This window comes from Rhodamnia argentea, chromosome 3 (assembly GCF_020921035.1).
Source record: "Rhodamnia argentea isolate NSW1041297 chromosome 3, ASM2092103v1, whole genome shotgun sequence".
NCBI classification, from domain to species: domain Eukaryota; kingdom Viridiplantae; phylum Streptophyta; class Magnoliopsida; order Myrtales; family Myrtaceae; genus Rhodamnia; species Rhodamnia argentea.
The window spans coordinates 19,866,126-19,938,214 of record NC_063152.1 but is presented as its reverse complement, the minus strand read 5'-3'; the positions used below and the strand labels follow the sequence as shown (position 1 = coordinate 19,938,214).

At 39.1% G+C, this 72,089-nt stretch overlaps 3 protein-coding genes across 10 annotated transcripts in view; 1 reads left to right on the top strand and 2 right to left on the bottom strand.

Moving 5' to 3' along the window:
• Positions 1–13,643: 13,643 nt before the first annotated feature.
• LOC115728050 (187-kDa microtubule-associated protein AIR9) lies at positions 13,644–43,211 on the bottom strand. Of its 3 annotated transcripts, XM_030658370.2 has the most exons (39): positions 43,177–43,211; positions 42,857–42,965; positions 41,678–42,551; positions 39,018–39,089; positions 36,612–36,677; positions 36,373–36,444; positions 36,228–36,293; positions 36,051–36,113; positions 35,885–35,950; positions 34,731–34,830; positions 34,270–34,371; positions 32,776–33,008; positions 32,579–32,693; positions 31,783–31,903; positions 31,514–31,689; positions 30,319–30,454; positions 29,390–29,490; positions 29,241–29,288; positions 28,183–28,367; positions 27,951–28,068; positions 27,216–27,343; positions 25,934–26,102; positions 24,615–24,733; positions 24,318–24,486; positions 24,057–24,141; positions 23,815–23,888; positions 23,615–23,734; positions 23,290–23,485; positions 23,073–23,194; positions 22,497–22,704; positions 21,263–21,336; positions 20,430–20,568; positions 19,784–19,962; positions 18,168–18,323; positions 17,164–17,295; positions 15,828–15,886; positions 14,956–14,988; positions 14,746–14,877; positions 13,644–14,126 (listed from the first exon to the last, which is right to left on the bottom strand). In XM_030658370.2, the coding sequence occupies exons 3-39, from the start codon at positions 42,512–42,514 to the stop codon at positions 13,950–13,952; spliced, it is 5,148 nt and encodes a 1,715-aa protein (XP_030514230.2). In that variant the 5' UTR covers positions 42,515–42,551; positions 42,857–42,965; positions 43,177–43,211; the 3' UTR covers positions 13,644–13,949. The 3 variants fall into 3 exon arrangements, with proteins under 3 accessions (XP_030514230.2, XP_030514231.2, XP_030514232.2); XM_030658371.2 differs by lacking the exon at positions 14,956–14,988; XM_030658372.2 differs by lacking the exon at positions 43,177–43,211 and having other exon boundaries at positions 41,678–42,501.
• Positions 43,212–50,669: 7,458 nt separating this feature from the next.
• Positions 50,670–51,204, top strand: LOC115728049. The gene is made up of 2 exons (XM_030658369.1): positions 50,670–50,773; positions 50,853–51,204. Exons 1-2 carry the CDS (start codon positions 50,670–50,672, stop codon positions 51,202–51,204), a joined length of 456 nt encoding a protein of 151 aa, XP_030514229.1.
• A 14,233-nt stretch (positions 51,205–65,437) lies between these two features.
• Positions 65,438–72,089, bottom strand: part of LOC115728051 (WPP domain-associated protein) — an 8,754-nt gene continuing 2,102 nt past the window's right edge. For 3 of the 6 annotated variants that reach the window (XM_048276043.1, XM_048276042.1, XM_048276044.1), the window contains exons 2-5: positions 71,101–72,089; positions 68,079–68,205; positions 67,334–67,435; positions 66,123–66,365 (exon numbers count right to left, since the gene is read on the bottom strand). The exon at positions 71,101–72,089 is cut by the window's right edge. In XM_048276043.1, the coding sequence (XP_048132000.1) occupies positions 66,303–66,365; positions 67,334–67,435; positions 68,079–68,205; positions 71,101–72,089 (1,281 nt within the window). In that variant the 3' untranslated portion in view covers positions 66,123–66,302. Of the gene's footprint in view, positions 66,091–66,122; positions 66,366–67,333; positions 67,436–68,078; positions 68,206–71,100 lie in introns of those variants that run through there. The other 3 variants (XR_007197797.1, XR_007197798.1, XM_048276045.1) reach the window with 3 other exon arrangements.

Here is a 72,089-nt window from a genome sequence, read left to right as displayed (position 1 = left end):
TTCTCCCATTTTGTTTACAAAATTTTCCCCATGATTTCATACATTGGGGACGACTCCATAAAAATTTAATTGCACTTTTTATTGGGGCGAGAGAAGTGTCAAGAGTTCGTAAACCATTTTATACACATAAATTTAAAACATGATAAGCACATCTAATGTGAAAAAATTGTCCGCCAAAAGTGGGTTTGCAAATATTTTCTAATTCGGGAATAGAAGCGATATTTGCGGCGGCATTATCAAAACCAATTGAAAATACTTTATTTATTAAATTATATTCTTCAAAAACTTGCCTAATTATTCTATAAATATTATGAGCCGAATGGCTTTCATAAAAAACTCGGAATGCAATAAGTCTTTTTTGAATCATCCAATTGTCATCTATCTAATGACACGTGACACCCATATAAGAATGAATTTGCCAAGGATCACTCCAAATATCGCTACCTATATGCACACGTCCATTGAATTCCGCAAAAAATTTTCCTAAAGATTTTTTTCCTTTTTTATAAAGATGAAAAACTTCGCTTTAAGAGTATTTTTTGGAATAGTTGGCGCTACGAACCAATGCAGTATTTATCAAATATTTCATATTAAAATTTTCACCAGATTAAACGGAGCATGATCAAGGGCAACATATTCACCTAATGTTTGTTTATAAAGTGCTTCATGAAACGAAATAAAGGATGAGGCTTAGAAGTGGCGTACCGGAAATTTGTTGTTGCGTATTGTCGATCCCGCTTGCGTTGGATGGATTTTCGCAAATGCCGACGGAATGTTCCGTAGCCGTCTCCTTTCGTGAATTTATATGTTTGCGAACAATATTTACATTTTACATTATACTTACCTTCGACTTCATCACGTACCTTGTCGAAGTGTAGCCACAAGTCGGATGTATTATCTCGGCTCTTCCGTTCCGGCTCATTTGCCGTTGACGTTTCTTCGACACCAGTGGGAGGATGAAGACTTTCTTGTGTTGGGATGTGCTCGACGTTCGGAATCGGGACATAGTTGATATTATCGTCGTCGTCTTCCCAACTTGCATACTCACGAGGATCGTATTCATGAATGGGATACTCGGAATCTCCCATAGCCATCTTGCCCTTGTCGGCATTTCTACTTCCACTTGCCATTTTTGAGAGAATTGATCGGAAATCCGATTGAGAGAATTGAGTCGGGATTGAGAGAATTGGGAGAATTTGAGCGATTTGAGAGGATTTCAGAGAGAATTCGAGCGATTGTTTAGAGAATTTGTGACAAAAATGAAAGGGGAAGCATATGCATTTATAGGCAAGAATCATTTTTAATATATTTTTTTTAAATGTAAAGCAATGGCCAAATTGGCCGTTGCACGTTGGTAACGGCCCAAAGGAGGGGGGCCCGGGCCCACCCTTTTTTTTTTTTTTTTTTGGGCGGTTCGGAACCGGCCCGGAACCGGCGGTTCCGGGCCGGTTCCCACGTTTCCGGAACCGTGGGCCCGGTCAACGGGCCGGTTCCAGGCCCAAATGACCCCCTCTAGCCACAATCAACCGGCCATAGACGATTCAGGGCGTTTTGTTCTACTCGGCGTTTTTTTAAAAAGGAAATCATTATTTTTGTTAAGTTTTTAATAATTATTATTTTATTTATAAATTGTTTCTTTTGAAGCTTATTTTATTAGTGTAATTAATTCAGAATATTTATAAAATGAAAGTACTGAGATGTATGAAAAACATGCTAATTTCATAATAGATAATAATCGGATCGTCACAATTACATGTACTAACGATGTCGTCTTCCTACATGACCTCCTTTTCCGCAACGTGGCTCTCTTCGGTGCTCGGCGGCTCTAGTATTGTACGGACGAGGAGGAGGCCGAGGAGGAGGATCCGACCGAGGAGGATGTGTAGATGATGAAGGCATATCTTGTGAAAATATGCCCCGCCCGGACGGTACATATCCTACGTAGAGAAGCTTGAATAAAAGGAGGGAAATCGGGTACATACGAAGTAGGAGAAGGAGCCGAGTCGCGGATCGGGAAATGCAAAAGTAGATCCCTCGGGAAATGGGGCGGCAAAAGGGGTGAATCCAACATTGAAACCCGTCCGGTCTAATCCCGGAGCGAAACCCGGAGCGAAATCCGTCGTATGATACTCGAAGGTGTAAAGGACGGCATCGCCAACTACATGATCTCGAGGAGTCCTCCGGGTCGGCCGAACAGGCTCAGGCGGATCATCATCGTGAGGGCCAACGGTTGCCGCCGTAGTTGCTGGTTGGGGTGGTGGCATCATCGTGAGACGCCTCTCCTCATCTTGGGCGTATAGCATTGCCTTAGCTATCCTCCCCACATCTCCCAAAGTCTGACGAGATGGACGTGAATTTAATATACGTAAGATTTGTTCCACGCCATCACCCCGGTAATGATATGACAAGCAACAAATGTTATAAAATTACAATAACTTATGTTAGTAAAAATATAGTTAATGAATTAAATTGAAAGTATTTGCACTAACCATTGCACCCATTGCAGCTCCGGTAATAGAAATCCACTTCCGTGTATGTCAGCGGAACCACTCCATATATCCCGAGTGAAAGTGGAGTTCCTCCGTGGCAGGATTAGCATGGACTACATATTCGGTGCGCCTGTCCCACATAGCGATCAATCGTCCGTGTTTAGCTGCCCAATCCTTCCCGGGTGGCCTATTGTCAATATCATGCAACCATGTGTGATCGCGGGGAGGAGTAGGTATCACCTGCTGCATACCAAACTGGCGAAGTACTCGATCTGGATAATGTCACTCAACTATCCAAAAACGGATGAGTGGCACACGAGCCCTCCAAATATCCCGTCCTCGCAAGCGATGGCATACATTCTCCCGAAATGTCGCCACCATAGGGCTCCCAAATAATCCGTTATCATAATAAAACATATGAAATTAAATGAAGAATTAATTTAAAAGCTAACATTATATTAAACTCATTCGTTGCTATCATTACTTACATCTTCGGATGCCAATCTATCAAGTTGGTAGCGTAGATGTACCAACGTATGCGTAGGGATCTCCGTCGTACTTCGACCGTGACTCTAACCGCATAAACAAAAAACATTCAATTTTCTTATATTATACGCCTTGGAAGGAATTAATAACGCACGAACTAAAAATATAATAGATCACATACCAACTACCGAAAGGTGCAAGTCCTAAAGGAACCTCAACCGTCAGGGATGGGGAGACACATCCGAAACGCTCCTACGCCCAAAGCTGCGGTATATGTAAGGTACCGCCCATTTGCTTCGTCTTTGGGTCGGTTGCACGACATAACTCTCGGTACAACCATGCAAGTGCTGCTTGAACCCCAACTATCTGCGTAGGGACGTTAAGGTTCGCCAATAATGGAAGAAACGGCAAACTAACTCGGGCACTGATTTGTCCGAGAAAATAGATCCTCCTAGCGACGGAGAATGAAAGCCCGGAATGCTGCACTATGGCGACGTCATCGGCGTCGGCGGAAGCTCTTCAAAGCGCTGTCTCAACCAGCTCAAACGATCTGTGTGCCCGCAACCGGGTGAGCACCGAGTAGATCGTCACATACGGTGGGCCAATGCGAACACTAGGGCCGATCGCACGTCCATCTATAGGAAGGCGTCGGCCTTGCAATATCCGCCGTGATAGTGCATTCACCTTCGGCATATGGAAGGTGTGGGTCTCGGGCCTCCACCGCTTGACCAATGCAGTAATTAAGTGCCAATCCATGCACGAATCCCATCATATAAACGCCAAAAATCCGAAGCTTGCAGATACGGGACTATCCGCGGATCAAGATCACCTACGTGTAGCATCGCTCGCCGACATCGAAGGGCTTCGTCGGAGGTATCCGTGACATGTAACATGAACAGTTAGTGGCAATTTTGATGATATTGTGACAAAGTACGGATCAACGAAAAATCTTCAATTACCTTAGCGTCCCATATAGCTGAGATCTATGTCCACGCCCGATAAGTAGGGAATCATCCTCCGGGCCGGTGAATGTAAGTACTACGTGCCATATCTACACAATTATGATATTATAACATTACAACAAATTCTCATATGTATATATAACATGAAACACATAAATGAATAAATATCGTGCAATTGTGATATTATAACATTACAAAAATTCATGATACTTGTCACGCCCGTGTCTTTTTTACGCCAACATCCGTTATTCGTTGATTTCCCAGGATCGATACAACGATAGAAATTATTTTATAACATAGAAATTATTTCATGATACAATTTTTTTCCCATATGAAGATATTCATTTGATGACTTTAGAAGACAAAGAGATTTTATAACATAGAAATACGATCATCCTTACAACGCATAGGAATGAAATACATAAGGATCGAGCAAGTATGATCTACTCTCCGGCCGATCTATGTGCACAAGTTTTCCTATTGTGCCCCGATTTTCCGCGAGTGTGCAATGATTTCGCGAAGAGCTCTGCTCGCGCTTCTCGATCCATCTCATTACGGATCCGTGATGTACGGGGCCTTCCTTTCTTCCGAATACGACTCGGGTCCGGCACTAATAGCGGTTCTTCGGGTTCAAGTTCGTAATGAAGATGCCCCAACGGATTAAACATATATTGATAGCACTGAAGGGTTTTCTCTAAAGTATAGAATTCATCTACGTATGGTTCGTAATCAATGCCATACGCTTGACATGCTGCCATGACGTGTGAACATGGGATTTTCAATCCTTCAAATTTCCCACATGTGCACGTTCTCAAGTGTAGGCGCACTATGTGTTTGTGGCCCCCTGAACCTCTGGATCTGTCACGTCCGGTTGTCACCAAAACGCCTCTATCGAGTCGAAACACGTGACGACATGCCTATTTGCTTTTTGACTGTTCTTCGGAGCGTGACACGGCAAATTCCGTATATTTCCACCGGTTGTCTTTCTGCATCCTATACATTGTTCTTCTCGTATCAAAATAGTGCACCAACCGATAGAATATCTTGTCGACCATGGCTGCTATTGGTAGACCACGGAAACCCTTCAGCATCCCGTTGACCGATTCGACTAAATTTATCGTCATCGATCCATATCTCCTCCCTTCATCATAAGCCTTTGTCCATTTTTCTCTTGGAATCGACGCACCATGCAGTGGTGGATCAAACTCCCTAATTTGGCTCATGAATTGGTCGAACTTTCGACGTTGGTTCGCGTAAGCTGTACAAGACAACATTAATTAGTACTTTGTACTCAAATTTTTCCATACGTATTTTCTTAAAATTTACAAATTCGAGAATTTACCCGTCGAATAAGTTTTTCCCTTCGGCATTTTTGAAGTGTTTGTTGTAGCTGCTGCAATGTGCCGAATGCAATATCTATGGTGGGCATGTGGAGGACGCCACCGTCTTGTCTCCATTGATCGTTGAATACCGATATATGCATGCGATATTACACAAATATCATCTCTCCTAGTGACATATCTCCGCAACAGATTCATAAACCAAGTCCAATTATCAACATTTTCCCGATGGACTACAAGAAATGCCAGCGGGAAAATATGATTATTTCCATCAAGGGAGGCCGCACAAAGGAGGGTTCCTTCGTATTTTCCGTACAAAAATGTACCATCAACAAAAATCACGGGCGACAACTTTTGAAGCCTTCAATCGTCGCTTGAAAGTCCAAACCATCCGGTTCAAAACCGTGCAGCCTTGATCTAGGTTGATATGATCATCGATCACAAAATGTGAACCTGGATTCCGACTCTTCATTTCGATCATCCACGTCTTCAACCTACCGTATGATTCATCCCAATCTCCAAATTGTCCGGCGATCGCCATTTGTTTGGCCTTCCGGGTTTTACGGTAAGTAGGTTCGAATTGCAGCTTATCTTGAATCTCCGCCATCGGTGGCTTGATTTTGATATCCGGTTGGGCGGCGACCATTGCTTCTATTTGGCTGCGAGGTACTTTTGGTCAAGGTGCCGATGATCCCGTGACATTTGCGGGACGCATGTATGTGGCCCATTATATTTACTTATTTTCCAAAACATGCCACCCGATTTAGCAATCGCGCGGAGCCTCCAACCACACGGTCCATTTGAATTGCCACACTTTATCACATATTCGTCTTTCTTTGTCAAATGACTGCGAAAATTTTGATTTCCCCTAAGGAGTACTCTTTCGCGACCAACGCACCGCGTCCCGTGATGGAAACAACATGCCAACATCAAATTCTTTTGATGGATCAAATAGCATACGGCCCGGCTTGGCTCTTGTGTCGTCTTGCATCATGTCAAAGTCGATCTCCGAATAAGGCGGTGGATGTACCAACGGCAAAATGGGATTGCAGCATTGCGTATTATAGTAAGCCTCCATATTCTCACATCCGACATCTTCTTCATCATTGTCATCGGAGTCGATCCAAGGATCATCTTCTTCATCACCATCATCATCATCACCAGCAGCAGAAGCATTATCGGCATTATTATCATCATCATCAGCATTATCAGCATTATTATCATTATCGGCAGCGACATTATCGGCATTATCATCATCATCAACATCAGCAGCATTATCGGCATTATCATCGGCCGCGTCGATTATGTAGACCATCATCATCTTCACCAACATTCAAGCTTCCTCCGCGAAATCATCTCTCAATTGATGTTCGCTACGGTTGCATAGAACCGCAAGAACCCCGTACCACCAGCCTGAAGTGCAAATTGCTGAATCATCGTAACTGTGGCATCATCATGGACCTCCGTAATGTCATATGTAACACAATTGCCTATTACATACGGATATCTATACACCACCGTTTGAATATACTGGTTTCCTGTTATATTCAAAGCGCTCTCAATCGACACACGTAACTCATCAAATGTCGATATATTTGCCATCCCGAACATGGTAGATTGTCCGCCTTCGTAATCAATTCCATATTCGGTTCGTACTATTGTGCCTCCCAGCACAATCGCAAAAATGTAGACGACATTCCGAGATTTAAATAAATTAGAAATTATTTCTAAACTACAATTTCCTAAATATTGTCCCATATACGTTATCAAATTAACATTCTCACTATCAATATATCAAATGAAATAAATGTCTTAGTATAAGCCTAAGGGCCGTGCTAGAAGGGCGAAATCGTCATTTTGGGAGACAATTTGGGAGACAATTTGCCGGAAGGGCAAAATCATCATTTTCAAAATTCGTCGGCCAAAATGCCGTCAATCGTCCATGGCCGATTGATTGTGGCCATTTCCTAATTTTTGAGATTTTTTGAATTTTTGGGAGACAATTTGCCGGAAGGGCAAAATCGTCATTTTTCAAAATTCGTAGGCCAAAATGCCGTCAATCGTCCATGGCCGTGATGTGGCCATTTCCTAATTTTTGAGATTTTTTGAATTTTTGGGAGACAATTTGCCGGAAGGGCAAAATCGTCATTTTCAAAATTCGTAGGCCAAAATGCCGTCAATCGTCCATGGCCGATGGGTGTGGCCATTTCCTAATTTTTGAGATTTTTTTGAATTTTTGGGAGACAATTTGCCGGAAGGGCAAAATCGTCATTTTCAAAATTCGTCGGCCAAAATGCCGTCAATCGTCCATGGCCGATTGATTGTGGCCATTTCCTAATTTTGAGATTTTTTGAATTTTTGGGAGACAATTTGCCGGAAGGGCAAAATCGTCATTTTCAAAATTCATTGGCCAAAATGCCGTCAATCGTCCATGGCCGTTGATTGTGGCCATTTCCTAATTTTTGAGATTTTTTTGAATTTTTGGGAGACAATTTGCCGGAAGGGCAAAATCGTCATTTTTCAAAATTGTAGGCCAAAATGCCGTCAATCGTCCATACCGATTGATTGTGGTCATTTCCTAATTTTGAGATTTTTTTGAATTTTTTGGGAGACAATTTGCCGAATGGCAAAATCGTCATTTTTCAAAATTCGTCGGCCAAAATGCCGTCAATCGTCCATGGCGATTGATTGTGGCCATTTCCTAATTTTGAGATTTTTTTGAATTTTTGGGAGACAATTTGCCGGAAGGGCAAAATCGTCATTTTCAAAATTTGTCGGCCAAAATGCCGTCAATCGTCCATGGCCGATTGATTGTGGCCATTTCCTAATTTTTAAGATTTTTTTTGAATTTTTTGGGAGACAATTTGCCGGAAGGGCAAAATCGTCATTTTTCAAAATTCGTTGGCCAAAATGCCGTCAATCGTCCATGGCCGATTGATTGTGTTCATTTCCTAATTTTTGAGATTTTTTTAATTTTATGGGAGACAATTTGCCGAAAGGCAAAATCGTCATTTTCAAAATTCCTCGGCCAAAATGCCGTCAATCGTCCATGGCAAGTTGATTGTGGCCATTTCCTAATTTTTGAGATTTTTTTTTTAATTTTATGGGAGACAATTTGCCGGAAGAGCAAAATCGTCATTTTTTTAAATCACCGGCCAAAATAATCTATGGCCACTTCATTGTGGCTATTTTCCCATTTTCTCAAATTTCTTAATATTTTTTTCCTTCATTTTTTTAAAGTCTTTATGATTTTTCTTTATTTTTAATCCATTTTGTATTTTGTAATTTTCTATTATCCGAATTTTGAAATTATTAAAAAATTTTTTCGGACCGGGTCAAATCCCGCCCCCCTCGATTCGAAAAAAAAATTTCGGATCGGCACCTAGACTACCGAGCATACCCCTAAAAGGTAATTAAGTTTTTTTTCCCCTTATTTGGTAAATAAAATTTTTTTATGCAATCTTGAAAAAGCCCCAAAAAAGCCAATCTCTAACTATGTAATCTGTCCAAAAAATCATTTCACACTCCTAATTTTCTTTTTAAAATTTGAAAATCGTCAAAATAAATATGTGGACGTAGTTGCAAAAATGAGTCCTCAAAATTTGTTCTTATGAGATTATGGTCATTTTTTTATTTACCACAAATCGTAAACATTACAACTATTCGGTCTACAAATAATAATTAAATAAATAAAACAATACTTACGAAACCGCAAAAAATAACTATAACAAGGTTTACCTCAAACTAGTAAGAAGGTCGGCTTTGCTTTTCTCTCGACTTCGCAAAAATAAAAAAGTCTCAATTTAATTTAAACATGACAAAAATATTTGCAATAAAATAAAACCTAATATCAATAAAGGCACCGAGGAGAGGGATATGAGAAAATCTTCGTGAGCTATATAGAAGAAAACAAGAAATGACGTCTTAGAGAATCTGATTAAAACTTGGTCGGGATATTAAGAACAAATCTCGTCAAGTTAATCAAAGCGAGGAAGGGCTCCAGACTCCACACTGCTCACTTAATATCCGATCACTTAAAATCGAGATTCAGTGAAGGAGGCTTCAACAAAGAGGATGAGGTTTTGTGGAGAGGTGAAATGCAGTGCAAAGTTGAGCTTACGTGGAGAGGCGAAATGCGGAGGAGAGATGAGCTTCGAGAGGAGGCGATTTGTAGAAAGAGATGAGTTTCGAGAGGCGAAACGCAAAAATGCAAAGGAGCGATGAACTTCCTTGGAGGAGCGAAATGCAGAGAATGAAGCTTCGTGTGGATGAGCTTACGTGTGGATGAGCTTATCAACGGAGAGCCTTCGGCTTTGCCAAGCGAGCCAAGGCTCGTAGCACTCGTGAAAGGTCACGTCGTGCCGCCCGATTAAAGGCGCGGGTGTCATAGGGGCCCCTACCCGCTCGAAGATTAGTGCCGAGCGGGTAGGGGCCGGCATGCGAGAGAGCAGATCTGCTCTCTGCCATCTTTTGCTCGGCACCGTGAGTGCCGAGCAAGACCCATGAGAGAGAGCAGAATCTGCTCTCTCTCTCCAAGTGCTCGCACGCTTTAGTGGAGAGAGAGGCGAAAGCGAAAGCGAATTCTGCTATGCACTAATGTAGAGCAGAATTCTGCCTGCACGCACACTTTAGTGCGAGTTGAATTTCTGCCTGCACTAAAGCGTGCAGAAAAAAAAAAAAAATGAGACACGGTGCGAGAGAGAGCGGTTTGCTCTCTCGTTTCCTTCTTGCTCGGCCTTGAGTGCCGAGCAAGGCAGTGCTCGGCACTTATAGTGCCGGCGGCCACTCTCGGCGGTTAAAGCGCCAAGCGGGCCGCTCGGCGTTATGACCGCCAGCGGACCCCTAAACGGCAAATATCTTTTCTCTCCCCTAAAATGGTAAATAAATTTTTTTTTGTATGCAATTTGAAAAAAAGCCCACCTATGACAATAGGGTGGTGTCTTCCAACGTTGTTAGAAATCGAAAAAATGGAATGCTCATTACGGCACGATGCTTTGCATGGGAGGCCTCACTCTGGCCGTCGAGTCCCGTCGCGCACTTTTCAAGAAATTGAGGAGGTGATCTGCCCTTGAACTTGCCAAGCAAACAAGTTACAAGTTCGTGTATGTATGCGACTTTCATCCATATGAAACTTCAATGGTTTATCATCTGCATTCATCCATCCTGTCTTTCTGATTCACGTAAAATTTTCACCGACCGCTCGCTATCGTTTCCACCGTTTCTTCTTGAATACAATTATTTTTAACTCATCTACAAGCGGAGGATCTCGGCTTGCATCATGATACAATTGAAGAAGACACCTACTTTGGCAAGTCCTAGCTACTTATCGAGTGTACGTGCGCAATAACCAATCGATTTCTTTTTCTCCTCTTAGTTATTGTTATGATGTTGCTGCAAATTTGATTCCAAATACTGGGTAACCGAAGCGACGATCATAAAGCGAAAACAGCGATGAAGTCGTAAAATGGAGAAACGCATATGAGGTCATGTGGCTCTTTTGTTTGCCCTCCCTGGTATGGGGTTTGTATTGAGATGTGGTTGGCTTGCATTGCATTTGCTTTTTGAACAATAAAATGTAGCTTATTTATGGACAAAAAAAAAATTATGTGGGTCTATAAAATCTTGTACACATATAGCATGGTTGATGCATGCATTCCAACTCACTATATATCTGAATTAACTAAATGGACTTTGCTAGGATATCAGATTCTAGCAACTGGGAGAGTAATAACATATTGTAGGTCACAAATTCTTGAATGCGTAAACTTTACAATAATTTCTAGTTATTTATTAATTATTTTTGTGGCCTAGAACATGATGTTAATCTCATAATAAATTAAAAATAGTCGCATAATCATTTCTCTAACTAAAAACTCCCGCTTGTTATGATTGGCTTATTTCTTCATATGTAGTAGTACCATATGAAGTGCTCAAAACTCCTTTTCATTATGCAGACCAGGTCGATGTCGCGAGCGCAGCAAAATCCCACTAAGGAGTTAAAAGAGGAGATTACTATCATGTCTTATCGTCAAACACAATCCTAAAAATTACACTCATATGACCCTTCATCATATTTTAGCCCTTGGGTCTCACTGAAGGTGAAAGATTATGTCAAAAACTCATGAAAGAGCCTCTTATCTTCCATAAGATGTCTAGTAATGGCTAAAAGTCTCAACCATCTCCATCCTACTTTGTACGATACTGCTTTTAATCAATCCTTTGACTTGTGAGCACAAACATTTATTGCGCTCGTACCGATTTGTACTTATTTCTACGCATGGGTGACGTACGTATTGTGATTCCCTAATTAGAAACAAGACATAATATCCAAAAAAATCTCCAACTTTTACATTTGCTATAATTATATCAAAAAAAAAAAATGTCTCATAAAAAACTCATAACTTTTACTTTTATCTCAATTATACTAGTCTAATACCCAAAAAAACCCTCAACTTTAGTATATGTCCCAATTATATTCAATTTTTTTTATCTCATAAAAAACTCTCAACTTTTACTTTTATCCCAATTTTACCACCGTCAATCTTCCGTCCATAATCATCGTTAGTTATCTTACGTGGCTCGAGTTTTCTCGCCGAACTTATCAATAAATCTTCGAAATTTGAAAACAATAGGTTTCAAAGACGATGAGGTTTTAAATCATTAGTCCAAATATCTCCATGTCTAGCTATTTTTTGGGCTACTAAGTGCCGAAGAAAATACGAAACGTCTAGTCTTAAGTGGCTCTATATCTCCTATCAATATGTAGGGGAAGCAAATTACAGAAAAGAAGTTCAAGAGTTTTTCATGTCGCCTTTATTGAAGTGTAATTCATTAATAATGTGGAAATGCCACATATGATTAACTAATGGTGATTATAAACGGAAGGCTAACAATGGTAGAATTGGGACAAAAATAACAGTTGGAGGTTTTTTATAAGACAAAAAAAAGAGTTTTGGATATATAATTGAGACATATGCTAAAGTTGAGAGTTTTTTTGGTATTAGGTCCGTAGAATTGGGACAAAAGCAAAAGTTTGGGATAGAATTAGAGCAAATGTAAACGTTGTGGGTTTTTTATGAGACAAAAAAAAATTGATAAAATTGTCACAAATGCTAAAATTGGAGTTCTTTTGAATATTGAGCCCTAGAAACAAGGAAGGAAGTCAGTTTGAAAATATAGCCATTTCTCTACCAGAGGATTATTGTCCAAAAAGTCCTAAACGTTGTGGCGATTTACTAATTTAGTATCAAACCTTTCAAGTGTGGTAACTTAACTCTAAATCTTTTGAAGATTTATCAATTTAGTCTTAACATTTTAGGTTTTTGCCAATTGGTCGAAAGAACTATATTAGCAAATCATTAAAAAGCTTAGAATTAAATTAGCCCAATTGAAAAGTTTAGAATTGAACTAGCCGTTGTACAATAAGTTTAGGACTTTTTGGATAATTTTTCCCTCTACTTGAGCCGACATAGTGATTTATGTACATGTTAAGTGCAAATGTCTTCATGTTAAGAGAATCATGTGCAGTGGCGTATTTGTAATATTCTAAGTATAGTGTTTGACTTTATTATTTATATTGAACAAAAATATCTAGGATTTGATGTTCAGCCGACCTTTCTGCATTCTTCTTCTTCTTCCGATCCTCCTCTTCTCTCTACTCAAAACGGTTAACATTTTCCCTAATATTTTGGGAACGTCCATCTTGGTTTTGAACTCTAGAATAACAATATGTCATCTGATGGGCAAAATAGGAAATTAAAATACTCCGGGTAATCGTCACGCAACTCCATAAAATTCTCATATGCTAGATTTGATTTCAATCAGATATAAATATTTACCATCCTACTTCACGGGTTTTTTCTTCACACGTCCACTGATCTTGCTTGACAAAAAGTAGATACATTTCTATGATCAGAAGTTTCTTAAAATATAATATATTCTAGTTATTTCTTTTTGCGATTGCATTATTCTCAATAACTATAACTTTTTTTTGTCCAGAACTATAATTATAAATTGAACCCAAGAACTTGTGATAAATCACGTGATTCACCTTAGACATCTCATATGATCATGTCTTGACTAACAAGACTTGTTATTGAGTAATTTCCATCATTTTACTTGTGATCCAAGAAAAAGGAGAACCGAATCACTGTCTCGTTTTGAAACTAGTTGACCCGACCCAAGTAAACAAGGTGATCCTTTTTTTTTTTTTTTTTATTTTTAATATTCTAAATTTTCTTTCTTTTGTTTTGGGTTTTTTTTTTTTTTTTTTTTTTTTTTCCTTTCTTTTTTCAAAATCTCCCCCCCCCCCCCAAATTTAAATTTTTATTTTCCCGCAAAAAAGAAAGTAGTTGTCTACATAATGATAGAGAAATAGAAATCAGCAACTATTACTGTGAATCTTGTTTGAAAGATACACACTGACTTTCAGCAAATAACTTTTAATATGATCACTGTCACCAAATATACAACAGGGAGACCCTCACTCTGTACTCAGTGCAACACAACAAACACTATTTAGACTCGAAAGGCAGTGCCAAGAAAACGGTAGGACATCAGAAAAGAACTTTCACTCAAGAGCAAGACGAAAGTTTGCAAGTAACCTGACAATTTCCAAAGCCCGGCTAAATGTCACACCAAAGCAATGAACACTATACAGTCGCCCATTATACTCATGTTTCTATTTTGAGTAGGGAGTGGAGAGATGTACTGTTGAAACGCTGCGCAAGACCCCGGATGACAAGGACTACTATGTCACGCAAGTGTCTGGACTGCACCATCAAATCTACTTCGTTCTCACTATCGACTACGATCCTAAGACGATGTTGGTCACTGCGGAAAAGCTCCACCTGTCACAGAAGATGCCTTTGTTATACAAGCAGAAGCATTGTGAAATCGAAAGCGGATGTGAAGAGGGAAAGGGAAGTGGCAGGCTTTATAATATTTTTTTATGGACTGGAAACTTTTTCTTAAGCTTAAGTAATAGAGAATCTAGAGATGGAATCTATCTATCATATGACAGTAATATTATTCTGCTTATACTCTGTTGGTCTCTACTGTTTGGATGACTATAGGGTCCGCATAGGGCTTTTATCTTGTTTTAAGTAAAGAAACAAGAAGATTTCAGAAAGTGGTCAGTTTGGTGCGGCTGCTTAAAGAAATTGTGTTGAGGACAGCACTGGACACCATCTAATACTTTTTTGATAGCTGGTTGTAGATAACTTGTTTCTTACCCTCCCAAACAATAGAAAATGGCATATTATTATCCCATCATAATCATCTCAGACCAATAGTGAACAGAAATCATTGAAACAGTACTCCTAGCAAATTGCAAACCGAAATTATCAATTCATCAGTGAGTGAAGGGTCACAAGTTGGTAGCTGGAAGGACATATGTGATGAGATTTATGGGCATTTTCTGATGCGAACATATGGTGTTAATACTAGCGTTCACACACTGAGACTTACATGGAAAGGAGGAGCATAGCTTCCACGAATTTCTGCGGTTGGAAATGAAGTCTTTGAACCTGGCTTGACAACTTTGACTCTTTTTCTATTGATCTCCAGTATTCTTCTCTCAAGACTTCCCTCACCAGGAACCTGTAACCAACTCAAATAAGTGTCTAGCTTGAAAAATCTCTTTCCCATGAGAGACATACAGAAAAGTAAATAAGATACCTTTTTCGGATTTCTGTCCTTGTTGCAGAGAACCTGCTTGCAAAGAGCTTAGTGTTATATCACCAAGATAAAGTGCAAAATGACAGTTCAATTATAAGAGAAATCAGGAAGAGAAATGGCAGGGTTCTTTGTTGTTTCACTTTTGATAGGCATCAGCTTGTCCCCAAACTCATTTCACATGGCCATACTTAAAAAGGATGCATACTGTTGTAAAATTAAGCACTAAAAACAAAAACCAAAGTTTCTCACACTTAAATCTGAAAAAAAGAGGAAAGAGATGAATATAAGAGAACATTTGGTAGACAATAGAAGTATGGTGTTACCCTCATATAAATAGTATTTTTAAGCGCCCAATTGATGCTTAATATGCTACTTAAAAAGCTACTAAGAAAAATCTCAGTGACATCCATGTTACAAATCATGATCTGTCACCTTTAGCCATACCATTGGACTTACACGTACACATGGTAATATACTTTCACGAACTACGAGATTGAGGCAAATAAGTTGCAGAACATTAACAAATCATAATTAGCTACTCTTAGGTTCAAATCCTACAGAGCGTGATTCCAGTCTTGGTTGGCTTAGTCCGAAAAATATACTGCTGGTTTTAAGAATAAGTGATTGCCCTTCTCCGACCCTTACTGCTCAACCTCTTTTTAGTAGAACTTATGATGTTGAGTTGAATTCCATCAGTGAACTAAGTCCTAAGAAAGAACTGTTGATCATCGATGCCCTGTAGTCCAAATGAACAGTACCTAATCTAGGACTTGGATGATGTTTTTACAAAAGGTCCTATGAGCAATTACTCCAGCAGGACTGAGCTAAGTAAGTTTACAAGTCATGAATCATCATAAAGCTAGAAGCATCACCTCAAATTTCACTGATCCAAGATCAAGCTTCTGCTTAACTTCTTTAAGAACATCAGGCTCTGCAATACAAATGATAAGGAAAATTGAGTATCTATGTTGTAAACCAGATAGATAGCTTTTGAAGATATCACTAAAGACAGAAACCAAAGGGCAACCAGCCAAAAGGAGGCAATGGCGGATGTGAGGGGCCAGGGAGGCCCAAGCCCCCCAAACATCATCTTGCAGGCACAATACCCAGTCTCATGAACTAATGTGCTGAGCGATTGGCAGATTCTATGAATGTTAAAAATGAGTCACCTGTTTAAAGGCTCATTTATATCTTGTCACGTCACTCAGTATATGGTATGACTATTGTCTCAAAGTGTTATTTTTGGCCACCCGATTCTAATTTACTTAACAAGGATTGTCATTCTTTATTAAGCATGCATTGTTATGCCATGTTTTTTCTTTATATCCCCACTAGCTACGCCCATAGTGTGAGGAACATGATACTCAAATACAACTATGTTCATTCATCTTTGGTTCTATGAGGGGAAAATCAGTAATTTTATCTAAATTTCGTCCAATGGTAATCCAATGGTTTTATATAGTGATGCAGATTGTTATTAAAAGGACATAAATAATTAAGAGAATTAAGTTACTTTTAATAGATCACTTAAGAAAGGAAACTAAATAAAGGATGGATGCTCCAACCACATACAACTAACTAACACCAATGAAGGAAATATATTAACTTAGATGCCACTTGCCATAACTCAAAACATCCATGCATTAGCCATGATCCTCCTTGGGAAATTTTCTTTTTCTCTCACTTTGCCCTGTTCCATGCCCTGAAGCAAAAATAAAATAAAATCCATGTTCTTTGTTTTCATATAGTTGTCTAATACACCATTCTCCATTATCTTTCTTGCTTCCTAAGTAATAATTTCATCAGCAAAGTGAGGAATGGTGTCTATCTTCATATCTCCCTAGTATGACTTTAATAGCTTTTTTGAGTCCCTATTGTGTTTTATCTCGTTTAAGTAGTTAACTTTCTTAATCACAAGCTCAATTTTAATATTTATTGAACTGTGCACATGTTCAAACCTTTACATTGATATGCCACAAATTACAAACTCAGTCAGCTATAGTCTAGCAATTAGGATAACCGAATGAACAAAAAGCATGGTAATACCATCACAGAAAACACATGCATACAATTGTAGACTTTGAAAAGGAAGAAAAGCCCAAGAAGATTCATAAAACTCGAAGGGTAAAAAGGTCATTTTCAGTAATATTCATCTCAGGCGGACAAAAGAGGTGCAGACGAATAAGTTAGGGATTTTGATTTGTTTACCAACTGCAATAGGCTCTGTAGATGCAGACACCGGTGGCCCCTCAACTCCATCGTCCCTTACAGGAGTGTAAATTACCACTAACCTGTAACCTACGTCGTCAACATTAGCTTCGTACATTCTTCCAGTCTCTCCTGCAACATAGGTTGACCTCCCAAATCACATACAACAAAAGTGGACGCAATACAGGGATAAAGATAAAAAAAAAAAAATTGATCCACTTGAACATACACATAGCAATTCTCTTCTACATAAGGAGCAAACTCATGTAATTCAAGGTGTCCACAGCCAGAGAGTGATGAAACTTTCAAGTTCATGAAATTGGAAAATGAATACTTCTATTATTTTCATGGATCTTCATTCTGAAGAGGGAAAAAAAAATCCTTAAAAGCTAGCATTGTTTTTTTTTTTTTTTTGGGCCAAAAGAAGCTTGCAGTTGTAAAATCCAGTAAGAACATGTGGCAGTTAAAGTTTGAGCTTATGAGGCTCATTTCTCGGAGTAGTGGCAATGCAAATCACCAATCGTTTTCAAGGTAATAATAACTCTAAAGCTAAAAAAGACACTTTTATTATCAGTACATTCAAAGAAAAGTGATTATGGATAGTTTTCTCAATGTAACATTACTTTCAGTTGTAATGTCCAAATTATTCTAAATATGCCAGTAATTTCTTATCCACACCCTGGTTCAGATCAAAATCTATGAACCTTCCCAACCTACAATGAAGCATAGGCCTTCAGTTTCCAGAGCCTTAAAGGCTTACCTCCATAAATCATACAATGCAGGTTACATTCTATGGAATCAAGAGTACATAGTGTATCTTTCTCCTAATGTGCATCCTCCTCTAATGCTAACACTTGCAACTTTATATCAAGAACAGATAAGGAAACCAGGTCTCTTCATGAGTAATTATAAGGGGACATATAACATTTAATGCTCGACAGACTTAATCATTAGTTTAGAAGTGAATACAAAGACCAAAAGAATTATTCATGGGGATGACATGCCTTGTATGGAGATAAGATCTGGACTTCCAACCATAGACCTTAGCCACTGAATCTTGCTTTTCCCTTCCTTCCCACCACTATATATTCCACGAACAGCATACAAATTTGTGTGGAAGCCCCTGCCCTCAATTTCCAGTTTATCTATTTTGGGAGAACCTGTAGATAGATGGCAGATAATACCATAAGAGTTAAAGAAAGAATAGGGATTTTCACATTGAAGATATCAAAAGATGTAACTTGAAAGTATAGAGAGGAAAGAATCCTGCACTCTAAAAGAAGCCAAGACAGGTACGAATTGATGAGTTTTTTTTATTTATTATTTCTCCAAATTGACCAGGGAAAAGTATCAGTAAAGCGGCTTTATAATCCTAACAAAGAATCTCAAGGACCATGGAAAACCAAAACAGGGTCGACATCATGTCACCAATTCCAAGGTGCAGAATCGTTTTACTATTAAGAACCATTGAAGTGCCTTAACATTAATTCATGAGAACACCAGAACACTTCTCCCAGCCCACAACTCGTAATATAAGCATGGACAACTTTACCTGGCCCAAAGTCCACAGGTTTTGACTAAGAATCTGGTTTGTCACCACCCATTTACTGTCAACAATTTCAGGTCTGTCTGTAGCAACGTGTGCTTTGTATTAGCTTAAATCTTGTGTCTTTCATAATCTGATTTTCATTAAATGCAAAGCAACCAACATCTTACAAAATTTACACATATTGAGATGTTCAGAATGTAGAAAAAGATGAGCAAACAGACCCTTCAAACTAATTTCTCATGGCAGTAATAAAAAGTGCAGATATTTCAACAATGTCCTCAACCGAAAGTTTGTTGTGGTTGTCACCGACAAGATACGAGGTGGCACCAGCAGCTTAAGATTAGTGACTCCCTTTCTCTTCTTTTCTCTATTTTTAAGCACTACAGTGGCCTGCCAAATCCTGCCTATCCTAATTTATCTGATGACTTTACCATATCTTATACCAACCTATCTCAATCCTTGTCATATACGCCAGCAGTCACCTAAAGCCAGAAATGAGATAAATGATCTCATCAACATCATTTGAGGGCAAAGCACAATTAAATCTGGATAATGAACGTACTATCTTCTAGGTTTTACAAATTGAAGAGGAACCAAATGGCTCCCCAATCTTTCAAGCAGAGCTATGATTATTTAATTGGCCTTATTATAATACTCGAATGAGACACTTGGTCTTTTCTTGGGCTTGAGTTGTCTCAAGAAGCCTTTATTTAGTTTCATTTTTAACGACCTGCCTTGATCCACATAGGTCAAGCAACAAAAGGAGTACTGAAGAGGTAACCTTTTGGGTGGATCTATACTTCATAATCAAATAATCGCCACACTCTGCGCCAATGTGGGCACTGATGCCACCGTCAATGTTGGCCCATGGAGCCTACAACGGCAATGGACAAGTAGGAAAAATCCCGCACTTCCAACTGTTATACTATTGCAATACCAAGTCCATGTGGGGCCAAGGCCCCAAAGAAATACTCAAGGTGGTTGCCCTCCTTCCCACACATCACACACACGCACATGCATTCAAAATCTCCACAATCTCAATACAGTTACTTTGGTGGAAACATGAGATACCTGGTAGAACAGGAGCAGTCTCAGCATATGCTGGTTCAGTTGATCTTCCAAATATATCAGTTACTATGCATTCACATCTTAGGCATCGACCAATATCCTCAAATCGAACCTTGTAGGAGCAGGACAACTGTGAAGTTAATGGTTCAAATGAGTCTCGATCTCCTGCCAATGAGCAGAACCTGCAGAAAACTTGAATGAGTAAATAATATACGATTACCCTAGCTCAATTGTACAAACATTAGTAACTTGGAGAGGATTCTTCGCATCCATGAGACCTCACCACTTGGAATAATGCAAAGCGATGAATAATTTTAAACTGGAATTCACTTTACCAATTAGAGCTTCAAAGTAAAACTTTCTTTTCATAAGAGTCCTGTTTTGTTTGATTAAAAGGTTTGCGTTGGTACGGCTCTTTATATTAATCATATGACACTAGAGAATGCAAATTCCTCTGAATTTACTTCGTATAGAAGAATTCCTCTCCAGTAGGAATTACATTCTCTCTTATGAAAGTTCCGACTGTGGGATGTAAACGATTATTGAGACATTTCTATAAGCAGGACAAGACACCACTGCCTAAACTACCATAGAATCTTAATTAATAGCACTAAATAAGTAAATTTGGGAGATCGAAGAGAGTAAATACCATTGATATTTGACATCCTTCTTGTATGTGCTCCATAAATGTTGTTGGGTTTCATTTTCTGGAATCACTTCGATAGCAGTGAGTACATCGCGTTCTATAGCCTTTCCAGTTAGAGCAAGCATCTGTACTTTCAGATCCTCTGACATAAATGATTAACAAATTTAGATTTGAATAAACTAGTTAAAGTATCATTGTTTCCAGGTAAGGCTTAGTTATTGTTGTTGTTGCAGTTGCAATTCAGCTCTCATTGTTTCAACTAATTTCAACACCAATGAACCCAGCATAATGATCAAGATTTAGCGCTTCCAAAAGTCAGATGTCTATGACATCAAAGTAGTATAACAGAACATATTCATGTCATGCTTACACAAATTCAGTTTTATGAGCGATTCAACTACCTGACGTCATCCTACATTCAGAGAAATTATACTCTCTGCCCTTTTTACCCTTCCACAAACAACTTATAATCCACTCTGCAGGTTTTACCAGACAGTCTTAAGTACGTTATTGCAATATACTTTTATATGATCAACTACTCAGTTACATCAAGCCCTCTGATTCTTATAAAAACTATGCTCCTTTGCTCAGATTTCACTATCCAGATGAATATCTTCCACTCCAATAGTGAGTGCCCATCCATTACCAAGTCAATAGAACTATGAATTACAATGAGATAAACTGCTTTTGACAGACAGAATACTCAAAATAAGAAGCACTTTACGGGCAAATGCTTCTGTAATTCATAACTAGTGGTCCTTCTCTCTTTTTTTTAATAAAGAAACAAACTAAGGGTCTTCTCATTGGCCAATCTAGATGCAAGTGGAATGGCTCACCAGGGAAGACAATGTCTGTCGGTTCAGACAATCTGAGTTCCCCAACAACAGAATCAGAACGAACTGGCATATATCTGTCAGACACAATTTGAAGATCAAGAAACAGACAAGAATTAATAAATCCATAAGCATAGCATTATATACTGCTTGGATTAGCTTATCACAAAAGAAAATTGTCCCTTACATAAACCAATATAAATTATGATAATCACAAGTTTAACCACAGCAATTGATAGTTCTAGTTAAAATTAACCCTTGGCAAGCAACAATCCTTAATCATAGGAAGAATAAAATGAGTTGACTGTCGGTTAAACTGTGACACAGATGTTTCTCAACTTTTGGAGGAGTCATGAGACAACAATTTGACTTAACTGGATGAATAAAGCTATCTCCCTAACAACTTCCATTATGTAGGCATTTCAGTCATACTTGGAGGCAAGGCAAAAGATTGATTATTAATAAATGAACATTTTCAAACTTATATAGCTGCATAAAAATGTATCAATGGGGAAAGACCAATAACTTCAAGGTCATATGAGAGACAAAAGCAAATGTCACTGTTTCTGAGACTCAGGAACAGCAGTGTCTGCATCTTTCTTTTATGCATTTAGGCAGAGCATATCTAGACTGAATTATGTGTGAAAGATCAAGTAACGGTCAGCTTTTATGCATTTAGGCAGAGCATCAATAGACTGAATTACGTGCGAAAGATCAAGTAAGGGTCAGCTTTTTCCGCAGTTTATCATGCACAACTAAGATTACCCAAGATTCACAGGATACTTTATCTTTGTAAGACACTCGCAAAACAAAATTATACAGGGGAAGATTTTGCTGAAAATCTTACAATTCAAAAGTACTAAAACCATCCGACTATCCGATAAAGCATAGAACTTGCAATGTACATCACATTAAATATTAAACCACGTTTTTAATATTCTAAGCTTTTAAATTGGAAATTGTTCGGAAAAATATTGCATTTTATTAAAAGCATGAGGCTCTGAATTCAAATCCTGCCCACAAGTGAGGTGGATGATATCATAATTAAATATTAAACCACACTTTCATCTAATAAGTCGAGCTTCCACAAATTTTATGGTAACCCTTTTGTCTGGCTCACTACCAAGCATTGAGAAATTTTGGTCAAGTGCTTATTTTTTAAGTTTCAGGTAAAAAGCATTACTTAGTTTACATTGAAAAAGCAAGTTAGCAAAATAGGTGTCAGCAAAAAACTTACCCGAATAATAGACGGCAATTGTAATCTGAATCTGAAACTTCATAGGTTTTAGAATTTGCGCCATTTATGAGATTGATAGTTCCCTCAGCATTTTCTCTATACCAATTGTAGAGACTAAACCCCTCATGTCCACCAAAATATTCTCCTTCTCCAGAATAAACACTCGAAGACAATTTCTTTATGCAAACATTAGACACCACGGGCAAAGCTGGCATAACAATTTGCAAGAAGATGTTCAGAAGTGATGTCCCATCAAACTGACAAAATGAACATTGTCATATGCGGGTAGATACAAGAGGAGAGCTTTATTGCACATTGTCGCTCAGAAAAGTGACAGTACCACTGGACTGTTTCTATTTCCAATAATGCTTGCAAAACAGCATATCATATGCTTATGCAAACTAAAAGAAAAGAATTTGCAATTTAATTCTAAGTTCAAATTTGTCGTAAGAACATCGGATGGGTGAAAATAAGAAAAAAGGAAAATGAAATGCTGCAAAGGGTTGAGACCGTCACTTTGTATCTCTTAGCATATATAAGACTATGTTTCTAAAATAATACTGGATGATATCCTACCAGGGGAAACAGGAGAGCTGGAAATTGCAACTAAGGGATGTCCACATTTCCCGTCTGCACGAGTAGGAAGCCAGTAGAGGGCCAAATATTCACCTACATCTGCAATTGATGGAGTGTAGGTTCTGTACAGGAGTAGATCTATCATCAATACCTACTCTACAAAATGAAATCCCGGAAGCACAACATTAATCACAGATTGCTGAGTCTTCGAACTTACAAGGCTCTACCACATTCGATAACACCTTCATGAATATTAATGATATCCAATAGTTCAGGCTCATGCAACTTGTCCTTGACCCGGAACCAGATATACTCCCCAAGACCTTGCATGCCACCAAAATAGGATTTTTTCGGGACTACTTCCTCATTCTCACAGCAATCAGGAATTAAAAGCTCCATCCCAACAGGATCCGCTGTTGCACCAAAATGCCAATAAGCAATACACGGGAGACATGATCAATTGTGTACGTCTCTGACAAGCGTTCCTCAGTGGGCAGTTATTATTCAATCATCTGAAGCAATGAAAAAACAGTAATGCTCACCCGGCCCAACAATATCAGACAGCAAGCTACACAGGTTGCCTTTCATTCCATCAATCCGCACAGGAGTGTAAACAAGTTCAATGCAAGCACCCACATCCGCCAGTGTCAAATCAAGGAAATCTGTCAAAAGGAAAAGAATAACTGACTGCATAATTTCTAAGGGCAACGTGGATAGCGCACACTGCAAAAATATAACTCACCTTCAGTGCTTAATTTCTCCTTAGCACCACTACCTCTCAACCTGAACCATTCAAATATGCAGTGACCTCTCTCCCTGAAAAATATAATGATTCTGTTAAATAACAACAACCACCAAGCATATCCCACTAAATATGGGTGACTAAGTGCATTCTGTCCTGCCATTGTACTCAGTCCTATATTAAATCTTCCACTAGAGTTCGGAAGTCTTATGAAATTACTGACAGATTCACATGCACCATACCCTCCACTATAAGAAACTGCAACGCTTAGGCGTTGTCCTTCTATCAATGATCCAACGAACTCTAGAGAATGACAAATTGGGGGACCTGCATCAAAACATTAACGCAAGATTAATGTCAACTCCAATAAAATCCTTGGTATATTGGAAGAATAATCCCATCATAAAATATTAGAAAATCATCACCCAGACACCAATCTGGCAAAAAGTATCTCACAAGGCTTAGACTTATTCAAAAATATAGAATGTAAGAACTCAACTAACCCGGTGCAACTGGGCCAATTTGTTCAGAAAGCACAATTGGCCCTCGAGCCCAGTCAGCTCTGACCGGCTCACAGGAAACAGAGACAAAGCAACCAATGTCATCAAATGAGGGCATGTATGATGCAGAAGATGCACCTCTAATTTCATATTGTGTGCCATCTGAGTTTGTCTGCATTAATTTTACATCTGTTACATAATAAGAATAAAAAGCCCCATACAAGGGATCATGCATAAAAGAAAAGAGATGATAGTATGTTGACTAGGCAAGAAAATAGCATTTTTTTTTATCAAAAGTACCCGGAACCATCTAAATATGGAGTCTCCTTCTTCGCCACCCCAATATCTCTTATCAACACTTAACAGATTTCCTTCAACTGCATCGCCAACAATTTGTAAAGAAAGCAATTTGGGACTTCCTGCATGGCAAAGTTGCATTCTTAATAACAAATAACAAAAGCACAAATAGTAACACCTCCTTAAATTCATCTATATACGTCACCAAATTCAAATGGTAAATGATGAATGCTGCATTGAATTTGGATGAGCATAAAGAGAACAAGACAAAAACATATTTTTATATTTACCTATAAGTAATGATGAATCAAAGGTTAAATCATATTTAAAACAGAAAATATTTCTTTTCATGTTCAAAAAAATGGAGGAAAATTCATTGATGCTTAGAAAAGGTTGAGGCAAACAAGCCCTTAAGGATCCATTTTCAAGAGACACCACTATGACATTACATTAAAAGTCTTACATCTGTTCATTTATCATGCACCATAAATCCTCTGCCCATTTAAAATAGTTTAACAGCCTTGGCAAGAGCCCTCCATAGAAAGAAATCGGTAATTTCACATTTCTTAAACGCAATTTGTTTATTAAAGCGGGAGGATACCAGTGAAAGAATCTGAAGTATTGAAGGTGATCAAAAAGGACTAGGATGCTGTGTTTTGGAAGGAAGTAGCAGAGCTGGATAAATAACTCTTCCTGTCCTTTAAAGGGTTAGACAAAAAACAGGTGCAGCATCCGATGTGCAAATATTGGATGATGAAGGATTCTGTCCCAGGTCAAATATTGCAATGGGATAGCATTGGAAATTTAAGGACGTGAAATTGATAAACGCTCCATCTGTCCTTGAGCAGAAGTAGGAGTGCAAGTACTGGGTCATGAAGGATTCTTTTGCTGGTCATATTTTGCATTTTGATAACATAAGAACATTAAGGTTACGAAATAGATAGGACTCTTCGCTTTATCTATCCTAAGCAGAAAGATGCTGCATACCCTATGCAAATATTGGGTGATTAAGGTTGTGTTGCTAGTCAAATATTGCTTTTGCAAGACATAGAAACATTAAGAATGCACAATTGAAAGAATAATGCACTGCCTTTGAGGAGAAGTAGATGGACGTAAAACCAACTTCGCATGAAAAAGAATTCAGACACAAGACAATTGTTATTGACACAGGAATAGAGTGCTTTATTAGGGTACTGCTTCTCATGCCAAATCACCACCCTCTATGTATTACTGTTTACACAATTGCTAACTTGTTCCGTTTAAGGGGCCGGTACCCTTTGGTCCATTGAGACGGTTTTCCATGATTAGAGATGACAACCTACCTGGACGTATGCGTTCCTGTCCCATGCAAGTTCTTGGTTCACCAATGACACCATCATCACGCACTGGTGTACATTGGAAGGAAATGAACTTGCCAATTGCATCTTTAGATATGCAATATTGAAGAAGCCCTGAGACCTCAGTTACTAAAGCACCAGAGTCAGACTCCGTCTGCAGATTGGCAGGCACATGTTAGCCCCAACCAGCATTTGTTAATACACATACCAAACGTGAAGAAGATGTACTAAATAATTGAATTACGCATTCTCTCCCTAAATTCCATTCAGAAAAAGGCAAATTTCCTGATATTAGCAATTTCCAATTTCATGTTCAACTACCTTATCACGAAGCCTCAAACAGCAAAACGAATAGCATAAAACAAAAGTTAGAGGTTTCTATAAATTCTATTGACAGTACAGACTAAAATTCAGTAAATACTAAACCCACGGCCTCAAAGAAAGCATTTGTTTTCTGAAGCTACATGATGACAATGAAGCCAAATATATATAATGACTACTTAATCTTTCTCCATATCACAATAGCGAAAGGCATTCTTTTTTGTGTTAATTACAATGACACCTCTCAAATATATGGCAGGAAGACTTGAAATTAGCGACTTAAACTATCAGGGTGGAATTGTCCCCGTAGCCACCTATCTTTTTATCGTCCTAAAAATCACAAAAAGGCTTTAATTTATTAATCATTGCATCAGTCAGATTGGAGTTTTCAACATAGTTTCATTCCTTGGAAAAGGTCACACTCAAGAGGCACTTTAGGGATATAATTTGTCAGCTGACAATTAGCTGACAATTAGCTAGCAGTTTGTAATTTTGACCTCATAGTCAGACAACCATCTGTTGATTAGTTTATTGTTGCTATGATAGGTCCAGTATTGTCAGGATTGAACCATTACAGGATTCATGAAATACTGCATATTCAAGTGGTTCAACCGTATCACGCAGTTTACAGATGACTGGCTTCCCATTGACCACTAACAATTTAACGCCGTTCAAAAGACCGTCATACATAAAATACTTTACCTTCTTTTCACAGATGGCTTTTGCAATGGATATTACATATTTCAATTGAACGTTATGATTCACTGTTATTGTGATTGAGCCAGCCATGATCTGAATCTCCAGTAAACTCAATTAATTGATAAACAACTTAATGAGAGTATTCCAGAGAGAACACAGACGCTGGGAGAAATCAGCCTACCGTATTGGATACAGAACTTCAATAAAGACAGAGGTGGAGTACACCCACGAGCAAGATAACATTTACCTCATGAAGATACCACTTGTAGATACTTTTTCCTTCATGGCCCCCAATATAACCATATGATGCTGTCAGTATCCCACCTTCCATATAATCACCAGTGATAGACAGAAAATTCAAGCTAGGAGGAAGAGCTGCAGTAAATATACCAATAATCAGGCATGTTGGTAGAGTCAAGTTGCTGAAGAGTTAAAAAGGAAACTCTAACAAGACTACATAAGTCATCTGACATTTAAAAAGAAGGCGAGGTAAATCAATAAGAAGTTGGCTTTTAGCTTTTCAATAAAGCAACCTTCTTGTCGCCTCATTGTAAATTATTTTTCATTATCCATAAAAGAATACATAAACTTTGTATGCTCCAACTCATGTGGCACTAGAATTCAGAAAATCTCAGAGAAAACCTGGTAAATACTATCAGAAACAAACACAGTTGTGCAGATTGTCTGAGACCAATCAATTTGATAGCTCAAAGACATATTTATTAAGGCATGCTGGTTGTGGAATAGATGCTAATGAACCACAAAATAGGTTGAGACAACTAAAGGCACTTCCGTCGCCAAAAAAAAAATTTAAAGTTGAAGGGCTCAGCAATAGATGCAGCACCATGAGATTAAATACAACCAGAAGAACAATATCTACTGAAGCCAGATAAGTTTATTCATCCTTTAAGGAAAACAAAAAAGAACTGAAATAAGCCAACAAACTATTTTTGTATAATATCTTCTCGGACATATAACTTACTCTCGACAGCTCTTTCAGACACAACATAAGCTGGTTGACCAGATTCACCATCTGGAGTCATGGGAATGTATTTTGCAACTATGTGATATCCAACGGCCCCCAAAGGTATACGGAGTGCCTAGAAACAGGAAAAGGCAAAGTAAGAATTTTCATTGAATAACCGACCAAATAGATGTATGAACACAGCCAAACTAATCATGCATATGATCTCTCGAAACAAAGTATAATTCACCTTGGCAATTTTTGAAGCACTCATTGCTTCTAGACCATTTTCTCCATCCAAAATTGGAGAACTTGTTTTGAACCATTGCACTCTACTAGAGGCTTCAGTTCCCCCAGTAACATAGCCGGTAACTGTAATCTTACTATTCTCTCGCAAATCACCAATTATTTTAACTTGTGCCACTTTGGGGGGAGCTGAAATTTAGTCAAGGTAGAAGCATTAGAAATAAAAGAAGCCAACGGTGTAGAACAACATTAGCTCCACTGAGAACATACCAGCATGGGGGTCAAGAAAGAAGGTTGTTTCAAAAAAGTTATACGTGGACATTGACCAGCTACAAAGACAATACTTAAAAGCTCATGTCTGCTGAAGTGACAAGAGATTGAATAAATCCCAGACACTTCACTGAAAGAGGGGGGCACCTCAAAACACCCCTGTTGGAATTGGCTCAATTTATCCAGATGAAAAACTTCCTAATGGGTGATTGGCAAAACTTGCTGAACTATGCAAGGAAAGAGAATCACTGTTGGCTGCCCGACAGAAGACATATAAGACTTCCACAATCTTTATTTTTTGGCACCTATTGAGTGCAGCATATTCGCAGATGCATCCATGGATGCACAGACCCTTAAACTCATGCCTGCCAATTGCATCTACTAGTTGTTCTTGGATACATGAGTCCTAGAATAACTATAACCCACAATATGGTACAAGATCTGTTTATTTTCTTTATAATCCGGAAAAGGAATAATTATTGTTCAAGTCCAATCACATAAAGCCATCTGTTACGCTATTAGAATCATATATGGTGCACTTTTCATAAAGATTAGTCCAGGATTGAGGGTGCATTGTTACAAGGATACATAGTTGATAACTCTTGCAAGCAAACAAATGTAATCATGATACAGCTGGGTCTCAACAGCTGGCCCAGGATTCATTGGGCAAACATTGTCAACAGCCTTATCAGATGTACCATGACAGATTGTATGACTAAAACAAAAACGACATTTTGGGAGAAAGAACATACGACAACATTTGTCTTAAGTATTAGAGTCAATCAAAGTTACCTCGTTTTACTTTAGGGGAAAACACAGAAACCGATTCCCCTTCTTGTCCTGAAAATTAGCAACTGCTTCGTCAGGAAAAGAAGAAATAATAAGATGCAAAATGAGTAAAAACCATAACAATTATTTACTTCAGTGGCAAGTGGACCCACCCTCAAAATTTATGGGAAAATAGACAAAAGCCAGTCTTCGCCCAACATCATCCTTGGTCAACGAGTACTCTGATGTTCCTCTGGACACCAACACAAAATCTCTGGGAAAAAGATGCAAATGAAAAAGATTATGTCAGAGTCATTTCTAGAATCATGTAGCATGCACAATGACAGCATAGTTAGACTAACTTCAAACTTTTAACATAGTTTTTGGCGCCATAATTTTTAGGTTTGGTTACGCATTGATTTTCTCATGCCTCTTCAGAGTGTTGGGAAGCTGTAACCATAAAAAATATTCTGACTATAGGTTATTGTGGAGAAGCGTTAAAGCAGTGCTAAACCATGCTGCCATCAACCTAAGCTTTAAGATGAATTGGCATGGCCCAAATTCAGGTGTTGGAATCTCTACAACTCACTTGCCTCCGCATCAATAGTCACTTTTACACTTTAGTCTCCAGCCAAATCCTAATTGTGCATCAAGGGGAGTCATCATAGCAATTAATTATTAATCATAACTCCTCCTATGACCTTAATTTATTGAACATATTGTCAGTGGTCCAGCTTAATATCAACAAAACAAACAAGTATGAGTATATGTATGTCCTGACACAATATTTTGTGTACTTCCAATAACAAACCTTAAAATTTGCCGAGTAGTGACTAAAACTTTCAAGGAAATAGACTACAGCACAATTTTTTTTATAATCATGTTTGATAATTTGATAACAATGCAAGGACTTTAATGCTACTACTAAGAATACGTATGTAGAAGAAGATGAAAAGAAAATAAAAATGAAATGCTAAAAACACAATAAGTAACAGATTTAACCTACAATCTCACAAAGAGATGATTAAAAGAATGTGTTGCAAATTCAGAAATTTGTCCAGCGGAAAGGGAATAAATGCACAAACGGAATGGTTATACTAACCCATTGTCAATGCTCTCACGAAGCCACTCAAACATACTCGGACCCTCATGTCCTCCAAAGTAGTCTCCAACTCCCTTTATTGTATTCCCTTCAACAACCTCTCCAATGATTTGAACATTATTCACTGATGGAGGAGCTGCTAGAAGCAAGTATTGGGATCATTGCCACATATCACAAAGATTTCTATGTGCTCACATGAAAGTACAAAGACCAACAGAAGAACGGGAAGAGATATTGTGACTAATGGAAAACTAAACTAAAAACTTCCAAGGGCAGACACTTAATAAAAGAGCAAGAAAAACATAAAACAATCACTGGTGTATAGAGAGAAGCGAAATAGCTCTTATTACATGTCACCTGCAAATTATCTGGTGCCTAAGGAAAGAAAGGAGGAGAAAAGGGAATAAAATCCACTACTCAGAGATTTTCATGAGAATACAAGAGGGGCTTTGTATCCTTCATGCAAATGCTATCGGGACAATTTACCCAGTTGTAAAATGAAAAAGGAATTTTCAACTCAATCAAGTTGGACAGTGTTTCACTGCTATAGGTTTCTCGAAACGCATAGAGCTTTTTCCTTTTCAGTGGGGGAAGTGAGATCTAAGAAAATGAGCAATTAAAACAGGTGAAAATTTTGGAATATGCTGTTGATTGACAAGAACAGCATAATCAGGTCCATGACTGCCAAAAGACCGATCTTCAAGGGAGGATGCTCCATTTTTAAGACCAAAACTACCGACTTACTTAAGCAACACTTCCCCTTATTTTTAGCAATACCGCTAGAAATGATCAACAATGGTAATTTCCTCCTCAATCAATACTTTTAATCTATACGTTATTTGTTTGGAGAAGTAACTGCTTTTACCGCACTCTATTACTTGTCAACGAAAGAACATCAAAATAAGAGTAAAAAGGAGAAATGTCATTGATGAATGTGACTCGGGCATAGGTTTAATTCATCGATCAAAATGCTCAATCCCTCAACAAAGAAGTTTCCTTAACATGGCATCCTCATTCTTTAAAGATGCCACACAAACATGCAGATTCAGCATAAAAATCAAAATCAAATGTTAGTTCAAATAAAGCATCCTTGTCAAAAAAGAAAATTAAATAAAAAATGGCAAAGTCTAATGACAAAATAAGTTCTAAGACCAGAACTTATAAGTTTTACGCAAACGACTACTATCATTTCCACCTGCTTTGACGAAGTCAGTGTACTTATACTGAGGCTCTCCTTTGGCACCTTCCTCTGTTACAGGTGTGTACATAAAAACCAGACTTGTGTCAACGTCATCCAGCGCCAACTGATACTCCTCCTCCTCTGCCCCAGGTATAACTGTTGGACTGCTGTTCCACTTTCTTCTTAACCAACTGAAAGATTAAACATCTTTCAATTTCTTCAGACACTATCAAGCAGGCAGGCACACACAAAAAATCCTGCGTGCACTCAAGAAGCAAACTCACCTGGCAACACCTTTTCCCGGGATTCCACCACACCAAGCAACCTTTGCATGGCCCCTAACTACATGTCCTTCCACCAGCTCACCATGCACTTCAAGGTCAACAACCTTTGGGATTTTACATCCTATTGAGAGGACACAATGAGGAAGGGAGAACCTTAACAGGCTAGATATATTAAATGAATCTGTCATTCCTGAGTAGCTGAACATTCTTCATTTCCCAGGTAAGACAGGACTCAGTTCGTCAGTCAAGGAAAACAGAGAAAAACAGATGAAAGTGGCCATCAATGTTCCAAGCAGAATCGAAACATAAAATAGAATAGTTGTAGACATTAGGCGGAAATGTATGTCCTGATTTAACACAGCAAAATTTAAGTGCCGAAGAAGCTGTATGAGATAATAGAAAGAGGTAGAGTCATGCCAACAACACTTCACCGAAAGCTAAGCAGTTAACTTCAAATATTCACTGTAACAAATGAAAAACAAGCCATTGGAAGATATCTCAATTCTTTCATGAATATCCTGGCAGGAAAAGGAAATAGAAAAAGAGGCCCATATGCAATTGATCAATATTTCATTTGGTTTCCAAAATAAAAAACTGAGTGAAACAGTGAGACAGTGAAACAATAATTTAGTTTCCGCAATAAAATTGATCAATTGCACACGAGATGATAATATCTGCTGATTAGGCTTGTCAACTAATCAATAAAAAACTGATCAATATTTCAATTGATCAATATTGCCTTTCTGCAAAGATACTTTCCCAAAATGAATGGTTCCAAACAAATGTTATACTTTACCTGGTGAGACCGGTGAAGATAGGGCAAAAATAGGAGGATATTCAGTTTCCCCCAACGTAGGAGTGCACTCCACTTTCAGTATTCTACCAATGTCCTCATTCTTTGGCCAATAAACCTGACCAGTCATAGAAAGAGCTTAAAAAGGAAAGAATGAGAATACCATCAGCCAGCATTAAGAAGCTTAATAAATATAACACCTCCTCAGTAGCATCAGGAATCATGGTAAAATTCGATGGTGTTCTCTCTCCAACAAACCACTGATATTTCAATTCTAACTTCTGGTCAACAGTCAGAGTGCTGTCTTGAACAAAGGTGAAGTGGCAGTGGCAAACATCTTCTTCGAATGGTCGATCAACAGAGGCTTCTTTGAGCAGGTAGCCTGGAGGCAACCGATCCTTCCATTGCTCCAACAGAAACCGAAATGTTGAATCTGCTCATGGGAAAATACACTTCATCAAGAATTGAAGGTTGCCTAAACTAAGAAAACCAAGATATAGTGTATTGAACAATATGCACTAGCAATAAAGATTTAGAAACAACCAACTTATTTGTCTTGTTTCACCTTGATATCACAATGAACGGAAATTTAGGTGCAAAATTAATCAACACTGATGATTCATCCTCTTATAGGAAGGATGGCAATCGTATCCTTTCACAGCCATTCCCAAGGATAAAGTCCATTAGAGAGAAGAAGCTAGTACTTAAGGAAAACAAAGCCACTTTCTTTACTAGGAAACTAGCACAAAACAAAATCTGGATTCCACAATTTGAGAGAAACTAAAGTCAAAAAACAGCCTTTGTTGAGGCAAAGGAATCAAAAAGTCTCTGTCATTATGCAAGTGGAGAGGCTATATGGATAATTTCATCAATGGGCATTTGACGGAAGCCAATCAGAAGGGCTATCCAAGATTTGCATAGAAATGTGTAATGGGGTTCAAAGCTAAGACATTTCCATTTATCTTGCACAAATATCTTTTTTTGGGTGTGGCAAGAAGTGACTGAAGAGCCTACAAGGAAATTGAATTGATTTTGCTGTTGCCAAGCTCACATGGCGCACAAGAATAACACCAATAGAGACTCCATAAAAGAACATCCCTAACAGATCCATGGTTTACAAACCTAATCAGCAGATAGTTTAGTCTGCGACAATAATAATTATAGAGTGCAACATGCATAGTTAATAGGTATGGAAATTTATTTCAGGATACTAGTTGGCATTCTCCTAATGTCTTATAACAACTTAGAAAGAGAGGGGAGAAGGAACCTATTCGCCGGATCTCATATTTAATATATAGGAACATCTCCAGTTGTGAACCAAAATGTCATCCACCCGAAGCAAGAATATGTAAAGAAACATACAAGTGCCATCCAAGGAAAACATGTACTTTAGATGGAGAACTGCGCCCATCTTGCAGAGCCATTCCCCACGTTCAGTAGTATCAGAGCATGGTTAAAAAAGATGGTACTGAAGACTGAATATCATATGGATATTATTGGTATATCTCGTAAGTGAAAACATGCGTGCAATTAATGACCTTATTATCTTTGCTTAGAGAGCGATCCAAACACATTGGGAGGAGTTACTTTTTACATAAAAGCTCAATCCCAAGCCAACATGTGTTTACAATAATCAATTCAACTGACGTTCTCAGAATAAGACCTCCAAAAAGTGCGCTATCGAGAAGCCATACCAGCCGCATGATCTGGGCGACAGAACTCCCATCCATCTCTGATGCACAAAGCTGTGACTTTGGGATAACGCTTTGCAAGTGCCACCTCCTCACGTGAAAGATCTATTGCCAAATCATATAAATCAGTCCAACAGGAAAAGCAAGAAATTCAGTACCTAAAGCATTGGCTAGTTGATCCCAGAAAATAATAAATTGACGGTGAATGAAAATTTAATGCACAGAATCCACCCCCATCCACAATCTATTTAAAATGATAGAAAATTGTGCAAGTTTGAGTGCTTAGGTTGAGTAGCCTGTTGCCAGCCACCAGACTCCCTTCTGGTATCTCCACTATATCTTACACTTAACTGACTATAAAAGAAGCCTTAATTGCATTTATTTGAATATAAACAAAGTAGCTCTTACATTAATGTCATCTGGATATAAAACTTCTTATCTTAGACAAGGAAAACTGCAGTTACCTCTGTCATTGAACTTTTTCAGAGTAGGACCGACAAGTAAGATTGAAGCGGCTTCCAAATGAGGCATTTTAAGTATCGGATTCTCCTCTACTCGTAGATGCTACATCACAAGAGAGAAACAACAAAATTAAAAGCAAACCTGCCCAGTTATAACTAATGTTCCTTGGATTCACTGTTGGAGTTCAAAGAGACAGACTCAAGACATATTTCTACCAAAATATAGACATTATCTCAAAGCTTTTTAGAAGCTTTTTAGAAGTTGATCCATAACCATCATCATACATTACACTAAGCAGTGTCCATAACCAAATATTGAAATGAAATTACAGTTATTGGTCTGGTCAGCAGTGGACTAGTTAGAGTCGGCCTGCGGGAAGAAGGAATCTTAGTCAACCCCCTTGGGATTGGGCGTAAGGTAAGTTTCCCAGTCTTCCATTCCACAAACATGGATTTTTAAGATTTCACAAACCACCGAATCGCTACTCTGAATGGAAAGAGGAGGAGCTACAACCAAATCCATCATCGACTATCCTAAGACATTCTACCTTGCCCACCTCACTTTGGGGTGAACACCCATCCAAACAAGGGTCACTAGTTCAGCAGTTACTCCATAACATATTGCTACCCTCCCCTAGGCTCCTAGGATAACACATATCCATTTTCTTGCTTTAAAGAGTTCCTCATTCGCAAGTCATAATTTTAGAAAGGAAAGAAAAAAATTTTTTAGTATAGATATCGATCAACTGTTTAGTTGGGAAGGGAGGTACTTCATACTCGAAACCTGTAGATTCCTCATGCATATTATGAATTTTATCGCCAAAAACAATCATATCGAGAAGTGTGGCAAATACTCAAGACAATCAAAAAAGAGCCTTAAAAGAATGCTGAAGACTCTGGCCATTTAAACTGAAGTTCAAGTGATAAGACTGATATTTTGAAGAAAACAGGATGTGTAACAATTAGGGACTGGAGTTATTTAAGTAGCTAGTGAGGTTCGTATCTAACTGCTACATGGCTAAATAAGTGTGAAGCGTATTGGCTTCTTGATTCAGACCATGAAACATACAGCCGCCGCAGTAAATATATGGATCGACTTGTACTTTTTATAGAGCAGAGAAAAAATGAGGATATGAGTATGACAAATGCCAACCCACCTCAAGTACAGGCAAATGTGGGAAACCCTTTAGAGTGGAAATTTTGTTCTTGCTAGCAGCTAAAACCTGCATGAAAGATATATATATAGAAACAATCCAGGATGAGCTGCTTAAGAAGGAATAGCATGGTGTTATTGGCAATACAATCACATAATCTTGTACCTACCTGTAGGCGTGGTTGACTTGCCATTGCCAAAGACTTGAGCTTATTTTGAGCAACAGAGAGAAACTAGAGGCAGATAGAAACACAAAAAAGTAGACTAGTTCAAACATCAGCAAAATTTTAAAAAAAAAAAAATTGAAACCATTGATCACAAGATAAAGTAATGTTCCAATGAATCACCTCTAAATTAGGGAACTGAGGAAGACTTGCTAGGGAAGTGATTTGATTTCCAGCCAAATAAAGTTGCTGCACAGATTACATCTCTATCATGACAAAGGACATTAACCTCCAGAGCAGCCAAGAAATTAAATACTGAAAAAATTGCCTGTAAAGCCTTGCAATTTCCGAGCGGTTCAAAGCCAGGCCCTTTAAAATCATTGAAGCTCAAATCAAGAACCTGGAAAGAAAACATAAAATGCTTAGTATTTGTTGATTAACTCGCATAAAGGCCCATTTGCAAGAATGTAACCGACCACGGTAAAAATGAGGAGACAATTTGCTCCGATTTTTAAAGATTGTTAATATTGTTGAACAGAATCAGTAGCTTGAAGCACAATGACAGACCTTGACACGGCTGAGTATCTCAACCCCTTCAAGTGTGGATAAAAGATTGTCCCTGAGGTAAACAAACTGCAAAAGAGGATCGTAAGTTGTGCAGCAAAAAAGGTAAAACCTCTTTCTAATGCTAGAGCTTGTATTTATCTACAAACTGGAAATCTTGCTATTGAAATCTCAAGAAAAAACAAGAAGAAGCTAATGTTGATAGAATTTTGTTGAACCTTCAAAAAAAAAGTCGATGTTGAGGACAGAAAAAGTCATGGATGAATGGGATACAGCACCCAATCAAGAGATGTGCCATCCAAAATCAAAATTCAAAGGGACATCAAAAGATCATGTATAGAAAATTAGATCCAAACATGGAACAAACTAGTTACCCAAAGTTCATCAGGCGTTGGGAGAATAACACAAAATGTCATAACTGCTCAATCATGATCATACAAACTTTGTCTGATTAATATGATAATTTACTGCCAAAGAGAGGAAAGACGGGGTTGAAGTGTGAAGGGGAAGTATCTAGTGATTAGTATAAGTGAATATTCAATCTACAATAGCATACTTGTGATGTAAACAGTCATTCATCCTTTACAACAAATAAATAAGCAGCTGGTTAACAAGCACTGTGCTTCGCACAGGCCAGCAACGCAGAAGCCCAAACTCCAATGACTCACCCCGGGCGCGGGTCGCTACGATACAAGCCTACTTGGCAATAGTCATCCGAAGATAACGTGGAGTTTACCTTCCCCACCATCGGCCCCCCAAGTTGAGAGAAATATTTTTCTTCCTTTCTTCTCAGGGAATACCCCCAAATTTTATGTCCTAAAGTTCAGACGAAGTAGTTTAAGGACATGCTTAGGTACTTAACAAATATATAAGTAGCTGCGCAGAAAATAATGATCCAGCCTCAAATCTTTTTCTTATCTCACTATGACATGACATAAGAGCCATGTTTTTTAAACATAATGTGACGATAGGTCTAAGTTTAATTGCCATCATCCCCCCCCAAGCACCAATTTTACAAGTGCTTCTTATTTATCATGTTTCCTGTTCTTCATCAAAGTTGCACATGATGGTCACATGGACTGTTGAAGGGAACTTATTCTGGCCTTTTCTACATTTCATTTCGTCCACCTAATAGCTAAAGCTTCAAAATTGGATCATTTACCATAATATAGCATCCACCATCATAATATATCATCAACCATTTGATGTGGAGTGCGAAACCAGAATACAAAGTGGTGGCTCTCACTACATGCTATCCATGCGAAAATAACATTGTCTAAGAAGTCAGGATTCAAACAGGCAGTGTCTATATTAACAATGTGTGATCATTATTAGGCTGCACAACACAAAACTCCCAATTCAGTATTCTAAAAAATATATATATGATTCCACCTTATTAGAGAGGAGTTGGCTCTTGGTCAAATTGCACAAGCCTTCATGAACTTGCTAATTTCTTAATTATCCTCGTGTAAATTTCATTTTTAACAAGCTGAGTTTAGTTGATATATATGCTCCAGCCACAAGGACAAGTTTTAAGGACATGTTTATGAAAGGATATGTCTATGAAGCTGATTCTGTAAATAGTCATACTTTGTTTATCAGGGATGAGCTAAAATTTTATGGATTTACTTTGAGAGCAGAAGTAAGTTTCATTTGGTTCAACCAGGTATATCTTGGGAATGGAACCATGATTTATTTATAACATGATATCTTGTTGGGTGTCTAAAAAGCACAACCAACCTGACAAATCAAACTAGAATGAAAAGTTTCGATTACAGTACCATCCAACTCAACTCAAGTTCATATAAGTTTCACTTCACAGTCATTTTACATCACCACCCTCCCTTCCTTTGATGTTGCATGTCATTTTTACCAACACAGCCAAAATCATATTTCAAAGCTCTCTAATTGCTAGATTAAAACATTTTAGTTCCAACTGAGGTCTGGCCACTCTAAGTGATACACAATCCACCAAGTGTTAGCACATATTCTTTCAAGACCAACTCCTTTGAAGTTATAAAGAAGATCATCATCAGCTATTAACAGCCTCACCTTCCCACACCCTCTCTGACATCCTTTTACCATCTGTCTCTCTCTCTCTACCGTAAAGAAACAACAGTAGATGAACAAAACTCTCCACCTAACTTAACTAACTTTATCTTTACGAGAACACTATCACAAGTACATATGATAGGTAACAACCAGAAGCTAGAGTAACCAGGATCGCATCAGAAAATTATTGACAATAACATTGTGCAGTTGCTTTACAACTTATCAACCACAAGCTAAAAGCCATCCTGGAGTCACCACTAAGAGAAGCCAAGTCAGAAGGATAATGAGTTCTTTGATGAACACCAGTAAATGGTGACTACAGCATCCAAAAAGCTCGAGTGAAGGAAAATCTTTTACCTCTAAATTTGCTGTCAAGTTCAGGCCACCAGCACTGAGAGTACGCACTCTGTGACCCCTTAGGTCCAATCTCTAATGGGAAAAGAGAGAGTGTTATATAGATGATAACTCATAGACAAAAACAATACAGCATGCTGATATTAAAATAAAAACAAAGATAACATACTCGAGCATAATCTAATTTTGGTTGAGATAAGGAACCAAATACCAAGTCTCTTGCAAACACTTAGTTTCCCCACTTTTCTTTCTTTATTTTGATGACACAGGGTATTCAACCTTTCAGCTAGACTAGTCCCCACCAATGCGCACAATATGCATCCTTCAAATTTTTCTCCCTTTTTTTAACAACAAGGGCTAATTTCCACGCACAGATGATTCTTAGGTAAGGGTTCAGGAGGTTTGCCCCACACCATCAATGCATTCCAAATTTCCGTAACTCTTGTATGTCATAATCAAGCGTCTATCTTTGGTTTCAAGCCATTGAATGCCCATGTCTGATGAAAGTTGTGCTGTTCTCACTGACCTCACATTTTGATCAGTTTTCCTCAGTGGGAAAAAGAAATAAATACCTAAGCAACCAGACCAGTATATGCTAAGAAGGAAAGTTTTCATAACATCTGTTCCAATTAAGATCCATTAAGGGCCCTGTTGGTTTGCCATTAATCAAAAGCAAGAAGTGCTTTTTTTTACTAACCCGCCAAAATTTAAAATTTTATCTAAATCTCAGAAAGTTGTACGTTAATTAGCATGTCAACATTCATATGTTGTGAAAGGATCAAGTATTTTGGTTTAAAAAAATACAAAGTGTGTAAGCCTCGACATTTTGATCAAGCAAAAAGTAAAAAGTAAAAGTCAATCTAGACACGTTTGAATCATCAAGAAATAAGAATTATTAATCAAATGAGTTCAATTTTCATAACATCAGCCAAATCAGAGTTGCCCTAAGTGCATATGCATAAAACAAAGCTCACAAAAGCGTCAGCAAAGACGATGGACTTGCAGGATGCATGAAATTGAAAGGAGGCATTTTACCGAAGAGTATAATCAGAATATGGAGAATGGAAAGTGAATTTAAATGAAGCAATCATGATAAATAACGTCAAGCTCCAAGATGACAATGACACATACTACTAGCAGCTTGGGAAGACAAAAGATAATATCATAATTTTCTAACCCTGGCTATGAATATAATGTACATCAGAGTTCATCCCCTAATAGATATTATGTGATCAGCTGAAGTAATGGAATATCACTATTTTTGTTGGTTTGACACTGTAATAGCAAACAAATAGAGATAAAATATCAAAAACGCCTTTACTCTCTTGTTGGTGGCAAGGAGGCTTTTCCTTCGAGTGCTATTTGTAAAGCGAGAGTGCTAAGTAGAGTTTCATTTTTTGTTTGGGAACATATTCTCGCCTTAGACAATTTGCAAAACAGAGGGTTTGTGCTTGTCAACAGATGCTCTTTTTGCCAAGAGAGGCAAAGACCGTGAGAAGTCTCCCCCTTCACTGTCCATGGACAAGATTGATCTAGGTGGCCACTTATGGTGCACTACGCTATCTTGGTTTATTGGAGGATCTAATGAAAAAGAATTATGGGCTTGGCAAGGTCTTCTTTTGCCTTGTGCTAAAACAAGGAGAATTTCTTCAGTCTCTCTTGCTGTTTTTAGGCAGGAGAATAAGAGAGTTTTCATCAAAGAGGAGACACCCGTTTCTGCAATTATTGAAAGTTGGTTGAAAGTCTTAAACTTTTGGTTCAGTGGAAAGTTGTGTCTAGATATAAATGCTTTAATGGACATTGTAGATGATTTGTCTAGTAATTGAGCTCTTTTGGTTCCAAGCTCTTTTTGTATATGGGTTTGCACCCCCTTGGTGCCCCATAGTAATCTTTTCTTTTACCTATCAAAAACAGGCCTTCACTATCTAGTATAATAATAACTTTACTTGTATATAATAATCATATCATAAAATTATGGTCATGTTTATTGTTTTAAGTAATTAAATAAGCATTAATGATGTTTATTACCATTTTACGAAATTCTGAACAAGATATATTTGTATTTTATCTAGTTATGATGAATTAGAATACACCATAGTATACTGCTAAAATAGAACAAATGTCATTAAAAAATCTTATTCATGTTAAGCTGTACTGGACACATAAAAGCTACAATATAAGGGTCCTATAGCAGGACTCTGCTTTGGTTGTTATAGGGATTGAAGCGCTATAAAAATTACCTCAAATGAACACTCTACTAAGTAATAGGGCTGCAGTGGCTAGTCATTACTGCAACCTAATGTGCTATATATGTTATGAATAGATGAATGCAAAGCTAAAAGCTACTAAAAGTCGTTACGAATGAATAAATGACACCAGTCAGAATAACTTCAAATGAATGTACCTATACACAATGAAAACATATGTTTGAAATGTAATGTAACAGTTTTTTTCTTCGACCTAAACCATTCAAAGGACAATAAGATGTAAAATGCTATATCACCAAACAAGTAAAAACGTTGATGAACTAAAATTTGCTACTCAAAGCTCCTAAGAATTGTCAACATGACCTCCAAAACTATAAGTTCATGAATTTCCAATGCAGCATGAAAACTCAAGCAATTGTGTGGCACTCCATGAGCATCATAAAGCAAAAATCTTACCACATCATCACTAGCTTTGAGCTCCACTTGAGGAAGCATCATGAACTTTGAATCCTTACTATCTGGTGTCGTCGTTCTCCGCCGGGCAGATAAACTAGAACTCCTATCTATAGATGAGGACAAGGAACCCGTTTTAAGTCCACTAGAGCTAGAAGGTGTTCGGGCAGATGAGGACAAAACCTTTGAAACTGTTTTCCTGGTCCCACCACTGCCCACACTATCCACAGAAGTAGAAGCCACTCTTCTTACAGAAGGTGATGAAGCTGGCACCGCTCCCTTGACAGCAGACTGTTTCATGGTTCCCTGCCTTGTTCCCTCAGCTCCTGTTGTTGTTCTTGAACCCCGCCCACCCAGTGATTCCACAACTGCACTCTTGGTCTCTGAAACACTTGCTCTGCTGGCAGTGGGTTTAGTCACCACAGAGGGCAATGAGGTCCTCCTAAGTTCTGGGAGAGATCGCCTCACCGCTTCTGGAGCTGAAGGAGATACAGCCTTCTTGCCTCCAGCTGTTCCCACATTGCTCTTCAGGGGAGTCGTTTTTTGGGCCAAACCTCCCGTGCTGTTTCTTCTCTTCGGAGGAACTAAATTTGCAGTCTTCCCTAAGGGAGTACCAGCTGATTTGCTTGTGCTGGAATTTGAATCTGAGACACTTCTTGGGTCCATTTTCTTTCTACTAGACAAAGTGGGTCTTGCGAACCCCGCAGTTTCTAAAGAAATAGCTTTCACACTTCTCGCGACAGATTTTGGAGTATCACTCGGAGTAAGAGACAACTGTTTCTCTGAACTTGCAGAGTTTTCCACTGCATGCTCACTAAATTCACCTTCTGGATCATCCATTTCGGCTCAGCACAAAGCAGTTAAATGAAGTAAGGGGCTGAACCAATCCAAGACAAACAACAAACAATGTGAATGACTCCCCTACTCAGTAGAAGTAGAATTGTTTGATCTCGAAGGAAGCTAAACTTACGAAACAAGTAACCCACCACATCTACTTAACTAAATATCAGATGGGCCATGTTCCAATATCCTAATGCACAAGATACTCAATTTGATATTTCCCTGACCCAATAGTCAAAGCAACCACTCAAAGTAGCTCAGCTGAAACCACATTCTCGATTTCAAGCATCATTCGACAAGAAAACGAACAACCAAACCAAACGACGAGTTCCGGGAACTTACAACATGGCCGTTCTAAACCTCCGGGGACCGCAACTCCGCCTCTCGCAGCGGACCCATCACGCCCGGATCTAGCGCAAAATGCAGCCCCTCCGACCAGCCACCGGACAACCTACATGATCCAAGCCAGAGCACCGTCAGAGACGCCTGGAAGGCCCGTCGGACAAAACCAGCAACGCGGGACCACAGACCGAGAGGCCCGAAGTGACAATTCCCACCGACAGGAGCTCGAAAATGCAGCGTGGCGGAGAGAGAGAGAGAGAGCAATGCGGTCAGATCTAGCGAAGCAGCGAAGGAGAGGCGAAAGCGAGGGGGGTCGTTACCAGGGTTTCCACTAAGTTGTTGAGAGCAGCGAAAGGCGAGTGAGAGAGAGTCTTCGCAAGTTCCCAGCTTCGCACCAGACAGAAAAGCGAAAAAGTAGAGAGAGAGAGAGAGAGAGAGGGAGGAGTGATGGGGAAGACGAGTTTAAAGAACAGTAGAGTGAAGTTTAAGAAATTGTTTTTTTTTTCCTTTTCTTTTTTGTGTCTTTTTCTGTGAAAAGAGGTCAATGTGTCAGTAGATGAGAGAATTTCGAAATAAAATAATAAAATAATTCTCGCTTTTTTAATTGGAAAAAAAATCCGTGGAAATTGAAATGGCGGAAAACGGTTGTGGTTGTGGAGGGCAAAAGTTTTGGCGTTTTGAAATCACCGTTTTGAATGCCTGCACGACCGCGACGCATGAGGCTGATCGGCGACCGACGTCCTTTGACTTCATTCATGCGTAGGAAAATGACTTAAAATGGTCCACACTTCATTCTAACTTATGACGAGGTTGCTAAATTTTTAATTTTTTTTTTCGATATGATCCTCGAATTTTTATCATATATTCAATTTAGTCTTTGAATTATATTTTTCCTTTTTTGTCCAGTCCTTAAACTATATGAAAAAATTCAATTATGTAATCTTACCATATATTGTTCGGGAACCGCATATGTACCAAAAATTCATGGACCGCATTAAATAAAGTTAAAAGTTTATTGGTCGCATTCGCATTATGCTAAAGTTCAAAGATCACATTGCATATTGACCCAAAGTTCAAAAATCGTTTTATGTTTAGGGCTTTCGTCACCACCACGAAATCAAACACTGCCACCGGCAAGATCAATCGCCACCGCGAACATCGCATTCGATTGTCGCCATAAGTCCATCGGCAGCCGCCATGCAACCGAGCCCATCCTGCAGAACCATGCCCATCCGCCAGCCACCGCCATAAACGCCGTCAAACCTAACCGTTGGCACCATCACACTCTCACTCTCACATCAGGGAGCAAGGTGAAGACGGGCCACATCTCCATTTAATGGAAATTCCTGTCACGATTGATGCCGATCTCAAAAATACTTGGAAGTTCAAGATCGCTGAATTTACAAAGTATAAGGGGCTTCGGATTCCCACTTGTTCACCTCAAGCGACATGTGGATCCGACAAAGTTTGAGCGGATTGACTTTGACTTGGTCTATCCAACTCGATCTTCATAGCCTCAAGCCCATGGACAACGAGGTCTGTCGAACTCGAACAACTCGTGCGGATTTTCCAAGAGATGAAAAGGGTAAATCATTGAGAAGTTCAACGAGTTTGATCGATGTTGAGGGAGCAATCGAATCAAGTCCGGCCTCCGTCATCTGAGAAGAAGTCGCTATATTTGTGAACACACACCTCGTCCACCTTTGATGACCTCGTCATTGATAAAGGAGCAAGTCGACGGTGGCTTGGAGAGTGGACAAGAACGGTCGAGGAGAACCACCGTGAGGTGTGTCGACCCTGCAACGAAAATGAGGAGCCGGTGAATCCAACCTATTCAAATCTCAGGTACGCTCATCCCGGACACAAAATAAAAATCAAGAACACACTAGCTGAACCAAGAGCCCAGGAGATTTTTTGTTTTGGGAGGGTCTAAAGAGAATTCAATATGTTAGTAGTGGTTCCAGAAAATTTATTACCCAAATTGTTGGCCAACAACCTTGCCGCCATTATATGCAAACAAATACGCTACGATTTTTTTCAGCAAACCAGATGCGTGAATATCCAGCTAATTCACAAAAAATACTTTCAATCAAACAAATACGCTACAATCTTCTATGCAATCCATACCACTACATACAAATTGCTTAGTTCGCCAAACAAAACATTACTCACTTCGGAGCGAGAAGCGAGCAAATTCTACCTTCAGGTCTGGGCATTTATGGAAGCGATTAAGCTCAGCAACCCTAAATCACAATAAAAATCGGGACAAAGGGTTTTTTTTTTTTTCCTTTTTGGGAATTGGGACAAAGTTTGTAAAGTTAGTAAACTATTCCAAAGAAAAATGGGAATGATCTTGACTTCGTACCTAATTTCTCCATGCAATAATTCTTTGTCGTTTCGTCTCATTCGCTTGCTCGCACCGTGCTTTGGTTTTCTTCATTATCCAATGCTTGTGTGGATTGCATTAAGTGCTCCCTGGTCGAAGGGTCGCCACCTTGCATTAGAAAAGAGAGAAAGATTGAAAAGAAGAGGACAATGGAAAATGGGTCTAACAGCATTCGCTCTTGAAAGGCAAAAAAATTTCGAGATGCGACTCTCTGAAGATGCTTTCCATGGAAACACATAATCTTCAACAAATGGAACTTAAGATGATAGCTCTAAATAGGGATCGACTTCGCATAACGTCGTCCATCCAACTCGAAAAGTGGCTCCCCGGTGACTGTTTCCCTTTTGCGAGTTCCTTCAAGTTAAGTAGTCGCGCCGGACATCAGAAGAAACTAACAGCTGAAGCTACGTGACAATCCTCGAGACGAGGAAGGGTGCATCACTCCAAAACCCTGAACAAATTTTTAACCATTGCTAAGCCAAATTCAGCTCACACATCTTTACCACTAGGTATTCGGTGCGATTACCGCGGTACTGGTTGCATATTTTGTCTTTTAACCAGATTGATGGTCACGCCTCTTGCCGGTGCAGGGAGCCGTAAAGTTGTTTTGAAGATTGCCAAAGTTTGGAAACTACTCAACCACACGGACCTTCTCGAGGACGAACAGTAGTTCGTCATGGTCCGGTCCTGCATCATCCTCATACCAGGGCAAGATTCGGAAGACAATGTCCAAGCTAGACCTCTTCTGTCAACATCCTTTGAACAACATATTCTGCTTCTTTTTTTATTAAAACTCACTTGATGTCATTTAGGTTTTATAATCCAAGGCACTTTTTCCAAGTTCGTTAAGAAAAATTTGAGACAAAAAAAAGTAAGGGAGTGCAAAAGGTCACAGCACGAAAAAGCAAATGCCGCAAGTAACGGCAAGCATCCAAGACATGAAAAACACAAGGAAAGACATTTGTTTCATGGGATTTGAGAAGCTGATAGTATAACAGTACAACAGTGCAATCTCAACCGCAAGTATTATGAATGATTAAAAATATTTAGCAATCATGGCGGGACCCACCTTTATCTTATACCTAATATTATACCGTTATACTGTCATAATATGTGCTAGTAAGACTCTTCTTTCGTATATGGATTCTCGCTCATCGGAATGAAGAGATTCGGATCTTTTGCAATGTTTAAATAAGAGTTCTAGATCAAAAGGTCACGAGGAAATGATCACATCCTAGCATGAAAGAGTGGAATCTATTTTTCACCTCGTTTTCAATTTCATACGCCGGTTTCCATCTTCAATTGACCTTATTATCTCTTGCAGGTCCCAACTTAGCATGTTGTTGTCTTATACCGTAGTTATGGCTCCGTTTGTTTCGCAAAAAACATAAGATTTTTGCAAAATATTTTTCGAAAAGTTATTTTCTAGGAAAAAGGCAATGTTACCCGGTATTTGACTAAAATGTGAAAAAGACCTGGAGTGTAGCATCCTAAAATAACCAGCTCCCCTAGTTAGAACAATTCGACTGTAATACTCAACTACTTCCGGAAATGAACTGTCAATTGCAATAGAAACATCCTATACGGTGAGATTGAAAGTTCCTCATATTATGTGAAGGTCATTTTGGATATATTGCGAAATGTATTCGCAATAAGTTACACAAGGCACAGTCAACCCGGAAACTGCACAATGTCACAAGTTAGTGGGTGACCAAAATGAAGAATCGTGTCACTGGGGATGTACGATCCTAGGGCCGCGGACTTTGAGTTTGATACCCAAATGCGTGCGATATGGCACGGTTATATAAATATATATCTCCGAATTTGGGAACAGACTAATGGATTAAGATTCAGCTGTGGGAGTTGATCGAAACCAAGTAAGCCACATCAGGATCAAAAGGCCGGTGGTGAGCTACATAATTTAGATGTAGATAAGTAGAATGTGACGCAAAGGTCAGGCTAGATGAACCGGTCATGCGTGGAGGCTGTGCGCAAAAATTCAAAGGAGCAGAGAGAGAGAGAGAGTGGCAGTGAATATGTGTGAGGAGTGGGGTGAAGGCTTATGCCATTGGGCAAAATGTTTCAAAAGTTTCCTCATAAAGATGATGATTAGAAGCTAGGGAAATGAAAGTTCATCAGGGAAGGCCATTGTTCCTTGGCCATCGTGGAGGTCGCCGGCAATAAAACGAGAGAGGAGTGAGCGGTTGTCACAAACTCGAATGGAATTGAGAGTGGCCGAGTACAATTGGAAGGAGGAAGGTGAAAATAAAGTCGACACGTGGTAATTCCTCCTGCACCTCCTCTAAAAATTCGGTAATAAAAAAAAAATCTTGGGGAAAAGAAATTGAGGAATTGTCACTAAAAATAGGAGGGAGTCTCACAAATTCATTTTCGGCGAAGACAAAAAGCATTTCGGAATCACACATCCTCTCAAGTTTTTATTAACAACTAAAGTTCGCACCGACGCAATCAATTAAGGCGAGTCAATTTAATTCCTCTCACCCTCACCCGCTTCATAGTATCTTCTGAATTGTGTTAGCTAGTGTAGCCTGATGACAGTTCAGATTTTGTGATATTCGACACGTAGGTCCATGAGTTATGAATAGGTAAGGTGGTCAAGGACGAACCATATAATAGTCGGGTCGCATAGAACACGTGGGACCAAAGGCGTAGTTGAGAAGTAGTTGTTATTATCTCGCAGATTATATAGTGAACCGAATTAGATGAGCGTCCTTGAACCAAGAGGGAGTTGGAAAATAAAAATGTACGGACACGCCGACTATGGAGTAGAGCCGGATTAGTACGATAGGATCGGTAGAAGCCTTGTCATTTACATCGCCATAGCTCCAACATTTGGTAGGCCATAAGTTGAGGTATTTTGCATATACAACTAGGTGATTGATCCGATAACTTTAGAGGTGAAAAGGTAAGTGAAATACCGTAAAGGGTTTCCCAACCGGTCGGAGGTTCGAGAGACATGAGTGAACTTTAGTTCCTTTACCATTGCCGAGATGTGGAGGAATGTGATGTATGTGTATCTCGGCCGCGACCCTATTCCTCGCAGTACAAACTGTGTTTTTTATTATTGTGGAGTAGTTCGGTATCCTTATGCATAGCTAAATCGAGATAAGCGGCCACGAGAAATTGAAAGTATAATGGTTGCATGTTTCGGTGACGCCATGAACATGTTGTATTTTTTGCATTATGGCATTTTTGGCACTTGCATCATTCGAGACGAATCGGCATGGGGTGGAGCGAAGGCCATGAGAATGAGCTCAACTTTTCCCCGAGGGAGATGGGGATGCCTTGGTAAGTGGCGCTAGGTGGACCGCGTAATGACGCGAAGCCTCGGAGTGAGGAATCCATGGTAGGGAGTTGCTATGGAGGTTGGCGGTTAAGCCGGGCAAAGGAAACGATACTACGAATTGGAATCGGTTTGGGGAATGGTGGTAAAGAGTACAAAAAATGGGAGTGCATTCATTGAGCATATTGCACATACATATTACATACGAGTTTATATGTGGTTTATGATATGAGTTTCTTGACCTACAACCCGAATACCTTTCTAGTATAAATTCGAGTAGTACATTGAAACGAGCGAGCGTTAGAGGGATTAAATTTTCTTGCTAAGATTTCTTATACTTGTGGTATTGTTGTTTTAGATTGATAGGTCGGAATGGTTGAACATTTTTTTTTTTTAAAGTTCGCATGACTAGAGCTAGGTTGCGGCACTTTGTCATATGATCGGGTAAGAGAGACGAGAATTTGTATGTAGTTGGGCTAGGTGGACCCGGGTTATCATCTCTATGTACATAGTAATCTAAACGGCTAATGTGGTCAACTGAACCTATGATGTAAATATTGAATATGGCTTGATGTTTTATGGGTATTCCTTGAGTATTTGCTTAATATTACCACTCAATATGTAATTGAAGCTTCCGTTGCATGAAAATAATCTTATCACAAATGAGAACAGTTACATGTGACGGCTTGGGCGTCACAGCTCTCTTGGTAGTACTCGGAGCGAGGGTGCTACACGGAAAATATTTTTCATTGTTTGGTATGGAAAATTGGATTTGATTTTCCTTCATGGACTCATTTTAATAATTTTTTTGTCTTTTTATTTTTTATTTTTTATTTTTTAAAAAAATAAAAATTAATTAATTATTTTTATCTTTTATCTTTTTTATTTTTATTTTTTTCCTTCTGGTTTTGGCCAGTTGCCAGGCGACTAATGACCGGCCACAAACAAGCTCGAGGATCGGCGGATCCCGGCAATCTCGGGCTCGCCCAACTCCAGCGTGCATCCATGTGTCCCTGTGGATGAAATTTCCTAGATTGATTCTAATCCGAGGACCTCTGACAAAATCTTGCCGTGGAGACATCTTACCATTGGTTTACCGTGCCTGTGGCCCCTTTGCTTAGAATTGATTGCGTTAGATTTGGTTTCTACTCTTATTGAGTAGAAGAACAAAGTAGTATTCTGTCTCTTCGGTTGTAATTATGGTTTTATTTTTTTTTTTGGTTTTAGTGAAGAATATGGGACAACGCAATGACAACTACTGATATTCCGATTGCTGGTTTCTCTTGGGCTCACTACAAAAAAACTAGGGTTTAGCCACGGATTTTGCCACAAAAAATTAACCAAAATTCGTCGCTAAACTGATTTGCGACGAAAATTAGCGACAAAAAAATATTCGTCGCCAATTCGGCGTCGCAAAATTTAGCGACGAAAAACTAAAGTTCGTTGCTAATTAGCGACGAATTTTGCGACGACTATTTATCCGTGGCTAATTAGCGACGAATAAGTTTCGTCACAAATTAGCCACGAATAAGTTTAGTCGCAAATTAGCCACGAATTTTGCAACTAATTACTCTCCGTGGCAAATTAGCGACGAAACTTATTAGTCGCTAATTAGCCACAAAAAAAATGTCGTCGCTAAATTTAGCAACGAATTTAGTGACGAATTTTCTGTTCGTAGCTAAATTTAGCGACGAAAAAATAATTTTTCGTCGTTGACAGATTAGCCACGAATTTTTTTTCGTGGCAAAATTCATCACAAAACCCAATTAGCGACGAATTTTACCGAATTTTTCGTGGCAAAATTTGCTACGAATTTTTATTCGTCGCAAAATTCTTCACAAATTTGATTCATTGCAAAATTCGTCACAAATTTGCTACGAATTTTTATTCGTGGCAAATGTTTGTCGCAAAAAGCGTGTTTTTTTTGTGCTGTTCCTTTTTATTCAGTGGCGGAGGTGAGGGAGTCTTGGGTCACAGCGGGTCGAGGGAGTCCCCGGGTTGGCGAGCTGGACGGTGGCGGAGGGGGTGGGTCTCAGCTGGAGCGGGGGCGTCGCGGGCAGAGGAGGAGTAGAGCAGGAGGGTAGTTGGGGTGCAGGGACAAAGAGAGTGAGAGAGACCGAGAGATGGAGATGGAGATGGAGGTCGGGGGCTCGGGCTCAGGCTCGGGCTCGGGGCGGACGGCTAGAGGGACGACGACGAGGCCGACGGTGATTGGAGGGGGCGGCAGGTGGTGGCGTCGGTGGTGAGCTGGAGGGTGGTAGAGTAGTAGTGGAACAGAGGAGGAGGGTGAAGCGTTGTGGGTCTAGCGGCTTGCGAGGTTGGCGGGGCGAGCTCGGCGGGGTCGTGGGGCTCGCGGGACGATGGAATGTCACGGCGACGGTGCAGCTGGAGGTGGCGGCTGCAGGCTGTGGGCGTCGGGGCTTGAGTTGTGGGGAACAGAGAGGCGGTGGGGTGGAGGTCGACGACGGCTACGCGGGGCTGGCGGGCGAGCGGCAACGGCCGCAACAGCAGGGTGACGACGAAGGCGGGTGGTGGTCAGCTGGAGGCTGGCATCGGCTGGGGGGGCTGCCGAATGATGAAGAAGAAGAAGAAGAAGAAGACGATGAACAAGGGGGAAGGGGGGTCTGTTTGCACAAAGAGGAGGAAGAGAAAAGGTGAGTGGGGGGAAGAGAGAGAAGGACGAAGAGAGAGAACGTGTGTGGGGTTAGGTGAGGGAAATTGAATGCTGTGGAGAGGGGAATGATAGAAAGGAGGCGGGAGAATTTATAGAATAGGATTAGGCGGGAGGAGAGAGTGGGATCGCTAAATTTCAAAAGCTCCCTAAAAAATGTAGCGACGAAATAAAGTCTTTTGTCGCTAATTAGCGACAAAACACATAATTTCGTCACTAATTAGCGATGAAAACATAATTTCGTCGTTAATTAAAAAAAAAATTTGCGACGAAAGATGAAATTCGTCGCAAAATTTGCGACGGATACTCATTTCGTCGCAAATTGCTGATATAAATTAAATAAAAAAGAAAAAAAATAATTAGCGACGAAAAAATAATTTCGTCACTAATTTCCAGAATAAATTAAATAAATTTGCAACGAAATGTATTATTTCGTCGCAAAATTTAGCGACGAACATTGTTTTTTCGTCGCAAATTAAATAAATTGAATATTTTCTTTTTTTTTTTATTTCCTTCATATTAGCGACGAATAATACATTTCGTCGCTAATTTTAATATTTTCTTTGTTATTTTTATTCATAGTGGTAATTTTGTGACGAAAACAAAAGTTCGTCTCTAATTAGTGATGAACGTTTATTTTCGTCGCTAATTAGCGACAAACGTCGATTTTCGTCGCTAACTTTTAATAAAAGAATTTGTGACGAAAAAAGACGTCCGTCACTAATTGGCGACGAATCCCATTTTCGTCGCAAAGGAGATAGCCACGAATAATAATTTCATGGCCGTTTTAATCGCTAATTAGCCACGAAAAATTTTTCGTGGCTATTTTCGTCCCTAATTAGCCACGAAAAATATTTCGTGGCTATTTTCGTCGCTAACTAGCCACGAAAAATTTTTCGTGGGAATTTTAGTCGCAAATTAGCGACGAATTATTTTTCATCGCTATATTCGTCACTAATGAGCGACGAATTTTTTAGTCGCTTATTTCGTCGCAAATAGCGACGAATATTCATTTTGTCACTATTTTCATCGGAAATTAGCGACGAATTTTTTCCGTGGCAAATTTTTCGTGGCTAAATCCGTGTTTTTTTGTAGTGGCTGTGATAGATTAGAATGGTGAGGTTGGAGCTCGCCGATCTAGTGAGCTGGGAGCTCGAGCTTGCTGGCCTCATGGCCGATCGCGAGACTGTCGGCCGTTGTTGAGGTTTGTTGTCAATGGTCGACAAAGGAAGGAATGGCGGGCAAAGAAAGGAGGAAGGAGGAGAAAAAAAGGAAAAAGAAGAAAAGAAAAAATAAAATAAAATATTAAAAAAGAAATAGAGAAAAAATAAAAATAAAAAATTGAATTTTAAAAAAATAATAAAAAATGTAAATAAAGTAAAAATATTAAAAAGAAAAGAAATGTGAAAGGGAGGAGGAAGGAATGATGAGGAAAATGTTTTCCTCTTCTCAAAAAGAGGAAAATATTTTCTCTATTTTTAAATGAATTTTTTTGAAGGGGAAAATGTTTTTCGTGACTAGCTTATTTTCGTGAACCAAATGCTAAAAAATTCGAAAATTATTTTTCAGAAAATTATTTTTTGCGAAACAAACGAAACGTACAATTATTGTAATTTTCTTGTCAACGGCTTATTATTCCATGTGAGGCAAGGCAAAGATAACATTGCAAGTAGTACAATTCTAGGGACAATAATTAGGAAAATTATCAAAAAAGTCCTACACCTATTGCATTGATATCAATTCGGTTCTAAACTTTTCAATCAATCAAATTTAGTCTTAAACATTTTACATTTGTGGCAATTTAGTCCATCCGTCAATTTGAAAATCTCTGACACGGACGTCGGTCATTCTATCTAGCACGAGCAACGTTGAAGTGGAGAATTTTTAAAATATTTAAAAAAAATACTTTTTCATTATTTTATTTTTATTTTTCTTTTCATTTTGGTTGATGATGCTAGCTCTGGGAAAGGCGACCCTCGCCCGGATCCGGCGAGGGCCTATGTTGGGCTTGCTGGCCCTCGCCAACCAAATTGAAGGAGAAAACAACAAAGAAAAAAAATAAGAAAAGTCAAAAGAAAAATAAAAAATTTATTAGAAATTATCTACGTCGGCATTATTTATGCTACATAAGATAGCAGGCGTCCACATTAGCAACTTCCAGCCAAAATTGATCGGATAGACTAAATTGATACAGATGCAAAAAGTTTAGGACTGAATTGGTCTAATTAAAATGTTTATGATTGAATTAGTACTAATACAATTAGCTTATAACTTTTTCGATACTTTTCCCAACAATAATAATTTTTTTTGTTCATTCAAACAATAATAACTCGTTGGCTATATGCCAAATGTATGTATGTGTGTGTATATATACATACACACGCTGGAAAAAGAGGGACATCGTTTGGTTCCTAAATGGCAAAAAAAGAGAGGAAGCCAAATAAAAAGAAATAAAAAAGTAAGAAATAAGCTTAAATCAGTCGTGGACCCCACATTTGAACTTAATCTTCATCGTGTGGGTGGGATTACAATTGAGAATTTTGAGAGTTCCAAAAGCATGCTAAAATAATAGCTCCAAAGGGCAATGCAGTCAATTTAAGATGGTAGGAGGGAAAAATACACTAAAAGTGCCATAACTTTTGTACGGCGTTCACTTAAATGCCATAACTTTCAAAACGTTCACTTAAATGCCATAACTTTTAAAAATCGTTCACTTGAGTACCATGTTGATATGGCAACCGGAAAAGGCGACGTGGCAATCGGAAAATTTATTGTAAACGGCGGAAAAGTTCCTGTAGCACGCCGGAAAAGTTATTGTAGCACTCAAGTGAACGATTTTGCTCCGACGTAGCACTCAAGTGAACGATTTTTGAAAATTATAGCATTTAAGTGAACGTTTTGAAAGTTATGGCACTCAAGTGAGCGCAGTACACAAGTTATAGCATTTCTAATGTACTTTTCCCGATGGTAGGGGGACGTCCACGGTCGAAAATGAGGTGAAAAACGCAAGAATGGTTGAAGAGCAAACAGTGCTTTTTTTTTTTTTTTTAATTTTGTGTTTGTGTAGCATCCATAAATGACTGGTGGAATCCAATAGAGATAGCACTCGATCGAATGGAAAATTTACCAAAAAAGTCCTAAGTTTATTATAATTGTATCATATTTTTTTTTGCAATTGAATCCTAAACATTTTATATTTGTGCCGTCCACTTGGCCTACTTTGCTCGAACGATGCGGGCGTGGACGCCGTCGATCTTGACGTAGAAATTTTTTTAATAACATTTTAGTATTTATATGAATTATTTTATTTATTTATAACTTTTTTTTCCCTTCCTTCTTTTTTCCTTCTAGCCGATCGCCGAGATGGCAACCGGCCAGAGGTGAGGGCCAGCGAGGTCGAGCTTGGCTCCCTCTGCCACTAGCAAGGTGGTCCTTCGAATTTCGAAATTTCAAGGATGACAACATTTGTCGATTTTCAATGCTGAGCCTCGCTCACGATACACCTTGTCCCATCAAGACCATTTCGATCGATGAACATCACTTAGTCAGGTAGTTCTTCGAATTTCAAAATTTCAAGGACAGCGACGTGCGCACTTTGACAGGTCCATTTTGGCAGGTCCACATGGCCTCAAGAATCTCTTCATCTCGAGAGGCTGTTCGCGGATGGAGCCACTTGACGGTTTGCCATGTCGTTTGAATTGCGCCTCGGTTGTCTTCCATGCATTTGAATCACGGTTCAAAAACGATATGAGCACCTCTTTGCTTATTTAATCTGGAATGATGGTTGAGGATCTAAACCTTTTGATGCATCGACCATTGATCTAACCACTTATTGCACTATTCCTAACTTGATCAATTATTGAACAGGCTACTTGACGATTGGTGCGACTAAACGGCGATTCGAACCATGATATGACGATAAATGTGATTCTCGATGACCTTTCGAAGCTTGGTACGCCTTTCAATAACCTTTCAAAAATGAATCTCAACCCGAACATGGTGCCTAATGAATTCCAAAACGACAAATTTCGGTGCTTCGTTTGCCTCTCAATGATTTTTCGAAAAATGACGATTGTGATGTCCAATCAATTAGGACCTCTCCCATTCTTAGGAAAATTGTCAAAAAAGTCATAAGCTTATTGTACTTTTGCCAATTCAGTCCTAAATTTTTCGCACTTGCGCCAATTTAGTCCATCTAATCAACTTTGACAGCCCGGCCCTGAAGTCGACGTCAGTTGGTGCTAATGATACAATTTTAAATAATATTTTAATATATTTTAATATTTTTTATTGGTTCATCTTCTTCCTCTGGCCTCCATGTCTTCGTCTCACTTGGGGATTCTCTTTGGTTGCGTTTGGTCGTCCGTATAAAACTCGGGATAGGATATGTTTTATCCTATCCCGTGTTTGTAGGTGTCCCGGATAAGATAATGTCGGATATAAGGGAGATATAACCTGGATAAAAAAATCCTAGGGGAGGGGTGGGATAAGGTCGGATAGGATTTCTCTTATCCGTCATATAAAAGCTAACTTTCTTATCTCATTTGTTTCTATTTTCATTTTATTTTTATTTTTTGCAAAGAGGTTTGAAAATCTAATAAAATGTGTACATTTTCAAGTTTTTTTTTTTTGTGTATGAGAACATTATTTTTATAGTAATAAGAACGGAATATTTCATAGCATCACATAGGGCATATATGTCATTTATATTGATATGCAGTTTCTACCAAATGTAGGATAGGATAGGATATGAGAATATCCGACTTTAAATCCGTAGTTCACCAAATGATGAATAGGATATGGCCAAATCCCTGGATTTCTTATCCTATCCTATCCAATCCTATCCCGACCAGAAATCCCGACGACCAAACGCAGCCTTTTGGTACTGGGACTGTTAGCTTTGGCTTTCTATGACTATGTTTATGGATGCTTATAAGATTAAGGTGACCTTGAATTTATATTGGAGAAAGATGAAAAACGAAGTCTCGGGCTTGGTGGAGTAAGAAGCGGGGGGCGTCAGATCGTGGAAAGAAGTGAAGAGAGAGGAGACAAAGAATAGACGAGAAGGGCGACGAGGAAGAGCAGAGGGAAGAGGAGCTGAATCGGCGGAGAAGGAACGACGACGGAAGATGTTTGCCCGCCATGGCCAGACTTCTTCGATCAGATCTTAACGAGGCGAAGAGCTCGACGCCACAGTTGGTCCTGGGCGAGCTCGCCCAGTCATGGCGTTGCGTCCCCGAGATCGGCCTCGCCAGGTCTAGGTGATGCCATGGCTGGGCAAGGTCGCCAAAGATCTGGCGACGACCAGCCATGGCGTCGCCGTCGCTGGGCGAGGCCGAGCTCGCCCAGCGTTGGCGACACCAGTCCCTCGCTCCAACCGGTACAAGTCGCAGAGGGACCAGGACGGGCACGGGACTCACATGGCGGCCACGGTCGCTGGCTCGCCGGTACGCAGCGCGAATCTGTTGCTGGTACTTCTCTGTAGACAAGGCAAGAGGAACCTGTCCATGAACGAGCAGTATCCTCTGGTCTATCTTGGGACCAATTCGAGAGTTCCTAATCCAAGCTCGTCGTGCTCGGAAGAAACCCTGAATTCCCGCACTGCCGTTGGCAAAATCGTGATTCGTGACCGCGGAATCAGGCCTCGCGTGCAAAAGGGGTCAGGTGGTGAAGCACACGGGAGGAAGAAGATGAACAAAAAGAAAAATAAATATTAAATAACTGACAAATATTAAAATATTATTTAAAATTGCACCGTCGGTTACGGCCGATCAAAGTTGATCGGATGGATTGAACTGGAGCAAGTGCAAAATGTTCGGGACTGAATTGACACAAAAAAAAAAGTTTTAAGACTAAATTAGCACAAAAAAAAGTTTTAGGACTAAATTGGCACAAATATAAAAGGTTTAGGACTGAATTGACAAAATTAAAAAATTTAGGACTGAATTAATAAAAGTGCAATAGGTGTAGGATATTTTTGACAATTTTCCATCGTCCTTCTATTAATCAAACAATTAGGGCCGAATCCCCACCATCGTTCGCCTAACCCATTAGGGCATCTAGGATCAGAATTCCTACCGCTCGCCACTGGTCTCTGCTTCTAGCTCAAGCTTTTGAAACCGTGCATCATTCAATCATGACTCCTCTCAAGAATTCTGAAAACCGAAGATAGGGGCAAAGCCCACCTTTTGTGATCAAATCATCAAAGGGAAAAAAACAAAAGGGAAATTCCTCCTGTGGCCCGCGTGCATTTGGAATGCAGGACAAGAAATCTTTGATGAACTTGTACTCGGGACATAATACTTGACAAACCGATTTTGAACGTCTTTCCAAAGATTTGACTTTAAGGGTAGTGCATTCGTGCCTTTCTATTTTTTTTTTTTCTTTTTCGATTTCGTACTTCGCTGGTGTGGTTGTTTGATTCGGTCATTTTGCGTGGTTATCTACATAAACCGGTTGCGGTAATGGCGACATGTCCGGCCGTTGACGCGCGATGCACATCTTGTCGCGAATGTGAGGAGGCTCAAGGCTGGCTTTGATGTTATCGGCGTCAAGAGGAAGATAGTGTTAGTCGTTTCTGGATTCAGCTGCTGAATCGACCGAGGAAGTTGGGCTCCGTTGCAGAGTGAATAGGATTCTGTAGCTTTCGCTCTTGATTAGTACAGTTGATGGGAAACTCTCGGCGTGGTTGTGACCCAGGACATGTTTTTCTTACACGACTAGGCTGAAGTACTTTTCCTTGGAAAGAAGCAGACGAGTTGGTTAGAATCATGTCTTGTCCCATCCATGTTCAATGGGCTGTATAGAGTGTTAGAGATATGCCCTAAAGTGACTATGTAATAGTTACATGGTAGGGATTTCAGTTGTACTTTCAATTTCTTATTTAATTAATGGCAAAGAAGTATTTATTCATTTGTCCAATTATTTACTCATATGAATAAATTCCATAAGATCGGTTGTGACCGGACCTATTCTTGAGACGTTAAGAATATATGTGACGGGTTCACAGTTAAACCGAATCTTTAAAATGTTCCCCATCAATGGATCATTGAATGGATATCAATGATCCTGTTGAAATCGGTGTGTTCTTGACTTCATAATTAAGTATTGGATACTTAAAGGAATGACGAGTCACAAGTCATTGGGTATTGCGACGCCCGAGTTAGAACACAGGTGCTTGTACCGCACAAGTTCACTGAACGTGACATACGTTGAATGATTAGCGACATGGAAGCTTTTAGCATGGTCAATGTCTAATTGTTCATGCTTTGATCTTGTGTAAATAATCCTTAGACATGAGACACAGTGTTGACTTGTGTGTTGGATGACTATGGTTCACAAGGACGCATATTGACGGTTCGTCGATTCGTCTCTGTACTTGATGGTCACAGTTCATGCATATATGAAGTCACACGTGTGCGCAAAATGGAATCTGTCTCCTTGTCACATGCAAGGTATAATATCCTATGCAATTTAATTATGACAATGCATTGAAATCCTCGGCCGGGGTTATAACCGAGAATGAAATGTTCATGTCTCGTATGAATGCATGTCGATTAGATTTGTGCATATGATCGAATTGGTGACTTGACAAATATTCCATGGTCTTTGTTCGATCGGGATTTAGTAAGACAGAGGGATTGAATTACACTGTAGTCAAAGCCGACGGGTTCATTATGTTCTTAAAGCATTCACACTGTCTGGGTAGTCATGATATATTGCTAGATGTCACTCATGACTTGTAGAACCTAGAGATTGATCGGGACAATCAATTCTCTTGGAAGTACTAACGTGTTAGTGCATGTCTTCTTGTCGGCTCGGTGATGAACCTAGGGATGTCACACACCTTAACCAATACATGATGACGTTGAACGGAAAGACAATATTGCAAATATGTTTGCAATTACGTATACCGAATTAGTTGAACAATTAAATTAAATGAGATTTAATTTGATTCTTATTTTTGGTCATGGATGTACGTGCATATGATGCACACGCACTCTTATAGTGGACACATATTGATGTATACGAAATGTACACATTTAATCGCACTATTATGTTTTTATTAAATTATATGTATATATAATTGTTATATATATTTATATATAATTTATGTTGCACGCACATATTGATGTGCGTGCAACGTATATGGTTAGCACAACAAGTGCTGACCATGCATTTTATTTTTTAATTTTAAAAAAAGGGTAATAATAGTGCAAGCACACGGTCAGCAAAAGTTGCTAACCGTGTGCTTTTTTGCCCACGAACAGATCGTGTGCCTCATTCGCACGATCTGCAACGTGTGCATGACACGATCGTGGACAACGGGTTTTGCTGATCGTGTGCTCGTGTGACACGATCGGCAAAACACTCATCGTGCAGCGCCCATTAATGAGAACAAAGAGAAAGTGTGCGCAAGTGTGCGTAAAAAGGCATGAGAAAAACCAGAAATTTCTCTCTGCACTTTTATTCTTGCATTGAACGAAAGACCGGAAATTTTTGAGAGTTGTGAGAATTGATTCCACAATATTGCTAGCACAATTCAAGTGGTGATTCTCGCGAGTTCGTTCTTCCGTTTGACGTTACGATTGGTGGTGTGTCCGAACTAGAGGCTCAACACTTGTGGGGCTCGGATAGAACGTCCGAACCTTTTGTCATTTCAAGCACGCTTCAAGAGGTAACTCGTTGACTCTCTTTCGTTTAATATGATTTTCGATTGAAACGCACGAACTACGCCTCCGGAGATACGTGTATAGGTTTTTATTTACTTCCGCTGCGTTTATGTTTTTTTTGCCTATGCATATTACATATATCCCAACATAGAGTTGGTTCAAAGTTAGTTTCTCTATTTCAAGATTAAGGTTTCGAAAGATCCTTGCAGAAAATATGAAGATTGGTCTTTCTGGGAATGAGATTATAAAACAACCAGCCTCCGGGAATTGGTTTGAGAAGTATCGGGTTCGGTCGTAATCTGTTGAGATCTTGTTCACGAGGAAGTAATTCCGTTGGAATCCCTTCGTTCCGGCAAGGACGGCTCGTCGTCTTTGGTTGGATCGAGGATGCCACGGCGGTGCTTGGGAGAAAATATTCCCAAGCAACGTGTACCTAGTAAAAGAGCAAGAACACAGATGGTGGCATCTTTCACAAAAAGAAGCATCTGATGTGTGTGTGTGTGTGTGTGTTTTTTTTGTGGGGTCGAACAGCATCTGAGGTTGACGATGTTGCTTTCCGTTCTTTCTCCTCTCTTCTTTACTTCGGGCCTTGGCTTTTCCTTTCTTTATAGTGGGGAACATCTGCGAGTCCATGTTGATGCTAGAGGAAAGCTAAACCTACTTTTTGCTGGAACTTTAAGTCTTAATTATATCCTTGGCAAGATGTATTTTACTTTTTATTTAGTAACTTATTCAAGTTCTAATTCTAATTGTGAATGCATTTGGGATTTTTTCTCTTAGCTTGAAAATATATGAAATTTTACTATTTTTAAGCCCATACGGACATGCCCCGAAATATTTCGGAACTTACCCTATTGTAATTGAGAAAGGTATAGTTCTCTCTCTTCGCTTGGCAATTATATAGTCACCAAGGCTATGTTTGTTTCGCAGAATATGATACGTTTTCAGAAAATATTTTTCATAAAGTTATTTCTAGGAAAACGATGATATTGTGGTGTTTGGCTGAGATATGAAAAAGATTCAAAAATATTTTCCATCGTTCGGTATGGAAAATCGGATTTGATTTTCCTTCATGCACTCTTTTCAATATATTTTTTTATTTTCTCGATTTTTTCTTTCAATTTTCTAATTTTTTAAAAAAATTCAAATTTTTTAATTACTAATCTTTTTCCTTTCCTTTTCTTTTTTTTATTTTGTTCTTTTCCTTCTGGTTTCGGCCGGTTGCCGGTGACTAGTTGTAGGCAAGCTCAAGTCTCGGCATCCCGGTGATCTCGGGCTTGCCCGAGGCCGGTGACCCTAAGCGTGTTAGATCTAAGTGAGCTCTAGCCTCACCACAGGGTCAGCGAATAGTGATTTCTGCGGTTTTCAGAAGAAACTAGAACATCATGCCATGCGAATATACGGAATGTAGTAGACATAAAGAAAAATCTCCACACCAGTGAACAACCTTTAAAATTTAAAACGGAAAACTGACGATGGGTCGTCTCATTTTCTACTCTGATTCATATAGAATCTGGGTTGTGTCCCACCTAACTATGGGCTCAAACTCAAGTCAAGATCCTATTGAACAAGTTAACATGGAAATTGAATACTTCTTCCCTAGGCTAGATGAAGTTGTGGTGTCTTGTGAAAACCAAATGGAGAAGTTCGGATCTAAGAACATCGATGATAAGAGGATGGGAAGGGAGGGACTCATTTAAAGTGGTTTAGACACTGGATATGTCTAGTCAATAATGCCTCTAATAAATTGTAGTTTTGCAGTGGGGACACCCCAATGGGAGGACGATGAAGAAGACATAAAGTTTGGGATGTCTGTTTATGGAGTTCGGGAAGGCTTGGAACTAAAACTAGTGGGTGAAAATGTTTTAGATCTGTTGGCTTGTCCTCATTGGCTTGTTTCTAGTAATGTTCTTGACATTGCTTTTACATGTTATTACGGAGAAAGTTGTCCAAAAAGTTATTAACTTATTGGACTTTTGTGAATCCAGTACTAAACTTTTTAAGTTTGCCAATTGAGTCTTAAATCTTTTTATTTTTTGCCAATTTGATCCATCCGACCAAAATTAGCCAGAAATCGATGACGTGGATGCCGAGTGAAATTGACTGAGAAGAGGGAGAGAAGAGAGAGCAGCGTTAGAGAGAGAATGGGAAGAGAAAATTGTATGTACCTAGGTTGGTCACACAGCTTGTATTTATAATAGATAATAGCTTACCACATTAGATGGGCCAAGCCCAAAACACAAATAAAATAATAGCTTACCTAATTGTGCATATGTAGCGGTAGAAGCTTGCCCGTCCACCTAAGTATACTATGCAAACTCCTCATCAGTCATCTCAATCATTCTCCTCTAAAAAATAGGAGAGGTCTCCTAGATCTTAGAAGATGCAGGTACCGAGGCATTGGCCATTTTGTTACTATTTGGATAACCGTGCAACTTATAACAGTTGCTCATTAGATGACCGGAAATACCACAATGATGACAAACATGTTGGTCCTTACTACCACCATGACCTCCGCAACCACCACGGCCTCCACGGCTACCGTAGTCTCCACGACCACCACATGATCTACCACTCCCATAAGAAGAGAACAAAGTGGACTTGTCACTAGATTTTGGTTGCACAAATGGAGTATGAGCCCCAATGGTGATGCTACTTAGCCGATTATAGACATCGAGAATAGATATGGGAACCCTCTCGGAGAAGATCTGATTTTTAATTGACTCAAGTTTGGGATGAAGACCCGACAAGAAACACATAACACCGAGCTGCTCCCTCTATGCAATCATCTCATCGGGACTAGTTGGAATCGGCCACAACAAAGCAAGTTCATCAAACGGGCCCTAGAACTTAGCATAAAACTCTTGAATAGACCGTTCCTTATGATTAAGTTGAAATTATTTCTTCAATACATTACACATGCGAGATTTATTGTTGGTGTTCGAATTTAACATAGTCAAACGGTTCCACACATCATGGAATTTAAGAGAAGTCCGAAGATACGGTTCTCTTCAATCTCCCAAGTCAAATAATTAGGGTCGGTAGACTTAGAAGGCAAATCCGTTAAGTATTTAGCCTTACTCATACCTTTTAAACAGACAAGAATAATCTTTCGCCAAATCTAAAAATTTAGGGCTCTTTCCAATTTTTCATCGGATGGTCTCGTTGGGAAAGAGACAACACCATCGTTACTATTGGAGCCCACAAAACCCACAGCCTACGCTGCTCCAAAACCACCAAGCGTGATTACCTCCTTTTGTGGATCACCTCTTGCCATTGTTGTTGCCAAAAAAAGGAGACACCTGCTAGGTCTCTACATAAAGAAACCGGCACCTCTAGATCGGAACAAGAAGATAACAGCACCAGCACCTCGGGGTTGGAAGTAGAAGACCAGCCTACACCACTGGGCAAGCTTGGCAAGAAACCTATGGCTTAGAAGTCATGTTGATGTGTGGCCATTATAGAAGAAAAGAGAAAAAGAAAAAGAAGGAGGAGAAGAGGGTGAGGGCCGATCAAAACAATGGATGAAACAAACCCTTGCTCTCATACCATGAAATTGGTAGAGAAGAGGAAAAGAAGGGAGAGCGGCGTTAAAGAAAGAATGAGAAGAGAAAACTGTGTGTGCCTAGATTAGTCACAAAGCTTGTATTTATAATAGATAATAGCTTATTACATTAGATGGGCCAAGCCTAAAACACCAATAAAATAATAAATAAAATAAAAGAGAGAGGGGGGGGAAAGGGGAGCCCACGTGACTTAACACCAGACATCCTACACGGCACCCTCACCAACATAAATATTTTTTCATAATGTTTTAATAGTTTTTTGATATTTTATTTTTTCCTGTTTTCCTTTGTTTTTTCTTTTCCTGTGTTTTTTTTTCTTAATAGCTGGCGAGGGTCACTTGGCCCATGCCAACTTCGAGCTGGCCACAAAGGCCTCGCTTGTGAACGGCAAGTCTCTTGAGGCCTTGCCAGCTGTGCGCGAAGGCGCAAAGGACCTCGCAAGATCTAGGTCTCAGCAGTACCCTATTCATGATATAGCAAGTAGCAATTGCTTCTGCCCAAAAATAGGTAGGGACACTACTTTCTATCATCATAGTCCTCACCATTTATTGCAAAGAGCGATTTCTTCCCTTAGTGATACCATTTTATTGCGGGGTATAATCTGTAAAGAAATTATATTCTAGCCCATTTTCATCAAAGTATTCAAGAAGCTTTGGTTCTCGAATTATCCACCATGGTCGGTCCTTATTGTTGTTATGATGTATCCTTTCTCGTTTTGAATTCTTCCATCAAATTTCGAGAAAGATTGAAATGCTTCGTGTTTCCGAGACAGAAACATCACCCATGTAAATCACGAGTAGTCATCAATTATCACTAGGCAATATGTTCTTACTCTGACACTCATGGTTTTTGTTGGTTCAAAACAAATCCATGTAACCGTTAGTAGCACTGGTCCTTATTGATTTGATCTACCACTATACGGCACATTTGAGGAAGAAGTGTACAAGTGGCTTTCGTCTTAACTCCCCTTGCCTGGAATAGGATAGAATTTCAGGACAACTTTTATACTAAAGCACCAATCTTTACAAGGGCTGAATTAGGGGCGAGCATGGTTCCAGGGTAGAATCGAGAACCCGGAACCAGAACCCGTAGGATCCGCTCCGGTTCCAAGTTCCAAGATATGCATGGTAGGTTCCAGGTTCCAAAAATTGAGGAACCTGTTCCAACGGGTAGGTTCCAGGTTCCACTACCTAGAACCCGGAACTTGGACCCTAGATTCCGAAATAAATTTTTATATTTTTCTTGATATATATTTTTGCACGATTATACAATGTTCTATGGCATCCGATGATGAGTGTATAATTTGGAGCCAAATAATTTTTTAGGTTTCGGGTTCCAAAAAATGATAAACGTGTTCCAATGGATTGGTTTCGGGTTTTAAATGTAACATGTACTGAGCCTAAAATCACTCACCTCTACTTTCTTTTAGATGTTGTAGCGTTCACTATCATTTTACTTAACTAAAAATGAAAAAATAAAAGAAAATAAAAGAAATTGATAGGTTCTCGGGTACCCTAGAACCGACCATAGAACTTATGACGGGGTAGGTTTTAGGTTCCAAGGTATGACGGGTAGGTTTCAAGTGGAACCCGTAATGGACCTGAAACGGCTTACCCCTAGACTGAATCAGTGGACTACAAGGAAACAAGATCGTGAACGGTTTTGATTTCTTGAACACCGGACATGCTTATGTTGATCTAACATTTTTAAGTTTGAACCATAGGATAGCTTTGATAAAGATAAGGCCTCTGGTTGGTAATCATCAGCATTATTTAATGAAATTTTGGTACATTGCTCGTCGGAATCTCATGTTGCATTCAGAGTCAATCCTGCCCGAGCGACATGGAATCACCGAGCATATCGCTTTTCCTTTATTTGGGTTGAGAAGAAGGAAACTCATTTATCAGAAAAAAGTAGAATATATTGTGTTTCGAGGGTTTATTACTGTTTTTTCTTTGCGTGTATAGGTGGAGAGATTGGGGTAGTTTTGGAAAGAAATGGCGCAATATGGAAATTCATTACTACAATATGGATCAACTGCAGGTGTAATTTGAAATGTAGTGTGAAACCTCAGGATGGGAATTGTCTATTTTGAAGTTGAAATGCAAATAGATAGCCAAACTTGAAATTTTGCCCAAGTAATTTACCAGAAGCAAAATCCATCAAATCGCAGGAGCTATCTAATCTACGTTTTCGTACACTGCATAAGGAAAAGAGAAAAGGTGAAGACCCTGCATAAGCTAGTGTAGAACAAAACAAAAAACAAAAAGACAAGATGGAGCTGAAGATTTGGCTCCACGGGCAAAGGACACTATCCGACAACCCAAAATATGCATCCACTCTGTACAACAAAAATCGGCTGGCATCTTCCTAGTTTCTTCCTTAAATTTACACGGTTCTATGCTAGACATCTACATGTCGCCTTGTTCCTCAGAAGCCATTTTGTCGTATGACATCCTAATCTTCCCTATAATAATTTAAAAAAGGCATACCATCCACAGAAAAGATCCATGTTTGCAGCAGTGCGACGAGTTGTTGACTTTGGAGGTGCTGCAAAACTGCCACAGTGACAAAAGACACGGATGCTGTAGAAGGAGACCAGAGCATGGGATCAGCAAACAACAAGGAGAATTATGTTTACTACAGAATGGACAAACTCAACCATACCTAGGAGTAAAATACTCTTCAGATCCAAGAGAACAGCTGTAACGGAACTTTTTGGTATCTTGTAGACAGCTCAGTGTCCAGATTCCGAATTAGCAAGATCGAATATAGCTATCAATGCATACCTGTAGTGTTTTATCAGTCTGAGCTTCTGTTTGAAGCATCGACTTATCGGACAGTCTGTCAAATTAACTTTAACGATTCCCCAGTCAACTCTCTTTTAACAAGCTTCAGGACCTCCATAATCTGCAAGAAGCAAGGGAGAGCCAGCCAGTGAAGGATTGGAAAATCCATCTGAAGTATATGTCAGATGGCAGGTCAATACAATCTTTATACTGCCTGGAAGACGGATAAATTATGTTTCTGAGCATTTTTTTAATAGTTCGCACACCCACAAATTCACTGACAAAATGCCTCCATGTCCAAAATCATATGTCGAGTGACGCTACCCCATAACCTAAATGCAGAGAAGAGAAAAAGAAAATCTTTTCACCGGAAAGCAGACAGCAGCACAATGAAATCAACTTTCCATTTTCGTGTTTTTTTCTTTTTGAGAAGGATGACTAGTGAATGGGAGGCCTGGGCTCATATGTTTTTTTTTTTCGTCCAAGGGCTGGGCTCATATTGGAAGGGTGTTTTTTTATGGCTTTATCTTTCAGACGACATTGGCTCAAAAGCCTTTTGTGGTAGCTAATATTAGGAAAAGTTTATACTTTGATGGATAATCAATTAGAGCCTAAGCTTGTTACAAGACAAGAAAAACAATGCCTATAAAGCATCACGTCCTGCCCATAGGCTACTGAGGGTCCCTCCAGGCCAAGAGAATCCCCCCCGCCAATCCTACTAACCCCCTCCACAAGCCCCTGGACCGGCTCAAACTCCCCCAGCACCTTTGCCCCAACAAGAGTATTCAAGGATAAATAGAACTCCCCAGGACAAAGACATTGAGCTTAGACTTGGAAGGTCATATGCAGAGCCATTGACATTCCAGTCTTATGTAACATCAGATTTATTGCAAATGGAATATACGACAGATTTAAATGTGTAATGATTCCTCCTAGTAACATCAGATTCAGTGATAATGTCCTCACAAGTTTTTTATCAGTCATACGCGTCGTATAATATCAAAAACGTAATAAAATCTCACATAATGTTGTTTCAATCTAAAATGTAAAAACATACACAGCCATGACCAAAAGGCAAAAGCAACTTACTCCAGGATAATGTTGCAAGATTGGAGAGTAGTGATCCAAACCAATATAAACTTTCTCCAGGAGATTCAAAAGTGTATCCGCCTGGTCTCCTAGGAGATCGACCTGCAGATTTAAATAACTTTTTAACTTTCTCCACTTGTGTTGTCTATAAAATGCAATAGATTTTCCACCATTAAATTTGCAACCAGCTGAATCTCAGTAATCATTCTACCCTTCAACTCCAAAAGTGTGTATGAGAAAGAGCGAAAGCCCCAGAACACTCAAGCCCGTGCAAGAAAGAAACAAATTTATCCACAGAAATTTAACAATGAAGAGGAAAGACAATAGTGTCCAAATTAACTATTAATCACATAAATAACCAAAAACCTGTTGCAAGACAGGCACCCAAACACCACCAGAGATATTGTGATGATTTTTTCACACTTACTTTACTTTCAAAATTTCAGCCACAATTAAAGAGCTATGTCAAGATACAAAATATTGGGAAACAAACAAAATGTGAGACAAAATTTCCTATATAAGTGGAAAAAAAAAAAGAATCCTCTTAAAATGCACAACAAATACATATACTCGACAAGCTCTCCTCTAAACTTAAATGCACCAACAACTAACCTGTTTTCAATAATAAAAGCAAGACATGCAACTAAAGCCGATCTTCAGTGTAACATAAAATCACTTGCATACCAAGTAACAATGCATTGGTAAGTCTTGCTTACTGAAACTACTAGCTTTGTTATTCGTTTACCTCAGCTTCAGCTTTTTGGAGGTCTGAACATCTTCTTTCAAGTCTCTGCTTGTAAATAGATCCCATTCTTCCAAGTGCAACAGCCTTCTGCTTAAGGGAACTCAGTTGGGACTCCACAGTACCCAACCTAGAGAGAAACGCCACACAAACAACTTTAGTCCACAGTCACCACAAAACTTGCTGATCAAGACACCAGCCTATCACCAATGTAATGCGTTAAACAAACTATACCAGTTAAGAAAATAGTGAACTAAACCCACTTTGAGTAAGTATTTAACAAGTATATTATCGAGGAAATTAAGAAAGACCCCATAGTTTCCCTAGCTAAACAGTCAGTGAGAGCTACTGCAATTGCATGCTCAAGTGATAAAAAAGGAAGATTACATACATCTGCAAAGGAAAATTGTTGCATCCAGAATGAGGCGCAACAAGGGGTGAACCTTGAAGTTAGAACAAGGGCATTTCATTGATAGGGAGGCCAGGGTTCATGGGCGAAAAAGCACCACTGTCTGGAATGCAGAGATATGGATGAGTTGCTGCACCTGGCAATTTATTAGAATGCAGAATAATCCATGCCATGTGTGACAGCAGGATTTCAACTTAGAAGATTAATGGTTGTGTTCAGAAGGCAGCTTTGCTAGAGAACATTACATTCCAATGACCTCTTAGCGTTTCTCAAGGACTTAAAAATCACAAGAACAATAATTTGCAGATTTCCATCAGCACTAGGTTTCCAAATTCTCAATCTCTGACCCTGATACAGCTGGTCCACAGGTAAATGCAACCTTCACTCTTCAAGAGAATTCATAAAACTATACTACGGAAAAACCATGGGAAACTCTGATTTTCCACCTTAAATGGCTTACAGGCCTTTTGAACATAATCAACAAAAAAACCACAAAATATGCCCTTCCGGTCATTTTCTCAAACACTCCCTTCTTCCTATCTTGATCTGGTATTAGTTTCTTTAGGTTCCTGCCAAAAACATTATGGCAAGAGAGGCTTCACACAATAATATTCTCTGTGTCTCCCTACTCACCTTAACAACGTTTTTAACACTTTTGAACTTTTTCTCCCCCAACCAAAGTCATTGACAAAGCAGATGCAACAGAAATTTCAATTGGAGGCAGACCACTTGTTTTGGCCAAAATAACCATTGAGTGAGTTAGTCTTTGCCTAATCTCTTTTTCCCTGCAGAATGAAGTCTATGAAGTTATATATTTCAGAATGAAAATGGACAAACACACTTAAAACAATCTTCAAATTAACAAATCTGATAAACATCTTCTTCCCTTGCACTCTTTTTCGGTGAGTCACAAAAATTAGATGAGCATTTCTTCAGGAAGCCCCTTAACTGCGTATCCATTACCACTATTAGCCTGCAACCAACCCATAAATTATCGGTAGTTTCCATCTTTCTCTGGCAAACGACGGAGATATTTCACCAGCTGCGTATAGCAATAGAACAAGTTCCTAGGGTATCTCCCATTGCGAAAATCAATAACACTGGGATCTCGAGAAAAATGGGTCATTTCAATTGAAGACAATGTGGTTTCCTATTATAAAGGTCCACAACATTAAAAGCTGTTTAAAATAGTTCCACCAAATAACTTATCCAGCATAGCAGCTTGGTCAGTCTATTCTCTTAACCAAATGCAGCTCATCTAAAAGCCAAAGGAAAAGCAAGGATAAAATACAGGACAAAAAGAGATATAGATTTCATTTTTGTGGATATAACATGCATCCTGAACTATTGCTAGAGGATATGGCAAAGAATCTATTTGGTAGAGGGATCTTTATGTTCCAAAGCATGCTACTTGAAAGCTCATGCAGTGTTCTTATGGGGTGTCGACCCCATGCATAGTGCCCACCAATGAAAGCTCTATGCTTTCCTCAATGAAAATGGCAAATCATATAATTTCTTAAATTCCGAGTATTTAAATAGAAAGCTGAATCCACATTCAAGGAAAATAGCTCTCTAAAAGGGAATTTAGATATCACATTGATTTAGGCACAGAGGCATTAGGACAATGGTTAAAAGCCACATAGGTAGTAGGTATGGTAGAACTGGGTGGGGAACTGCAGACATTAAATGGTATGCGGTGAGACACTATTAGCAATCATGCATAACACAATAAAACAATTAATTCACTGACTGAGATTGTTTCCATAATATCTAGTTCAGATTTTGAATCTGAGAAGAATATTTTAGAAGTGATGTTGCTCAGCTTTTCACTTCTATACCAGATGAGACACTTCCACCAAAGTTCAACTTTTTCGTGATACTCATCTACAAGAAAAGAATTCTTTGGGAAAAGCTTTTGTCAAAGATGACTCACATTAAATGAAGACAACCAGTTCTTTGTTGATTCACTAAAGTATTACTTAACAAAAATTGGAAGATGAAAGGAATGGTGGTTGTGGTAGACGTGACTGTGGGTATTTAAAATCCACGAACACAAGTGATGGTAGCTATCTATGACAGCGATTCAAACTACCTTGAAAAAGTTACAAACAAATAAGAAATCAGCTAAAGTACAAACTAAGCCCTAGTGGGAAATAGCTCATCAATCCTTGGGTGGCAAGTGCTGGTCAGTCCAAACTCAGAAACGTGATGGGCGATACTGACAATAAATTTGCCAGGTTAACTTCCAATCAAACCATCAGAGCCTAATTCAATATGCCAAAGCCAACAGTGCCCATGCCCTAAAAGACATTAAATCAGCAGCCTCGCTCCTTTCTCGAATATTTTAAGGATCATCAACTTGACTGTCCTATCCCCTTTGTCTATCAAAAGCCAGAGAAAGAATCTCTATTGTATGACAAACTTATTCAATTTCTCCCCAAGACATTTTGTAAATAATGTAAAAATCCTACAAGTCAAGCACATATAACATAACGTTGGGTGGTAAAGAATAGCTATTCTACACTACTAGATATAATCTAGAAAATGCACCAGCTTCTTAAAGAACTGTACGAGTCATAAAGGTAAACTACAAACTAGAGGCATTTTAGTGTGTACCTCATGTTTTTCCTCTGAATATCTTCTGATATACACTGTTCCAAGTCAGCTACTTTCTTCAGCAATTCATGGATAGTTCCAGTCGTTGACTCAAGCTGTTTCAAATTCTCTCTTTCTTTAACTCTAAGCAACTGTAAACCATTCTCCTTCTCTTGAATAACCGCAAGAAACAAGCCTCTCTCCTCATTAGCTTTACTCAAGTCTTTGACTGCTAAACTTAACTTCTCATTCAGATTGTTAAACTCCGTTTCATATGTTTTGATTTGCTCAAGTCCTTGAGCAAGGTTACCTTTCATGAGTTCTGATTTTTCATTCATCTCTGCAATTAGGGTTTGCTGTCTACTTGATTCGGCTCTCAATTGGTCAAGCTCTTGAGAAATTATTTCGCAATGTTTCATCTGTATAGACAATTCACTAGCTGTTCCCTGCGCTAATTTCTCCTTTTCTTCCACCAACACTGCCAACTGTGTCATCTCCTGCTTTAGCTTTTCATTCTCCGAAATTTTAGATGCCAGTGATCTTTCTCTTTCCATTGCTTCCAATTCAAGTGAAACTCGGAGCTTCATTTCATTAATATAAGAATCATTCAAGTGACATAATTTCTCCTTAGCATCTTTCAAAACTTCTGCAAATATCAAATTATCCAACCCTTGTAACATAACAGAATCCATATTCAAATTCTCAAATTCAGATTGGCATGAACAATCAGCAACATGAGCAATTTCATGAACATCTTCCCTGATACTTTTCTGATTATACAAATTGCCAGAAATATGTTGCATGTGTGCCATCATCTCCTTGATAGTACATTTGTATACCTCTTCAGAAATGGAAGCTTCAACTTGTGCATCTTCCTGTTTACATGTGAGATTCCTAATCACTTCCAACAGTTTTGCCTCAGCGGAAGAATGAGAAGAGATTTGCTTTGCGTCATCAGAAAGTTGTGAGAGAAGACACTTCACCTCTTTTTTCTTATCAGAAAGAATGCC

Coding starts and splice junctions, on each gene's coding strand:
- LOC115728050 (XM_030658370.2), bottom strand. CDS start 42,514: ATGGATGATCCAGAAGGTGAATTTAGTGAGCATGCAGTGGAAAACTCT. Junction 34,831..35,884: donor CACATTTGCCTGTACTTGAG/GTGGGTTGGCAT, acceptor CTTGTGATGTAG/CATCTACGAGTAGAGGAGAA. Junction 19,963..20,429: donor AAGGATGTCAAATATCAATG/GTATTTACTCTC, acceptor AGTTTTCTGCAG/GTTCTGCTCATTGGCAGGAG.
- LOC115728049 (XM_030658369.1), top strand. CDS start 50,670: ATGGAGATGGAGATGGAGGTCGGGGGCTCGGGCTCAGGCTCGGGCTCG. Junction 50,774..50,852: donor GTGATTGGAGGGGGCGGCAG/GTGGTGGCGTCG, acceptor TTGTGGGTCTAG/CGGCTTGCGAGGTTGGCGGG.